Raw genomic sequence first — 55075 nt, forward strand, 5'->3', positions numbered from 1 at the left:
AGCTCTTCTGCAAAATTAACGAGGATGCTTGGATAAAAGATTATTTGGGATAATATTTTGAAAAAAAAAATATTATAACGCCTTTTGATGTAATTTATATAAAATAAAAATATGGTTAAAAAATTTATTTATGGTGCAACCAGATAATTTGTGCAATTAATTTGCTACTCAGACACACTTTGGTTTCTATGAAAAATAAAATAGAAATCAAAGTGGCCCTAAGTAATAAAGTAGCTAATTACAAGACATAGGGACGCGTAAGAGGGCCACGCACGCACTCGACGGAATGGTGGAGAGGCCCCGAGAGCCATCCGATACAACGACAAAGGTGCGGTCCCACCTCACCACCCCAATCAATCTATCATTTTCATCAGATTCTCACGGTCTCTACCTCAAAGCTGCCACGTTTGACCCTTATCGTGGTCCCCACTACATTACAACTATGAGAATATCATTTCCTTAATCTATGTTTACTCTTGTCAGTAATAGTGTACCAATTGGTAATTTGACGGTAGTCTCAATATAGATTTTTTTTGGTAATTATTTCCAATACTTTGAGTGTGTTTGGATAGGAAATTATTTATTATAATTTTTAAAAATATTTTAATATTTTTTATGAGTTTGTTAACATATAAACACGACCCTTTTTCTTTTTAGGTCGACTGAACACGAAAATACATTTTTATGATAGCTGATGGTTTAAATTATGTTAAGACATAGACACTACCTTTTTTCTTTTAAAGTGTAAAAATTATTTTCCCACAAAGTGTAAGATGTGCATAACTTTGCTATTACTGTAGAAGTTCTTGATTAGAAATTAATGTGCATATACCACCCAATATATTTACTGGATCAATGGATTGCTTGAGCTTTATTTCTTTAGGATTTTGGGGTGTACGAGTCTACAATTGACATAGAGAGCAGGGTTAAAGTTTTCCTCCTAAAAGACTACAAAGATGTTCGTTCTTCAGTTTTTCTACTGATTTTTGTTTTAACTGTTATAACGGGTTTGAGTTCTCAAGAGAATAATGTGTTCTTTCTTTTTTTGCTTGTGTTATTTCTACAATTATAAAAGTATTTCTAAAATTAAAGTTATTTATGTACAAGGATGTGTCACATTCAATATCCAGGAAAAGAGGACAAACAAGATATAGTTTGACGTATAAGATGAGATGAATAAAAATTTTAATGAATGGAAACTAAAAGAAGATGTGCTTCAACTTTTGATTATACTATGCAAAGACTTTCATTAATCAAGACATTATAACGAGTTGAGTTCCTCGTTCAATTCAACACTTCTTATTTTAGAATAGAGCTGTACCAATATTTTGAACTTTTGTACCATAAACGTTGTGAAAGAAAAAAAATGGCCCAAAAATAGAAAGGCTTCTTCTTCCGATAATAAATAAAAATACTTTTTCTCAATCCTAAATAGAGGTTTTCAATCTACGTCTTTGGATCATGCTTTTGTCCTATTCATAAACTTCTAATTAAACAAAATAATTGGTCGAAAAGCAAATAAAGGTAACAACAAAAGAAGAAAGATCTAAACACTTCGCGAACAATCATTGGATGAAGACCTCGAATTGTGATGAGTTAGCAGTAGATGATTTCTGGTGGCAGTGAAGGATGACCGGCGGTTACCTATGTCATGCAACCTCATCCACAGCCGAAAGAAAATTGATGCTGATGGAAATAGCATTTCATTTCATAGTTAAGAATCATGTCCATCTACGATCTATCCTATCCTCTGTTTAGGGGGATATCATGTTCCCTACTTTCGCAGAACATTTTTCTAGTCGAGGTCGACTGCTGCATGTATGATGCCGTGATACACATGTTACTAGTTCAACAGTGTACAACGCAAACTTGACCATCTTCGTCACGGACTGAGGAATCAGCCATCGAGGTATTGACATGAATAGGTTGCCATTTTGTACAAATTTCAGGTACTCTAGTCTAGTATGTGAACTGGCTGGTGGGCAAATGTGAAGAACTTTGGCTCCGTATGGATTCTCCCCTTTTCTTTTTTTTTTTCCTTTTTCACAAGCTGTTTTTATTTGTTATATCTATAATAACAAACTCTTAAAACACACAAACTCAAGTACATCTAAAAACAACAAAAAATATTAAATAAAAAACTTCCACCTTCCTTTTTACAAGCGCTACCACTACCCTCCCCCTTCCTTCCTCCTCCTCCCTCTTTCCTCCTTCCTCTCCTTTCTCTCTCTTCCTCTCCTCCCCTTTTCCGGCAAACCCCTCCACTTCCTCCAAAGCTCCGAAATTGTGATTGGAGGGATCCCTCTAGTTGATATTGGAGCTCTAAAGGAAGGGGGAAGGGGGCGGCAGGAGGAAGGGAGGAAGAGGGGGAGGGGTGGCAGTGGAATGTGGTGGTGGTGAATAGTGGTTGTATTTTCAATTTTTAAAAAATATGTTAATAAAATTTAAAATTATCCCAACAAACAACTACAATGACAAGTTTTTCATAGACAATACTATAGTATAATATTTAAAAAAAATATCTCCAAAAACCCTTAATCTATATGGAGCCAAAACATTTCAAATCTAGAAAATAATTCCTAAATTAAAATTTCAGAATATTCAAATTAAATACTACCCAAAACGTAAAAAGACATCTCAAATTCTACTCTCTTAATGCTGACACATGCGTTTGTATAACTCGAGTTAACATTTGTATAACATGGATGCCATGCATGGTACATCCAGCCATTTCTGATAAAGAGGGTAAGTAAATCCATTCGTATGACTTAGAGAATGATCAGATCCCGATTAACTTAAGTCTCCCTTGATTGTTTCTACGTTCTTTTTCACTCCAAAGATCCTTTTATGAGGTCCATCACGTGCATGATCTAAAGAAGATGGCATCTATGTATTTTGTTAACCAAAACTGGCATGTTATTTTATACTACTACATATATAATTTACTGCCCCACTTCCAGATCACGGTCTCCTTCCTTAATTCTCGTTGATCTAAAACATAGTAGTAGATCTTATCTTCATTAAATTAGTATTTCATGGGAAGTGATTTGCGAGGAAGGCAAGAAGGTGCCTTGGTGGTCTCAGAATCTAATTCTCTTTCTCAAACTTTGATGCTAAAAGCAGCTGTTCATGAATGCAGACGTAGTTGTAAAAGGAGCAATACTGCAGCTTTAACTTGTGTACGTTCCCGCTCCTCCTACCTCTTTCTTCCTAGTGTCAGATCCAGGGATTCTTTCTTTTCTTTTTCTCTTTCTCTCTTTCTTGCTTCATCCTTTTTCTTTTTCAATTTTCTCGTGTGACAATTTTTCAAGGACGAGCATCCTGATCATGTTTGCTTCATATACAGTTGAAGTCTTTAGGCAGAAGGGTTCACTTCAAACTAATTATGCATGAAAGCAGATTGACCTAGCCCTTTGTCTATCTTACCTGGGTGGACGGCCACTTGCTTTTTTTCTTTGAAGGCAAAAAAGAAACTCTGAAGCGAAAATTTGCACATGCAAATGACTGTAACGGATGCCTTATGGCCTTGTGGGTGAATTGTGGATCACCTTGGTGGGTCAGAATGTTGGCTCCCTGCAATTTTTAAATTGTGAAGCCGATGTGCTTCTGATCACTTAGATTTATATTGTCTGTGCAAATTATACCAGCTTAATTAAGATATTTTTTAACAAAACAAAAAAAAAAAAAACTCAACCATAGTTCCCTAGCTCAGGCCAGTTTTATATGCTCTATTTGTCCTAATACACATGGCCATATTTTTTTCAGTGAAGAAATAAGTAAGCCTGGTTAAGGTTGAGATTTAGGAGTCAGAGGGTTTTTCCCTTCTCCTTGATTGCTTCTTAGCTCCCGCCCTTCCCTACCCTGCTTTATAAAAAAGAAGAAAAAAGGACAATCAGCCCACAGCGTCCCAACTACTTTATGTTCTTCGCAGCCTTTAGGCTCTGCAGTCAATTACAGAATTACTGCTGGAATGGAAGACGTTTGTTTCACTTGGGCAATCGCTTTCGACTCTCTGCAGCAGCATTCCTCGTGTTGTTGCTGTTGTTGAGCTTAGTGATTTGGATCAAGTTCGGCCCATAAGTAAGCCCATTGGTTTTGTTTTCTTTTTGGGTTTGAATAGCCAACTTGCTTCTCTGAAAAACTTTGGGAGGGGTCCATGGAAGCCCAAGGTCAATGGCAAAGTATTTTTTTTTAAAAAAAAAATTATTGTTTTCCCCTTCATTTTTCTAAAAACATGTTTTGACAATGTGAAACTTAAAGCCATTTTAAGCGCAATTCGGGAGTCGAAGAACCAAATGAAGAGATAAAGAAATTTAGATCAGCATATAATTCGTTGGAGATTATTTTGAGTATCGGTTAAGTTTTAAGTTCGGTTTCTATCTGTTTGCTTCTCTAATATTATGGGATAACTACATTGTGATTTGTTTTATTCTCGATTCCGATACCAATTCTGTTTCCCAACCACATTCTAAACTTGAAGCAACCTCAAATAGATTACCCTTTTGACACGTGAGTTTCACATTTAGTATCAATTAAGCCGAAGTTTTAAAAGTTGTTATGTGTATGATCTTTGTTCAAACTTTAATTAATTAGATTAGACAAGAAGCCAATATCAAACAAGATCAAGTCAAGTGTAAAGTAGCTGTATTCACCTTTCACCTCTAAATATAGTCAAAGGACATTCAAATGCTTTTCTTGTTCTTTTCGTAGAAGAAGTCTGAAAAAAAAAAGCCGTGAAAAAAGAGGAGACTTATTTCATTCCAAAGTTCAAAAACATGCCTAGTGATTTTATTTTGACGTGAATCACACCAATCAACTGCGCTTCAAAAAAGCCGTGCCACATGTGACCAAGAAAGATTGGGCAAATTGGTTGGATTCGTTTTGTGCATGGGGCTAGCTTTGAAAAGATCAAGGCTTGGGCTGGGCTCGGTAGAATGAGAAACAACTTGTTGAAATTCAAGCACACACTTTGGTCCATATGGGGGAATGACAGCGCTAATACAATTGATTCCATGTGGGTTTTACTAAAGAAATATTAATGCTATCTCTAATAAATCATACTACCATTCAAAAGTAAAAAATTATGGGTGCCAATTCGACTCTTCGAGTATGGTTTTAGCAAACCCAAATTCAACTCGCAAATTATATGAAATTTTGGATTTTGGACCACGGGCTTATATTAAAAGACTCAAACTTAGATCACATTATTTACCCAAAGTCATAATTAAATACATAATTATATATAATATATATTTTATAATTATAAATTATTAATAGTTTATATCAGAATATGTATAATTATAAATTATAGATATTATATATATGTATATATACATTTTTAATATATATAATTATACTCGTATATAGACTGAGTTTTAATCAAGCCTGAACCTAGTATGATCTAATCTCGATGCACATTTAGTTTGTTTCTACTCGTCCTAATTAAAGCTTAGGCTCAATTAACTTTTTTCGCCCCGAACATGCAACTTTGAAGTTGACTCGACCCCATTGATAATCCTATAAAAATCACCATTAGACTCAAAAAATTTTGGTTTATTGATTTTTCCATATTGATGTCATATTTAGTGTTTTGGCGAGAAAAATAAACTAGTTTGGATTGCTATCTTCTTGTATAAAAATGTACTGTAATAATGTGATGCATGTGAAGTAAAAAAATCATTAAAAAATATGTTTACGAAACATAAAAATTTTTGGAGAAAAATATCAATCCAAACAAGAAGTAATTAGGAATTGGGCCTTAAGGCCTGGTCCAATTACTAATCACCAAAACTTGGGGCAAATAAATAGTCCAACTGGTGGTTCAGACCTTATCTACTATTATTTGCTACAATTTGTGATTTTCTCAAATTCATATGGACACGTAGAGTATATTCGTTCCGTCCGACGGTAGTTCAGCTTCCGTCGATTTCCTTTAGGTCTAATTGGATCTCTCCTAAATTAAGCTAAAGTAGAAATAGGAGTAGGGTAAATAAATAGTGCATGATCCAAAAAAAAAAAAAAAAAAAAAGCGTCCAATTTGGACTGGCTATAAATTCTGAAAAAAAACAGAAAACAAAATACGAAGAGTGAAAGCAGGAAAAGGGATTGGACAGAAAAAGGAAAGACAATTAATAAAAAAAAATATGACGTCTACAAGGCAAGTGGTCTGGCAGAAGATTCTAGAACCCAAAAAAATTAGGGCTTCGGCCAACCAAATACCTCAATATATACCACACCACTTTTCCGCCTTCTGCCTCTTCACTCATTCCTCCGAACCCTAGTTGTTGTATTGTCTCGTTCTCTCTCCGCCTCTTTTTTTTTTTCCTTAGTTATTCTCGCCCTAAATTAGAAGCAGCATTAAGAATACAATGGCCGGAAAAGGTGAAGGCCCTGCGATCGGAATAGATCTAGGAACCACGTACTCGTGCGTCGGCGTTTGGCAACATGACAGAGTCGAAATTATTGCCAACGATCAAGGCAACCGAACGACGCCGTCCTACGTTGGATTCACCGACACTGAGCGTCTCATCGGCGACGCGGCTAAGAATCAAGTCGCCATGAACCCTACTAACACTGTTTTCGGTAAAAGCAATCTCTTCGACCTAGATCTCCTGTTTTTGTACGCGTATTTTTGTACTTCTGTTGCATCTATTTGTATTTATATGTAGGATTTATGCATATTCTGTCTACCATATGGAAATCTTTCGTTTAAGGAGCTTTAGATCTTTTATTCCTTTTTCCGAATTCGCTGACTTGCTACGTTGTTACTGCATCTTTGTTTTTTTAGATGTACTTTTGGCTTCGATTTTGGTATGACTATAAGGAACCTGAAAGTCTGGAATGACTATTGTTTTCTCATGGTGGTTTTAGATTGCAATGGATCTACGTGTTGAAGATCTAAATCATTGTCGTGTCTATGGGAATTACTTCAAGTTATAGCGTTCTGATGGATTACTGTGTGTGTTTTAACAATTTTGTTCGGATAGGATCTATGTATAGTTGTTTCAGCGCATGCTAATTTGTTGGCTTTGGCTTTTAATCTTTGAATTTGATTCGATAAGTTTGGTTAATTGTGAATCTATTGTTTAGCAAAGTTTGGTAGTTATCATATGGAGTTAAATAGCCAACTCTAGGTGAATTGTTGTGCTTTTTACGAAGGAATTGCAACTTTGTTCCTTTTGGAATAACAGTTTGACTTGTGAGTTTGCTTTAACTATTTCATTAACATTCAGCAATATTACATTTTGTTATCTACTGAATGATGTATCTCAATGCGTTCCTGCTTATTATTATTATTGGTTTGTCGTGTCATTGGCGTGATAAACTTTTATGGCATCCGTGATACACTCTCCCTGCCCCCCGGCCCCCAAAAAAAACCCTAAAAGGAACGTTTCTGGTTCCACTCATAATTTTTATATTATTAGTTCAACTAGTACTGCTACCTCTCAATATGTTTTGAGGTAAATTTTTTCAGATGTGTGATTTCCATTTTTAGTTGTGCTTCTCTTTTATTCAGTGAGCTCTGGAATCTGCTTCTGATGTCTTTGTTTTCACTTTTTTTTTGTTTGCAGATGCTAAGCGACTTATTGGTAGGAGATTCAGTGATGCCTCTGTACAGAGTGACATCAAGTTGTGGCCTTTCAAGGTCATTCCTGGTCCAGGCGATAAGCCAATGATTGTTGTGAATTACAAGGGTGAGGAGAAACAGTTTGCTGCAGAGGAGATCTCTTCTATGGTGCTCACCAAAATGAAGGAGATTGCCGAGGCTTACCTTGGTTTAACAATCAAGAATGCAGTTGTCACCGTCCCAGCCTACTTTAATGACTCACAGCGTCAGGCAACTAAAGATGCTGGTGTCATTTCTGGCCTGAATGTTATGCGCATTATAAATGAACCCACAGCTGCTGCAATTGCTTACGGGCTAGATAAGAAGGCTACTAGTGCAGGTGAAAAGAATGTGCTGATATTTGATTTGGGGGGTGGTACATTTGATGTTTCCCTGCTCACAATTGAGGAGGGAATTTTTGAGGTCAAGGCCACAGCTGGTGATACCCATTTGGGAGGTGAGGATTTTGATAACAGAATGGTGAACCACTTTGTCCAGGAGTTTAAGAGGAAGAACAAGAAGGACATTAGTGGGAACCCAAGAGCATTGAGGAGGTTGAGAACTGCTTGTGAGAGAGCAAAGAGGACTCTCTCATCAACTGCTCAAACTACAATTGAGATTGACTCTCTCTTTGAGGGTATTGACTTCTACTCCACCATTACTCGTGCCAGATTTGAGGAGTTGAACATGGATCTCTTCAGGAAGTGTATGGAGCCTGTTGAGAAGTGTTTGAGGGATGCTAAGATGGACAAGAGCACTGTACATGATGTTGTGCTTGTTGGTGGATCTACTCGAATTCCCAAGGTGCAGCAACTGTTGCAGGACTTCTTTAATGGAAAGGAGCTTTGCAAGAGTATCAACCCAGATGAGGCTGTTGCTTACGGTGCTGCCGTTCAAGCTGCTATCCTTAGTGGTGAGGGTAATGAGAAGGTTCAGGACCTCTTGCTGTTGGATGTTACACCGCTGTCTCTTGGTTTGGAGACTGCTGGAGGGGTTATGACTGTTCTGATTCCTAGGAACACAACTATTCCAACAAAGAAGGAACAAGTGTTCTCAACTTACTCAGATAATCAACCTGGTGTGCTGATTCAGGTCTACGAGGGAGAGAGAACAAGAACCAGAGACAACAACCTGCTGGGTAAATTTGAGCTGTCTGGTATTCCCCCAGCTCCTAGGGGAGTGCCTCAGATCACCGTTTGCTTTGATATTGATGCCAATGGTATCTTAAATGTGTCTGCTGAGGACAAGACCACCGGACAAAAGAGTAAGATTACAATTACCAATGACAAGGGTAGACTTTCAAAAGATGAGATTGAGAAGATGGTCCAGGAAGCCGAGAAATACAAGGCGGAGGATGAGGAACACAAAAAGAAGGTGGAGGCCAAGAATGCACTGGAGAATTATGCCTATAACATGAGGAACACAGTGAAGGATGAAAAGATTGGATCAAAGCTCAGTCCAGCTGATAAGAAAAAGATTGAGGATGCTATTGATCAGGCAATTTCATGGCTTGACAGCAACCAGCTTGCTGAGGCTGATGAGTTCGAAGATAAGATGAAGGAGCTTGAGAGCATTTGCAATCCCATTATTGCCAAGATGTACCAAGGTGCAGGTGGTGACATGGGTGGTGGTGCCATGGATGATGATGCTCCCTCAGGCGGTTCAAGCGGTGCAGGCCCCAAGATTGAAGAGGTTGACTAAGAGAGTGGATTCTTTTGATTATTGGCATTTCGTATGTTGCTTTTAGTTTCGATATATGATGGCCTTCAGGATTATTTGCTGCCATCAGTCTTTTTTATTTTTAAAACATCATTTTGTCGTGCAATGTTGTCGGCTGCTCTGAGCCTATCATTTTTTTCTGTCGTGCCATCAGTTTTTGTTTTTGAATCCTAATTTTGTCGCGCCATATTGGCTGCTTGAACGTTATTATTAACGTCATATTCTAGTTTCTGTTATCCTATGGAGCTTTGTCTGTTCGTTTCCTGTTAACTGTGTCAGTGGTTCGGCATTAAATTAAAATATAAAATCAAGCCTTCTACTTATTTTGGGGCTCTGTGCGGGAGGGGATTTGGTGGGCCTTTTCTGGGGTTGGGCCGGGTTAGAGTGGTGCGCGGTGAGGAAGAGAATTTTTGTGTTACTGGCATTTGATTTTGGAGGAGGTTGATTTCCATCGGCCCAAGTACCGTTTCTGTGTTTTCTCGGGTTCGGAAAGCTTTTTATTGGTTAGATTGGAGTTCATAGTAGAGAGCTAAAAGTATTTCGTTTCTTGTCTGTGTCATAATTTTGTTTTCTTATGAACTATACGACAATTATTTAGTTTCCATTTTTCCCCCCCTCCCACGTCTTATTTTGAGGGATACCTGACCTTTGGTTCCTCGTAGGACATCAACTCTCTCTATTGTCTAATTTACTTGTAGTAGAATACACAATAATTGTGATATGAATACTAACAAATAAGCAATTAAACGAAATTAGAGTTAATTTGTATGAATCTGATAAAGAAAAACGATAGTATATAATGAATGAAACTTTTCTTTTGTAAATTCCACGTGACGGATATTGCACACCACCATTTAGCTATTGCAGTTCTTTTCCTGATAGCAAGTCACATGTATAGGACCAACTGGGGTATTGGTCATGGCCTGAAGGATTATCTTAGAAGCTCACAAAGATCCATTTACAGGCTAGGACCATAAAGGACTATATGAAATCCTAACAACGTCATGGCATGCTCAATTATCTCTTAACCTAGCCAGGTTAGGCTCTTTAACTATTGTTAAGCTCACAACTTGTGATATTGAACTTCGAGGTCTACCTTGCCTTTTGTAGATCACTAGTCATAAAAAGATAATTATTTACTAATTGGCACTTCGTAATGTTTAGCTCGTAATCCCATGTTGACGTCTTTGGTTCGCTGTAACTTGAGATGCATTAACATTTAACAGGGGAAAAACGAAAACCATCCCGCTAAACGCATGATTTCAGGCCAAATTACAGTAACAGGACTGCCAAATCTGCACAATAAAATTTTTGACCGGCAAGGCGTTGTTTATCACAGAATCAATAACCTGTCTTACCGGTGGATTCAAGTGTAGGCTTGCTAATATAATTCCCTATGGCTCATCTATGAAAATACCCATCAGAAGAACAATCGCTAAAAGAAAAAGCAACAGGGAAAGCTGTGATGGTAATGTTATAAGCATCATCTAGCTTACAAGAAAATGAAAAACACTGCCTGATCAACTCAAGCGACAAGAATCGCAGACAACAAAATAAGAACTAAAGAAGGCCAATAGACTAGATATGTTAAAAGGAACTATTTTCTTCCCCTCATAAGCCTCTGCAATTGATAATTAATGCTGCCCCATGGCTTCTTATTTTTACCAGCCTGCAAGCAAGTCTCAAATCAGATGTCTATATAGCACTGGTGCAAAAAACAATTCAGTTAACAGTGAAATCATAAGAAGTTGGTTCTTTCTGAAATAGGAGGAGTCTTCCATTTTAAATTGCAATCACCTGAGCATCCATGCAATCGCTCAAAAGCTTCTTTTGGCGTTCACAGTGATCATCTTTGTTATTGTTGAGAGCCATACAATTTAGAAATGTCATTGTTTCCTTCAAGCAAGGCTTTTGTAGACCCCCAAATTTCTTTGGATTTATGTATAAGGTACCAGCTTTCCGACCCATTCTTCCCGGTTCAGTTATTTAACCTAAAAAATAATGACAAAAATAATTAAAAAGTTACTGAGAGAGAGAGATGAAGAAACAGCAGGGAAGGCATAGTTGGTCTGATATAGGTACATTAAGACAAGCACAAGCAAATCGGGACAAGCCGATTGTGTAGTTGAGCAGCAAGACAATATGTAATCAAGAATAAACATGCAGACTATAACAAAACTTACGAAGACACAAAGCTCCACATTCAAGACAGACAATTTGGAATTTCACACCCAGAAATTCAAACAAGATCTAATTGAGATTCTATAACAACATACTTACCATCCACAAATAGATTTGAGAAAGAAAATGCATATAACTAACAGGTGTGGACATACAATACTCTACTTCTTAACACAAAAGGCACCAAGTTCAACAAAACTGAATGTGAGTTGCACGGAAAATAAAAATTTTTCTTGGGAACCCTGTGCAGAGAACCTAAAACCCTAAACACTTTGGAAAGCCAAGGCAGCAAGAGTAGCATGCAAGTGGAAAAATTGCAGGGAAAAACTGACCCCTAATCTCATGATCACCAAGCAAAATATGCTCATGATTCTCATTCAAGCTTGGGGAAATGAGCCCGTCAGGATTAAGGACTGATGTGACTAAATTGGCAAAGAAATAAGAGAAAAAATGGAAAAATGAAAACTCTCTCCTACCATAATTAACTGAAGTAGGATTTAAGGCAAGAGCTCTATCTTCAGGTTCTAAGTCCCAATATATCTTAGATAACAGACCTCTCCAATATCGGTAACCTAGCTTTCAACTATGAGTCCACAGATAGAGCGTGTGCAAACAACACCCCGTGTCCTCCCCCCCCCCCCCCCCCCCCCCCCCCCACCCAAAAAAAAAAAAAAAAAACCCTTTAAAATGGAAGATTCAATGATACCAAAATGCCAAAAATATCGCAAATAATTTGCAATAGTGTAGCATACCACTCAAAGTTACTACTACACTCCACATAGCAGACACAACCGAAGCTAGTTAACACCAAAACAGGACATCACAATTGGAGAATCTCCATTTGACAAACTTCTCAGCCCTGAAAAACCCAGACACTGAGCTCATTTCTACAACTTTAAAGCCCTCATGAAGATTAAACAGGCATGTAAATCTTTGAAATTGACTCAAGCATAAAAGAGCAAAACGCAAGTAAATTGGCTACACAGAAATGAATCGATGGTTCTAGAATCTTGACAAAGAGATAATTATCCCAATACAATTATAAAGTCTACAGACAAAGAAAGAAATAATAATTCATTAGAAACCAATATAATACTAAGCTCTACAAATTCCTGCCAAATTGAAAAAGGAACGAAAGTAGTGGGAGATATTTCATGGAGGAGCAATACCTGAGCAGCTCCGCTTTCGCCAACCAGACTCCCGGGGTGGAGGACTGAAGTAAGCGGTGAAGCCAGGGGAGGTATTATGGGCCTTTTGGATGCTTTGACGTTGTCTAGAAGTGCAACTCATAATGAATTCATTGAGCCGTTTTCATAATTGAATTTGAGCCCATATATTTGACCCAGCCCACTGACCCTCACAACATTTCTCTTATAAAGTTGGGCTATTCAACAAAAAGGACTTTTTACCAAAAAAAAAAAAAAAGGAGTTGGTCTTTTTCTTTTTCTTTTTTGACCATTTTTTCCTTTTTGGGTAAAAATTTAAAAGGATTGGAGTTTCCCATACTACCAAAAAGGAGGAAAAGAGAGAGAGAAGGGGGGGGGGGGGGGGGGGGTTTGGTGTTAAAAGAAAGAAAGAAAAGAAGGAAGACCATCTGAAAGTTTCATCTTGTATTTAACTCTACCTAATGTTCAGAAGTCAGGACCTCTACATTTTATCACTTGGTATGTTAGGTCATTAGTTGTTTTCAATTCTTAGCTGGTATACTTAATTGAAAAATATTTCCTATTTAGCTAGTAGTAGTATTTAAGAATCATATTGTTGTCTTTCACGAGATAAATTTTTATTATTATTATTTTACAAGCTCCTAAACAACATTAGTTCTTTCCCTAAGACCAAATATTTTTCTTCTAGAATTCTAATCGATATCTATACAGCTCCAAGCATTTTTTTTTCCGTAACTGATTCTGATACATTTTTTGAAAAAGGACGGGAAAAAATTGTGATGATAATTTGTACTGACAGTCATATCTTTATGAGTGATTTATGTCCTTGAACATTGACAGAAAACAAATCGTACTCCATGGTTTTAGTGCTATTCACGTAATAAATTTAATCTAAAAGCAAAAAGACAGAGCATTTGAGAAACTTAGGCCTTGTTTAGATTGTATTTTTTGCCCAACAAAATTTTTTTTGATGGGATTTCAGAAAAATATTCCTTATCGCATTTTTACTTCGTACATATCAAATTTTTAAAAAAATATTACAATATTTTTCTATAGAAAGCTATTAAAAAATTGCAATCCAAAACTGCTCTTATACACACCTGTAACATTTTTTAAAATCTTGGTTGTGAGTGAAAGGTCAAAACTTCGAACTTTACCTTCCACCGGCCACTATTTGTGGCTTCCTTCTATCCCTCCCTCTAAATTAAGACAGAGTATGCTATCCCTCTAAATTAAGATAGAGTAAATTAAGATAGAGTATATTATATAAATATTATGGTTGTGAAAAAGAAAAAAGATTATCATTTCTGGTCCTCTGAATCTGATTGACTGTTTCTATATATACTCCATCTCTTTTAACCTCTCGCCTGAGGACGAACGCCTCGATCCTTCGGGTACAGAAATATTATACAGCTGTACAGCTTCAGCCCGACTTGTCAAAGTTGTAGTCCAAACAATTTTTCAACCATTGTGGAGAAGTTTCCGTAATGGACCCGCAAGAGAGCCCTGTCGTCCAAAAGGGTAGGCAATAGTGGCCGCCTCCTTTCAGTTGCACTACCTGTTTTATTTTCACCTTTGATGGCAATTTTCAGGTTTTTCACACTTACATCTGAGGATTCAGATTTGACCATACATATAAATTACTATAACTGCGTATTATTGAGATCCAGTTGACGTTTTGTCATTGTATAAGCAAACCCAAAAAAAAATTTTTTTTTTTTTTTATCCCTGTTATGTTTACCAATTTTCCCAGTAAAGAAGAATTATAAAGCTGACGAATTTATTTGCAAAAAGCCCAGGCCAAGTGCCAACCACATCTCAACCATGTTCAAATTGAAAGAGTCCAAAACTTTGCCTGTCCCACCCAATGGCTGAGAACGTGCTCTTCCAACTTCAAAAGGATAACCATTTGTACGTTCAGCCTCCCCTTATTGCTTCAAATCTTTATTCTTATGTTTCGAATTGAAACAGCAACATAGATTACTGGAGTTTATTTGAATGATTTATTTGAGATAATTATTGTAACACTTTTTGTGATATGATGTATGTGAGATAAAAAGGTGATTGAGATTTGTGAAGCAAATTATTTTTTTTCAAATCATTTCAATCCAAACACACTCATGCCACTTAGTATATTTGGAGGCTTTCGCAATTCCATATCTGCTTTATACATTTTGCAGGCATCACCAGGAAATCGAGCAAACGAGCTAAACCCAGTCGAGTTTCGCCCTAATTGAATCGAGTCTCGACATAATTTTACGAAACTCAAACGCAAGATCAAAATGTCAAGTTCGAACTTTAAAAAGTAAAAAAAAAAATATTTTTATTTTTTAAAAAATGAATAAAAATAATAAATTTTCTTAACAAATAATAAAATATCATGAATATATATGTAAGTTTACTATTAAAATTATATATATATATAACCGAACTTGAACCAATTCATGAATTTAATATTTTTGAATTTGAGTTCGAACTTAAATTCGACTTGGTCAATTCAAACTCGACTCCACCTCGATGATGACCGAGCTAGGACTTAATCCGCTTTGCACTTTGCAGCACTATCAGCGCTATCTCAACCTCTGCCAAAACCTCAAAGCCAAACTTCTACACCTACTATATCCTCAATTTGAATTGGAATAAGTTCAGGAAATTAGCATCCACAGAACAACAACATGATGGAACTGGCCACCCTCAAAATTTCAGTCATGTACCCTGGAAAAAAGCCAAGAATTTTGTCGCGATAGACAAGATAAATTATGCCTGAAAACAGACCATCAATTCAAATTTAAATGCAGCAGTCTCCGTATGTGGTCCCCTTTTAATTACCCTGTATAATATGTTAAACTTAATTAAGTTGGGCCCTGTCTTTCCACCAAAATAAAAAGGAAAGAAAAACAAAAAGGACCACTTCTGCTGCTGCTAGAGTGCTAGGTTATGTCATGTCATGGTCACAAACGTCGAATAAATAAATAGAGACTTTGCTTGTAGATATTCCATACCTCCAAAAAAATTAAAAGATTCAAGATAAAGCATCGAATCATCTGAGTTGTATGTATCCTTCTCAATCTTTTATGCAGAGCTTATTTATAACTGTTAAATGCTGGTGGTGATGCTTAGCCAAGAAGATGAGGATGGAAAAAATGTTGGGAACGATCCTTTAAGGTTGCCTCAGATGAGAACAATCCTTTAAGGTTGGGGAAACTTTCGGCGGAATCGCGTGATAATAGCGACGTTTCTTGTTGTTTAGGTGAAAGATCATTAATCATTCACGATTCCCAAACATCACTAAAAACTTGCAAACTTTTTCTGTTGAATCGGACTTGCTTTTGAAGGGCAAGGCAAAATATTGACCAATCCTGCTGCTAACTTATTACAGGCGCCTCCTTTTTAAAGCTCCCCATTGCCCTTTTTACCTTTCCTCAAAACGCACACACTTTTACGAGAGAAGAATTTCTGCAACACACATGAAATCAGAAAAGCTGGACTCGCTAGCTTTATTCAAAAAATGCAAGGAATCATATCATTTGTCAATTTGATGTAAACCCAGTCAGTTTTCAGGCAAAATCAGGAGGGATCCCACTAAGGTGTGTGGACATTGGACACAAGCCTTGTTCCACCAAAACGCAGAAAATTTTGGCAAAGCGTGTTTCAATCAGCAATTAGCTGTAAGCCAAAACGTGTACAACTACAACTAGCATACAAACACAAGAAGACAATAACGAACAACACACTTTGTCTTCTATATAGAATAGAGGCACAGGACCCCGGGGTTAGTGCGACCGGTCCAGTAGCCTCCTCTTCAGGAGCAAGGTCCCGTGTTCGACTCTCTCCCCGTACCGCGCTGGAATCCTTGGGGCGGGCTCTTCCAGCCTGGGGGGATTAGTATGGTCAATTGACCAGGATACCTCTCAATCGACAAAAAAAAAAAAAAAAAAAAAAAAAGAATAGAGGCACAGGCCAAAGCTAAAATAAGCTGTGTCTCCATCAATATGAATGAGCAGCTTGCACTATTCAAATACTCCTGCTTCCAAACAATCACCAAATCAAGATTAACATTATTAATGCTTGGTCTTGGTAGGTAACAAGGGCCTATTAAAGTTGAAAATAATTACTATTTGCTACCGTGCCGCGGCAAATGCTTAGGACACAATACTTATCCGAGCATGACTTTTAGAAGTCATCTTCTCGTGCGTATAGCTTATATATTGACTCTCGCAAATTCGACACGTCTCATATATTTTCTTAATATATATGATGCATTCAAATCAATAATATGAAACATGAATTGATTTACCTCTCATTATTACGTCAATGCCTGAATTCTCATACTTTTTTGTGAAAGTAAGTAGTATTAAAAGTAAAACCAACGAACCTTTGGATTGTTAGTGACGACCACTAAAAACTTTAAATCTTGGTGGGGCGGGGATTAAAGATTCAAATCTTACCTTTCAGTAATGTGTTACTACATGTGATTTCTTTTAAATTTATACAGGTAGATTAGAGTAGGAGTAGGACCCGTCTGATTCGATGGTGATTCAGTTTTCGTCAGTTTCTCCATTAGGTTTCTCTCCACTAGACTAACTGTTACGTCTGATAAAAAAAAAAGTAGTATTAAAAGTGAAATTGAATACGAAAAAAATCATGACTCTCTCATGAGGGTAACAGAATGTACTGAAGATATTAGGACATCATAATGTGGTATGATTAAGTGCATGTGCAGCAACAGCCTAGGACAAGGAAAAGAACCTTTTGGAATCAACTCAGCATTGTTTTGCAGCAGGAGAATTTTGAATAGTTTTGTACCTCTACAGATTGGAAAAAGATCATTCAAAAAAACGATACTAAATTTGAGCAAGTATACCAGCAAGCCAGCAGGACCATACTGTATTAAACTATACAACATTACGGCCTCAACTTGAACTTCTAAGAGGTGGGCTGGCGTGGTATTGCTCCTCAGGAATCCAAGATACCATGCACAATGATTACATCACTCTACATGATTTCTTTTTTCTTTTTTTTTTGCCTCAATAACTGGAAAAGAAAATAAAAATTGAGAACCAAGGAAACTTGAAAATTTTCACCGTTCTCTATTGAAATCTGGACGATGATTACACAAAATTTAATCACTGTAATTTTAATTCACAGATGAAAGGGCAAAAATTGCAGAAAAAATAATAAAATTTGAACCCATTTCCTGTAAATTCTTCCCAAATATCTATTGCATACCGGATTTGGCATCAGCCAGTCTGAATGTTGAAGGAGATGATGCCAATGGGAGAACCTGAGAAGGAGTTGAATGGCAAAGACTAGGCTGCTGCTGCTGCTGCTGTTGAAGTTCTCTTTCCTTATCCTTACCAATAAGTGCAACATAAGAGCCGTCAACCTCTTCTGTGATAACCGTCCCATTTGGGGAAGGTTGAATAACAGAATCTCGAACACAGCCGCCATTCTTCAAGGCCATCCTTTCAGCTTCTTCGACTAATCTTCTTATCAACTTCTCCTCAGCATCCCTTAAAAATTTGAACTTTGGCGGAGGAGAAGATCTCAGCTTATTCAATTCAGCCTCAGTTATGGACTCAAAGAGAGGATTGAATCCGTGAATATTGCTATAAGAATCCAAAGATGGAGTCTTGAGAGGTGGCGAAGGTAAAGGGGTGCGAAAAGGAGTATCAACAGCAATAATGATGTCGCTCAAGCTTCTAGTTCTTGACCCTTTCCTGCTTCTATCACCTCTAGATTTCCCATCATCAGACTCCAAATCCTCCTTAGTTTCCTCCTTGATTGTGAACAAAAATCTTGGAGGGCCACAGAGATTGTGCAGCCTCATTAACTCTGACTCCACACTTTCTTCACCGAAGCCTTTGAATTGCATACTACCATCCTTGCCGTTTCCTCCTAGCTCAAGATCATTTTCATGGCCATTGACTTCAGAATTAATCACTGAGGCAGCGAGTTCTTGAGTGTCATTTCGGCTACTGTCAGTAGAATTTGATTTCTTCCAACAAAAGAGATAAGAAATCTCCGCTGCATAGTTGGTAAAATGGTCCTCAATTTCTCTGTTGTTAATTCTCTTCTTCCACCACAACAGATAGTATAGCTCAGCAACAAGCCCCAAGAAGATGCAACCAAATACAAAGCTCAACCCAATACCTAAACCACTGAAAGATCCCATCTTGGCCTCAAGAATTTCACATTAACTCAGAATACTAATACAACTTGCGTATGGTACGGTACTAGATATCATCAGAAGTGTCCCAAAAAGGCAACATAGAGGAGAAACTTACCTGAACCCTCAAGGGCTCTATTCTTGAATTACTTGAAGCTTCAATATTTGGAACCAAAAGCACTAGAGCTAGCTAAAAGGATATGCCACAAAATTCAGCACCAAGAATACTGAATCATGATTTGTTAAAAGACAGAATAGTATTCTTAAGGGGTCTTGGTCGTATTGCCTCAAACACACGCTAGAGAGACAGATTAGAAAGAAATTATGGACACATAGAATTCAACTGCCTGATTACGGAAATCACTGAAAAGCAAGAATTGGGAAGGGGGAAATGTGAGGATTACAGAAGAACTAATTTGGTTTTTTTTTTTTTTTGTGTTGTGTTGTTGTGTGCTTCTGTGTTGGGGGGGGGGGGGGGGGTCCTCAAAGGGATAAATAGCATTTGTGTGATTTGGCCATGAAAGGAGTCGTACAGAGTGAACTGGACTTGAAGCAAAATCTAACAATTAGTGATGTGCATTTTTCATTTTCGTGTGTTTAAGACTCTTTAAGGGTTGTGGGGGTCACATCTTCTGTGGATACCTCACATGGGCTGGCAAAATCTTGCATCAATTAAATTAAAGAGACAAAAAATATTTAAAGGATGTTTTCTTTCCTGGTTTAGTCCAGTTTGAAATAATTGGTGGAATAAACATTTACTAATGTTTTCATTTTAGCATTTAACATCTTAGGACGCCTTTGACTTTTGGGATTTTTACTACTGTTTAAGGAGCTAGTAGGTATGAAAACCTACTAGATCAAAAGGATGCTTTAGCACTTTCTTTGAATTTTTTTTATTATAGGTAGAGTTTAAACTCCTGACCTACAGATCAAAGGAGGACTTTAATCCCTTTTTGGTGGCCACTGAACTTGTGGTTGACTTTTGGTATTGATCCGCTATTTAATGACATTTTTTCTTGTAATTAGTGGGAACAGAAAAACTCAAATCCCGATCAGATGTGTTTAAAAAAAAAAAAAAAAGATAACAACTTTGTACTTACATCCATATTCATTTCCATGGTTGAATTAAACAATCAACTTTTAGATTTTTACACAATGAATTTAATTTATTTTAAAGACAAAATAGCGGCTGATTGCACAAGTCATCAAGTCATGTATTCCTTTTGCGATACCAATGGGCCTGATAGGGCCAGCTCCCACATTAGAAAAGTGTAGAATTAAACTCGGACTTATCCCTGTAGCCACTGGCCCAGCTCATTTACGTGCTGCCATTCAATTCCTCCACTCCTCATCATCATTGATTGGGGTGGTTGCCCGGTAATTAGCTGAGTTGATTTGTTTTTCGAACTCAATCTTTTATTTTATTTATTTATTTATTTATTTATTTCATTTTGGTTTTCATGATGGGGAAGGTACTCTCGGTATTAATCATCTTAATTGCAAAAACAATGGGAATTCAATGTTACTTACACACTCAATTGTTTTTGTGTTTCTTCTGCATCAGCCTCTAAAGGGTTCAGAATAACTATTAGTTTCTGACATACAAATTATACGCATGAAAATATATAGCAACACTAATTATTTGACAAAGTGTTGATTGATAATCCCAACTTTTTTATTAGATGCACTTGTGGTTTCTCCTCCATCTCTCTCCTTCGGTTTTGTTTCGTTTATATATACATTCATCACTTGTAAATTTTTTTTTTCCTATAACTTTTGGTGGATTATCTTTCCACAAACTCTGTTAGCACACTTTAGTGATTTTGGTGTGTCTTTTGAGGAGAAAAGACAAAGCCCGTCACTTGCATTAGTTAATGGTAGGTATTGGGTGACAGGATTTGATTTAATTACAACATAGAAAGCCAAAAAAACTCTCATATAACGTATAAACAAAAGTTAATTTTATATACAGTGGCACTATTACGGTCGAATGTATGATATATATGTATAATTTGAGTTTTAAATTTAAATTCAAATTATATATAATACATTCAAGAAAAATATATATACACTATAAGTGTATATATATTTGAATTTCAAATTCAAATTTTATAAAGTTGTCATTCTTAAATGAAAGGCGGATGGAATGAATTGATAATAAAGGCACGATGCAATTGAACGATTTTCAAACGTCCAAAACTAGAGCTGCCCAGCGGCTGGTGCTGCATGTAGCCCCCCTTTTTCTTAAAAAATGTCAGTGATTTAGTTGGAGGGGAGGAAATGCAGAGATAATTAAATGTGGTATTAGTGCAATGACAGTTTTGAACAACCATTAATTTGCCCGGGCGCACAAACGCTGAATTAATTAGGGTGGCTATACCTAATTATTTATTTATTTCGAAATCTCCTGTGGAAGGCAAAAGTCAATGCACATGCACGCAGGTTTAGTGCTGTTTTCTATTTGTACAGTACCTCCTGGTTAGATTCTAAAAGTTGATCATGGAGAAATGTTAAAATAAATAAATAAACTAATGATCCGAAACTTATTTCTCACATATTTATTCGAACAAAAATAGATGGAGTTCACATTTGAAGTATTTCAATAACAGTTGAATTATGCAATGACGGACATATTATGGCAATATTAGTATGATTGACGCTCTAAAACTTCAATATGTATCACAAAGACTTTGGTATGGTTAGATATGTCTTTACGAATAGTAAATAATTAGACAAATAATATACTTTTATAAATTTCAATAACATAACAAAATCCTTTGAGGCTACGATGCTATTTTAATTTTAATTTCTTTTTTTTTTGCACTAATGTTTATTTAAACTTTAATTTCAATGCATTAAGTAAAGGGCATCTTTAAAAAAAAAAAAAGAAAGTAAAGGGCATCTTCATCTTGTTTTGGAGTTACCAATAGAAATTTCGGTTTTTGTTTATAAAGGAGTTAAGTTTTTGAGAAATATGGCGTTAAGGAGTTAAGTTACCAATATAAATTTAAGTTTTGAAGAAATATGGCGTGTGAGGATTTGTTTATAAAGGAGTCACCAATCTTCATCATGTTGTCAACTTTTTCATGCATGTAATCAAATATTTTTTTTAAAAAAAAAAAAAAAAACTACAAGAAGTACTGATAATCTTGAAAGCCATATTTCTCTCCTTGCATTCAATGTTTGTAAATTTTTGACATACCACAGCTGTCTAAAGATGAAATGCAGAGTTTAACTCTCAACAAATCAATAATCCCAAGAAAAATTTCTACTAATTTTCTTGAAAGTTTCATGCGAATTAACGCGGGACAACGTATGATACAGCCGTATTTGCCAACGGATTACTCGAAAACACAAGATCAATTATGAGAAAGTGCAGCGCATGATTTCTTATATTACCAAGACATGCGTGCATGGCAAATCGTGATTGCTCATTCACAGCACAAACTTGGCCTCGCCTGCCCTCTTCTTCCCCTCTCGGACGATTCAAGTGATTATCATCTCCCGCTAGCTTGCAATCAAGTATTGCAGTAGCCAGCATCTGCTGCCGAGCTGAGCCTGCACTGCTTGCTTAATTGGCAATTTCTTCAATTCCCAAAGCCTAGGGCCCCCTACTTCTACAGCCTACACCTTACAAACCCAACCGCCTGTCTTTTCCTCTCATTCCCGAATCTACCCCCCTCCTTTCCTTTCATGGCTTTTCCTATGTTTAGTCACTCACTTTCATTCCCGAGACATGACCCTTGTAGGGGTTCTCTCGTCTTTTCGTGCATGCAGCTAGCCCTAGCCGCTACCCGCCATGTTTTCAGAGTTTTTTCAGCACCAAAAACAATACGCATGTCAACCTCTCTCTCTCTTCTGTTTGACCCTCTAAATTTCTCTGTCCAACAAATATATATATATATGTATATGTATATATGCATGCATCAACATAACAGAAGAAGGCAGAAGAAGAAACCATGCACAACTAATATTCTTAATACCCCAAGGCTTCTTCAGTGGTACATTTTGAGGGTTTCTTTATTTTCGTTATGGAGAGTCATGCTAACTTGGATATGCCTATTTCTGGAGGAGCTCCAGGTGGTTCTAGATGGAACCCGACAAAGGAGCAAATAGATATGCTTGAAAGCTTGTACAAGCAAGGGCTAAGGACTCCAAGTGCAGAGCAAATACAACAGATCACTAACAGGCTAAGAGCTTATGGGCACATTGAGGGCAAGAATGTGTTTTATTGGTTCCAGAATCATAAAGCAAGGCAAAGGCAGAAGCAAAAGCAGGATCATGTTTCACCTTTCAATCGCTTTCTTCATAAGACCGCCTCTGTCCTTCCATCTTGTACCAATGGTCGGTCTTTCTCTCTAATACATTTCTCTATACTTCTGTTTTGTTCTGCTTTTCTCCAGAATCTACACTTATTGATGTATAATGTAATGTTGGAGACCCATATATTGTTTAGAGATTGATTCGTCTCTCTTCATTACAATTGGAATCTGACGGGATCATGCACTGGAGTTCGATATGTGGAAAAAAGCATTAGTCTAATATTTCCTGAACTGTCTATTTCTGTAGATTTCTTTGTTACCTAGGTTTCCAAACAAGTGCCGTTTTCAAAAGAGGAACATGCTTTTTTGCTTGAGTGGAGACTAAAGGTTTCTGTCAGACTTTCTTGTTGAGAGTCTCCCTGTTGTATTCATAACATTCAACTTTTTCTGGATATCCTTTTTTTTAACTCACTTTATTTCTTAAAATTATGCACCTTCATATTTTCCTTTTGCTTTTTCAAAAATGATCCGCCCATTAATTAAATATAGCTCACTATTATTCTCCGGTCTCATTCTTTAATATTCCTCCTAACTCAACCCTTCTTTTTTCACGGATGATGTACTTGAAACGCTATCTAGTTTCTCTAATGTATGCAAGCTTTCAGTTCTTTGCAGCCCATATTACATGCCATATCCGGAAACGGGGTTATGTCATCAGCAGCAGCAATTATCCAAGGTGCTTCTTCCAAGAAGCTTCAAGAGGAGGCCAATTTTGCCAGAGAAACTCGAGAAAAGCAAGCTGCTTGGTAGGGCACTTCATAATCAAGCAAATCAGGAGTCCAATGATATGATGCATTCATTCAGGGCCAATGGATCAGAATGCGTGATGTCTAACTCAAAGCAATTTAATCAAGAGACTTTGGACTTGTTTCCTCAGCAACCAACTGGAACTCTACAATCAAGAACTGCAGCAGCAGTAGCAAGCTGTTCTTTCCCTTCAAACTATTTTGGATATTCCACTGCTACTCCTTCAACTTCCTCGGCCACCAGATCCTTTACCGATAAAGGAGGTTATGATGACCATCATCCTTTCTTTGACTTCTTATGTGGAAATAATGGTTCATGCGATGGTCATTAGCACGATGTAATTTCAGTTTGTGATTGGCCATCTGTAATTTCCTTTTGGCCAATTTTTGTTTTAACTTTTTTGGGCTTAGGTCTGCATTTCTTGTGTCTCTTTAATTACCTTGTGCTGAAGAATCAAAACAATCGTTCTTCGTCTGGTACAAACTTAAATTGAGATCATGAATGTTTTCCTCAAGGATTTGGAAAATGCTTACTCCCTATCGTTAATACTTAATAGGCACAGCCATCGCCTTGAACGCCTTGAACCTCAAGGTTTCAAGTCAATCTTATCTGGAATCTTGAATGTCTAAGCTTTAATGAAAAAAGTACGCATCTAATTTTCACTCTCTTTGGTTGGGAAAAAAGTTAGGTGCTTATGAGACAGGTGTTAATGATTCTTGGAGCAATCAGCTAGGCGTGGTTAAAATAATTATATTCAAAAGGATAAAAGGTGTAAAGAATAGAGAATGGGACTGTCAACTGAAACGTGTGGAGACTGAAGAGAAGGGAATTGTTGCGCTGATCATCTGGCTAAAATCAGCCTCAACCTAAGCTCGGGTTGGAGAAAGTTCGAAGAAGCCCCATCATACTTAAGACCTCTCTTGAGTCATGATGTAACAAGTGTTAGCCAAGGTAAATTAGTGACTTTGTGTTGACCTTGCCCTCGAAGAAAAAGAGTATATATTCATATATTAAGTTAGTATACACGTATAAAAATTACGAATAGAATAAAGCCATATGAATATATACCAAACTATATGAGAAACATAACAATTGTATGAAAATCTCAATTGTACATGCTTAAATTCTCTCTTTTTGTGGTATTATCTAAAATCTTGATTTATAGCACTCAATTATCCTGCAATATTCAAGTAGACCTCACCTTCTATATAGGCCTGTCAATCGGGTTATATGAGCCAAACCTTCATAAGTTCGGATTCAATTCATTTAATTTGTAACACTTTCAGGTTTCAAGTCATGAGTTTTAAGTTAATAAATATGAAGATCATACTCAACTCACCAAATATTCGAGTTTTAAGCCTTATTCAGGTTTAGTCCAAATTCGCTTGTTACTGCTCAATTTTCTTAATATAATTACTATAACTATGAAGTTGTAAAACTAATTTAACATTCACAGAACTACAATATTAAAATTAAATATAAACAAGTAATAGTTCTTAAAAGTACATAAATCAAGAATTTTTCAACAATATTTATATTTAATTCGTTCAAAATATATGAAAAATGGTAATAAAACATATGGTAATAAGCCAATACATCTTCAGAGATTGGAATTTTTTCATAGCCTTCTGACTTGAATCCAAATATGGTTGATGATTTGTGTTTCTACTAGAAATTCTAGACCAAAAAGAAATCAACCAATATTATGCAAACACAAAAATTTACTCAACCAATAAAAAAAATTAGAACTTCGGTTATGCATTACCAATATTGGCTCTCAAGAAAGCTAATAGAGGAGTTTTCATATGTATTTTTGTGTTTTGTAATTTGTATCTATTTAGTATTTAGTAATAATATATTTAGATATATAATTATATATAATATCAAAATATAAATATTATATATATCATTATATATAAGAGGTAATTAAAGAATCGATTCTATATCGAATTTGAGCCCAATAAAGCTTCAACTGGCTCATATTTAATTCGATCCTAATTTCTAGACCCAATTTCAGACCTATTCACTAAATGTCATTTAACTCGTCGAGCCTTTTCTCCAATTGAACAAGTCGAGCTCAAGTTGATCTGACCCATTAACAGTCGTACTTCTAGATTGGTACACGATGTGCTTATGATAGATCCCGTTACCTAATATAGCACGGCCTACTATGTCTTACTTTACTATTTAATTTCTAACATGAGGGCCTAATGCAGTAGTCCTGACCCTGCCTAATGCAGTTCCCGAAATGTGTTGTTTCTGATGCGTCGAGTTACTGCCTTTTCTGGGGGGGGGGGGTTTGGGTTTGGTTTATAAGTCCCTGGAAGGACCTCAAGAGTTGCCGGCTTTTGAGGTTTCTTCTGGGATTAGGTTTATAAAAGCCGAATTTCTAGACTTCAGTTTAGAAAAGGTCAAGAGTTACTGCCTTTTGTTCACTTTGTGTGCATGGTTAATGACGCAACATGTCTTGGAAACTTATATTTCTTCTTTCTGCTTGAGAATATGAATTCTTGCCAAACAAATTTGCAATCTTGGTACAATTTTTTTGTTTCCAATTTAGAACATGAACGTTTTCATTTACTTCCAAAATATAACCATTATCCATTGAAGCTTTTCTTGCGAAACAGGTGACATGACTCGCGTAATGCTTATTGTCCACCGATGAAGATCCTAATTATTCTTTGTTTTTGTTTCCTCATATTATATCGTAATCATAAACATAATCATGTTAAGAAAAGCTCATTGAAGGCTAAGAGATTATCTAAAGCTGCTCGGATTTATTTGGTAATTTCTTCTTTACTCTATTAATGAATGAATTTCATTAGTATTAGAATAGCCGTTACTGCCGTTGAAGGATTGATCTTTCTGCTTCTTCCTTTTTTTCACGTTCCCTCTGCTTTTTAATATTACTCATTGGCTTTTGGCATTTGTTCATTTTTGCTATGGTTGTTTATTTTCTTCTCCTGCTCTCTTTGGTTTTGCTTCATGCGTTTTTCTTTAAAATTATTTGTTGTGTTTAAATTTCGTGAGCACAATAGAAATTTCATTGAAATTTGATGGTTCTTTTTATTGCTAGAAAATAATCTCTAAGAATAAGTTTACTGGTAAGTTGCTGGTCCCCGATTCAATCGAACCCATTAATCTCTTTGCCCTACTTGGTACAAATAAAAACTCAAAAAAGCATTTTTGTTCTGTTTTAAACCACTAATTTTTCTCCCTTTGTGATTTTTTTTAATTGCATAGGGATTATGAGTCTTTCCCTATTGACCCAGATATGATTTTGTTCTATTGTCTTTGCTATGGCTTTTAATTTTATGTTCAAGGCAGAATTATGCATACAACCTATTTGATTATATGTTTTTCAAAAATTTTATTTAATTTGCTTATAGTGATCTCTCTACCAATCTAGTTTGGTTATGTCATAAAGAAGCAGCTATCGATGAAGCATTTGACCTACAATTGCTTATGATGTGGGTATGCATTGAATGTCTTGTACTTTCAAAAGAAACTTGTCTATGTTTGATTGAGTTTATTGTAAATTATCAAGAAACGAAAAGAACAATATGATTAATTAATTGGATTTGGGTTTTGAAACTGAAGATTTTTTGTCTTACCTCAGCAGTGCCCTCTTAACAATTTTTTTAAGATCACTAAAGCATAGTACTTGTCTCCCAGTATAAACAATGAAGTATGGTTTAGGAATCTTCCCACGAGACAAAGAATTAATCTGATAAATAAATAATCAAACATCACATAGCTAAAACCCGTAATCCATTGACTGAGAAGGCCGAAAATGTGGCTCTAGCCCAATCGAAAGGGCCAAAATTTCCAGCTAGTAGCCTTATTTCGAGCATGACTCGGGAAAATATAAAACTCCATTGCTGCTGCAATTGCCCATTTTCTATGCATCTATTTTACTCTTTTATTTATCATGAAAATTAAACTCATCAAAGTCCGTTATTATTATTTTTTTGGGGGGCCGAAGGGTCTAACTTGCTATATCATCAAATGATTTGATTATTGTAATTTATAATAAAAAAAACAATAACGAGAAGTTTATTACTTGCAGATCCCACAGATAAGAGTTGCTCTGGTAGTAACATATGGGGATTAGGTTCCTATCATAAGGGAGGGAATTCTTGCTACTATTATAATATCTTCACTGCGTAAATTAGGCTCACACAATGGACTAATTTTGTGCTATGATTTGTGCATAGAGTTTGCTACCATATCCCTTACAGTATCAGATCAGAAGCATAATATTAAGGCAAATGATATTTGTACTGCCAAATTAATTGGTACTGGTAGCTGATAAATATCATCATATGCATATCAGAAACTAGGGTTAATTTTAATAGTTACTGGTTTCTGCTAAATATAATAAATATTTTTATATGAGAAACGAGACTACCGGTACTATTGTAGTCGTAAATCAGGAGAAAATTGATGGGAGTGTCTATTTTTCCGTCACTAACGTTCACCGTTTCTCACCTCCGTCATTCAAAATACTTGTGAGTCTACTCCAACGTGAATGTTAACGGCCGATCACAGTGTGCCCTTTTTTTCTTCCTCTCTCTATAGTTCGAATAGATGATTGGAGAGGGTTTCCTGTGAAGATCTTCCACAGTTCTTTACGGATTCAAAGCTAATGTTTTTAAGGTAATCCTTGTCAAAGATCCCTCTCTTTTTCTTCACCTGTTTTATAGTAATAGATTTTTAAGTTTTCTCACAATTTTCTTTTAATTTTTCTATGCCTTTTTACCTGTATAGTTCTTCTCTCTGACGCTTGGAACTGTGATTTTGTAGCTTATGCCCGTGTAAGTGATGATCTGATCAAAAACCCAGTCTTGTTTTCATTGTTTTTTTTTTTTTGGGTTAATTTTGAAGCAATTTATATTAGGATGATGTTAGGGATTATGGACAAGGGTTTATTGTGAGAGGGATTGTTGAGGGGATATTGGTCGGTCAAATAGTTGCATAGAGAAATTAGTATTAGTGCTAGATAACGAGAACCGTTGTTGGAGATTACTGATTGGAGTGAAGCATAATGGGAGAAGATTTATTGACCAATTTAACCATTGAGAATTATCCATCAACGTTTTTGTCCATGGATTCAATTGCCAACTCTCATGATGACTCTGACCGGGATATGAGTAGGCAGAGTGCCCTGCAGCCGCCCGATATTAATCTCCCCTTTTCTGTTGAGCGTAGTCCTCCACCTCAGCCATGGAACCATGAAGCCTTTGATATGCTAGAGGTTGGTCTGGGACACCAAATTACTGACCCTGATAAGCTCCTTGAATTGCCTAAAATTGTGCGAAAGTGTGCTAAGAGGCTGGACAGTGTGTGGGGCGCTTGGTTCTTCTTTAGTTTTTACTTCAAGCCAGTTTTGAAGGAGAAATCAAAGTGTAATATTGTTAGGGATAGTAATGGGGTTTCTGGCTTAGATAAGTCAGATCTTCAGCTTGATGTCTTTTTGGTTCAGCATGACATGGAGAATATGTATATGTGGGTGTTTAAGGAGAGGCCCGAGAATGCACTTGGGAAGATGCAATTGAGGAGTTACATGAATGGACATTCTCGCCAAGGTGAGCGTCCGTTTCCTTTCAGTGTGGATAAAGGTTTTGTAAGGTCTCATAGAATGCAGCGGAAACAGTACAGGGGTCTCTCCAACCCTCAGTGTGTTCATGGTATTGAGTTGGTTCCATCTCCTAATCTTGTGGTTATGGATGAGGAAGAGCAGAAGAAATGGATGGAATTGACAGGTAGAGACCTCAACTTTTCTATACCGCCTGAAGCTAAAGACTTCAGTTCATGGAGGAACCTTCCAAACACAGATTTTGAGCTTGAGAGGCCTATTCCGGCTTTAAAGAGTAATCTACAGGCCCCTACAAAAAAATTGCTTAATGGGTCCGGCTTGAATCTGTCCACTCAGCCTTCAAATCATGTAAATGGCAATGGGATAGATCTCTCTTCTATTTGCAATAAGAAAAGGAAAGATATTTTTTCACCTGGAAATGATGACGATTGTTGCTTGGCTGCCAATAATTCAGATCGACACCAAGATGCAGATATCCACCCTGTTGAGCCTCCCTGGATGGGTGAATTTTCAGGGGTAATAAGGAATGTATATGGACCTGTTACAGCTGCAAAAACCATTTACGAGGATGAAGAAGGATACTTGATTATCATCACCTTGCCTTTTGCAGATCCTGAAAGAGTAAAAGTACATTGGTGGAACAATCTAACTCATGGTATTGTGAAGATATCATCCATCAGTACAGCATGTATGCCTTTTATCCAGAGGAATGATAGGACATTCAAGCTGACTGATCCATCTCCTGAGCACTGCCCTCCTGGAGAATTTAAAAGGGAAATTCCACTTCCCACTCGAATTCCAGATGATGCCAAGCTAGAAGCATATTTTGACAAAAGTGGAACTGTGCTCGAGATCAAAGTTCCTAAACATCGCACGGGGCCAGAAGAGCATGAAGTTCCTGTGTGCCTCCGCCCTCCAAATGAGTTTGGCTTATCTTGAAGACGTTTTTCAGTTTGCGTTAAGGGTAGACAATGTTGTCAATTTCCTTTACATTTTAGAAATTTTTATGAAAATAGAGAGACCAAAAATTCCTCCTCACTCATAAGATAGTATTTTAACTGTCTCCAGAACAATTGTTTTGGTATTGTCTTTTGGAATTGGTATAGTTGTACTGATGGTTAGTTATGAGTTGCAGGGTTGAAATTCATTGGTCAGAATTCTTGAACCTCGCTTCTTGTTTGTCAGTCTATATATATATACTGGGGTCGGGGTAGTTTTGTGCTGATGGCATCCAGAATGTTGACGCATGTACATGTTCTTTTATTGGCCCTTCCCTGAATAGGAGAAAGAAAATAGTGAATGGACCTGAATGCATACACCTTGATGTGGGTTCTTCTTCATTTTGCTATTGGGCCTCCTATATGTATTTCCATCAAATTGATGGATGAATTCGTATTTATAATACTACTGACATTGGAATTATGCAACTCCTGCTGTTATTGTTTTAGTAGATTTGGAAAAAATATGTTCATGCATAATGTTGAAGTATTTACGTGTTCCTTTATTGATCATTTGCTGAGGCTTTGTTCTTTTGATGCCTTGGGCAAAAGAAATTAGTGAATGCAGCTCAATTCAGCAACCATGGGGCTTCTCTTCTTTCGGCTATTGGGGCTCCTAATGTAATTCAAACTAAGTGATGGATGAATTGGTATTTTACAATATTGTGATGTGATAAATGACATGAAGGCCATGTATTTTAAGTTGTTTGTCTTGTCAATCTATTCGCGTTATGGATTGCCTAAAAGCGATTGTTGTGTAAATACTTTAGCCACTGCCTTGATTGATGCTAACATGATGAAGCCTCCCCCTGCCACTTGCAAGTTGCACAGTGATTAAAAGGTGCCTTGTCAACAAGGCATTTGTTGTTTTTTTTTTTTTGTGGGTGCCTAATAAAAGTTTCTTAGCGTGCATAATCCATTTCTGAGTTCTGGCTTTCTGCACTATTCAGGGGATTATTTTTCTTTAAACAGTTTACCACCAGCGGCAGAGAGTTACCCATTGTCACCTGAAGGTGTTTTTTTTTTCTGCCAAAGAGAATATTAAAATTTTTTACGCAGTTTCTAGCATACCAATTTCAAAGCCAACTTGACTAAAATCGACAAGTTACTTGTCTAAACCAATGGAGTGGAGGTGAATGCTGGCAATTTCAAAGTACTCGTCTAAACCACTTGAATGGAGATATAACCTTTCTACATCTCTGCCAGAATGTATTATGATCCCTCTAGTTTCAGATATAACATGAAATCCACGTAAAGGCTTAATAGCTTATAGCGGCCACTGGACTGGACAATTGCGAAAATGCTCTAGTTTCATCGCTCCTCAGCGAACGGCCCTTTACCATATATGAACACCATTTAATCACTGTGTGCCGAGATTGCAGACGTGGTTAATCAATTTACGTCTTAGGATAGTCAGGTAAAGCAATTCTGGTGTTTACTCATACAAAGTTGTGAACCTGAAATATTAGTTGACGACTTAACAGTAATACGGGCCAAAAAAAAACTGATTAACGAGATGTATTGTCTAAAAATTTCAATTAATAAGGGTAAAAAGAAAAGGGGGCATAAGGAGCCCAATTCATAACTATCGCCAACAAAAGCAGTATTGTGCACTGCAAAATCGCCTGATCATTATCTTTAATCAACTTCCTCAATCTTTGGTCCTGCACCACTTCCACCGCCAACAGATGGACCATCCTCATCCATAGCTCCCCCCATACCACCATCAGCACCACCCTGGTACATCTTGGCTATGATGGGATTGCAAAGGCTCTCCAGCTCCTTCATCTTGTCCTCGAATTCATCTGCCTCAGCTAGCTGATTACTGTCAAGCCACTTGATGGCCTCCTCTACAGCATCCTCAATCTTTTTCTTGTCGGTGGGCTCAAGCTTGGCACTGATCTTCTCATCTCTTATTGTGTTCCTCATGTTATAAGCATAATTTTCTAGGGCATTCTTCGTATCCACCTTCTTCTTGTGCTCTTCATCTTCAGACTTGTACTTCTCTGCCTCCTGCACCATTCTCTCGATCTCTTCCTTGGAAAGCCTGCCCTTGTCGTTGGTGATGGTAATTTTGTTCTTTTGACCAGTGGTCTTATCTTCAGCAGAGATATTAAGGATACCATTTGCATCCATGTCGAAGCAAACAGTGATTTGAGGAACACCCCTAGGCGCAGGAGGAATACCACTCAATTCAAACTTTCCCAGCAAGTTGTTGTCTTTGGTCCTTGCTCTCTCACCCTCATAGACCTGAATTAAAACTCCAGGTTGGTTATCTGAGTAGGTCGAGAAGACTTGCTCTTTCTTTGTGGGGATGGTTGTGTTTCTGGGAATCAAAACAGTCATAACTCCACCAGCAGTTTCCAGACCAAGGGACAGTGGAGTAACATCCAACAATAACAAGTCCTGCACCTTCTCATTGCCTTCACCGCTCAAAATTGCAGCTTGTACAGCAGCACCATAAGCAACGGCCTCGTCAGGGTTAATGCTCTTACAGAGCTCCTTCCCATTGAAGAAGTCCTGCAACAATTGCTGAACCTTGGGAATCCGAGTTGATCCTCCAACAAGCACAGCATCATGTACACTGCTTTTGTCCATCTTGGCATCCCTCAAACACTTCTCCACAGGTTCCATACACTTCCTAAACAAGTCCATATTCAGCTCCTCAAATCTCGCCCTTGTGATTGTTGTGTAGAAATCAATACCCTCGTACAAAGAATCAATTTCAATTGTAGTTTGAGCAGTTGACGAGAGGGTCCTCTTTGCCCTTTCACAAGCAGTTCTCAACCTCCTCAATGCTCTTGGACTCCCGCTGATATCCTTCTTGTTCTTCCTTTTAAACTCCTGTACGAAGTGATTAACCATTCTGTTATCAAAGTCCTCACCTCCCAAATGGGTATCACCAGCTGTAGCCTTGACCTCAAAAATACCCTCCTCAATTGTGAGCAAAGAAACATCAAAAGTACCACCGCCCAAATCAAAGATCAAAACGTTCTTTTCACCAGCGCTAGTAGCTTTCTTGTCAAGCCCGTAAGCAATGGCAGCAGCTGTGGGCTCGTTGATGATGCGCATAACATTCAGGCCAGCAATGACACCAGCATCTTTAGTTGCCTGACGCTGCGAGTCATTGAAGTAAGCTGGAACTGTAACAACCGCATTCTTGATTGTCGTACCAAGATAGGCCTCCGCAACCTCCTTCATCTTTATGAGCACCATCGATGAGATTTCTTCAGCTGCGAACTGCTTTTCTTCGCCTTTGTAGTTCACCACTATCATTGGCTTGTCACCAGGGCCAGCAATCACTTTAAAGGGCCACAACTTCATGTCATTCTGCACTGACGAATCACTGAACCTCCTTCCTATCAATCGCTTGGCATCTGAAATCCACGAAAATCAAAGTATCACAGATTAGATACAACGGCTCACATTCTGCTATTTTGCATATCAGAATTACCACTACTCTAGATGATCGCTTGAAACCTAACATATAAACCTTAATCAACCCGAAACAGAACCTGAAATACAACTTCAATCCGCCAGAAACACACACCTTATTATCTCTCTCCCTCTCTCATTTATTTCTTTCTTTCCCTTTTTTTCGTTATATGAACTAAACTCAAAATCTCATAATTAAAGACCCAAACTCAAATCATCCAGTTGCACCCACCTTCGCTTAAGAAAAAAATAACATGCAAGAAATTCAGAGGCGGTGATCAACCAAACTTCAAAAAATTAGCTCCAGGATTCATACTTTATTGATGATCCACCACATCTTACAATAGAAATTAGAAGATTCAAACTATTTGATGCATAAAATAACAAGTAATAAAAATTCCGAAAGCATTAAGCAAAGAGCGAAAAAGAAGAAAGAATTGCATACCAAAAACAGTGTTGGTGGGATTCATAGCCACCTGATTCTTGGCAGCGTCACCGATGAGACGCTCCGTATCAGTAAAGGCAACATAGGACGGCGTCGTTCTGTTTCCTTGATCATTAGCTATGATCTCGACTCTGTCGTGTTGCCAAACTCCGACACACGAGTAGGTCGTCCCCAAATCGATCCCGATTGCAGGCCCGTCACCTTTTCCGGCCATGTTTCTCTCAAGAAATTCAACAACAGCGTACAAAATTCAATAGATTATCGAAAAGAATACTTTTGCTTGTTAGCAGAAGGAAAGAATAGTGGTTAACAAGACTAGGAACTTTTTCCTTGAATGGGAAAAGTGGTAGACGGGGACTGGGTTATAAAGGAAAGTTTGATTTTCCAGAACGTTCGGACAGAAAGTTGTGAGCCGTCGGATTGGGCTTTCTGGGTTGATTAATTAACCATCCCGCCTCCCCTTTCCTGGCGGTTTCAACAAGGGTCACTCTGGTTGGTTCGAGAAAATTCGGGTTTGCTTTTTGAGTTTTTGATTTACTAGTAGAAGTCAATTTGATGACCAGAACAGGTGTGGTGTGGGTCGTTGGAAGATCTTGGGTCGTTGAATTGGCTTTTGGTAGGACCGTGTCGGCGTTTCATTTTAGCGCGTGCAATTGGTGTGCTGTTTTCCGTAATCGGCCAATCAGCTGGATGCCATCTTTGCCGCTTGCCAAGTGGGGAAGCAAAACATTTTCGTGGACTACTTTCTTTTTGAGTTAATTTTACTTTGCCGGCACCATCTGAATGTACCGAAATACTACTAGCACTTAATGTGATTCCGATTTCTTTTTTTTTTTTAAACATGTGATTCCGACTTCTGATTCATTGTCAATTGTACTGATCAATTTTACCTCGTCCTCTCGTATTATAGCTACGGATGGCAATGGGGCGGGGTTACTTCCCCTATCCTCCGCCTCATTGTCAAATAATTCCCCCCGTCCCCCGCCCCTTGCCCCCCACCCCCCATGGTCCCCCGCGGTTTCCCGCGAAAAAAGAAATCAACTTATCATAAAATGTTCATTTACAATAATTCACTGAATTTTTTATTAGGTTGCACTTGATTGCTCCTCTATGTATATCTGATTTTTCAGTTACCAGCCCATCTCCTGACCAAAATATATCATTTGGAGTTATTTCAGCATTATACATATATCCATGGCTATCTTTTTTTTATATAATACTAAAATCTTAAACCATTTAATTGTCGTAAAACGAGTATTAGAACATAAGATGCCAGAGATTCATATCCAAAGCCACAGCATAGCTTTATAACAACATAGAGCTTTTCCCATTAAGTAATAGCATTCACAGGTCTCCTGAACTAATTAGCTAAAGATGACCCCCACCATAATAAGTTATATCCATGGCTATCTAAAAGGATTGAACAACTCAAAAATTTATGCACACAAAAGCCTAGTACATGAAGCAAAAAAAAATCAGAAGCAAGCCTATACGAAAAACAAAACTCTCCTCGTATGTCCAAGCATTTTTTAGAACTAACAGGAGAGAGGAAGAATTCCCAAACACTAACAAAAAATACCTTGAACAGTTAGGGGTTTTGTTACTTTTGTGTATTTATATATATATATATATATTTTATATGCGGGGGATGGGGCAACATACATCCACCCCATCCCCCGTCCCGTTTTAAGGCGGGGGTAAATATTTTGCCACCGCCCCATTTGTACACCCGCGGGGCGGGTGTCCGCCCCCATTGCCATCCCTAATTATAGCCCCCTTGTGTTGGTGGAATTCTCCTTTTAGACATTCAGCTTGATTGCATTGAAGTTTTCTAACGTAGGGGTGCTACCAAGCCACTTACGAGTGGTTTGATCAAAAGTTTGGCTTGAAATCGATTTGATCGCTGCTCGTTATACGTAACAAGTTAAGTTCGAGTATCGAAAATAAATATTTGAGTATTCGATGAGTCCAATTGAGTATTTGTATTATTTATATATTATATATTTTAATTATATAATGATTATTATGTGTTCGTATTTTAAAAATTTTACATAAAATAATGTTTATTAAAAAAATGATGGCTGGAAAATGGTAATCTGATAAATCTAAAAAGTAAAAAATTAAAAACAAGAAAAAAATCACAAGTATAGACTCGCGCTCAAACTCGAGTAGCTCGAGTTTGATATTTACTCGAGTTCAAACGAGTCGAGTTCGAGTTTGATTTTCATTATATCGAGTAGAGTTCGAGTTTCAATTTCTGTACTTATTCGAGTTTGAACTCGAGTAATACTAACAGTGATCAAGTTCGAGTTCGAGTATAGTGCTACTCGAACTCAAATCGACAACATCTTTATTCCTATGAAGAAAATTTTACATGATCATATTTTTTAATTATTTTTAAATTTTAATATATATCAAAATTTAATTATTTTTATTTAATATGCATCAAATTATTATAATATTTTTTATAAAAAAATTCAAAAAATAGCAATCCAAACAAGATTTTTTTTTCTAGCACTCCTTTGGTAGTTGACGTGTGTCTTGTAAAGAGCTTGTACGACTAAGAATTAAGATTAATATTGTATTTTTTGGCCGATGAATATTGCCTTTTTTTTGTCAATTAATATCACCTATGCATGGCCCTAGATTACAGCTTGGATATGTCATATTTATGATGCCATAAAGAAAGGAAAAAGGGAAAAAAAAATTAGCCGACAACTCTCGATGCACTTTTGTAATCGTTCTTTGTTGTGTGAGCTTGACACATTGACCCTCAAGTCCATATATAGGTTTGTCTTTGCTTATTATATTACCATTTTCTACGCTAACAACGTATATGGAGCATTTTAATTTAAAATTTTTCTAACGAGTGTCCATTAATTATCCATTAGACAAATCCTTTAATTTAATATTAATAGATTAAAATGAATGACATGTAATCTCTGTTTGTAAATTTTAAAAATTTCTCTTTGCATATATACGCATTTAGACCGGTTAGTATTAAAAAATTACATTATCAATACATCAAGTCTTACTTGTTAGGAGCAAGACCACAGTGATTTGCACATACATCCTGTATGACTATCTACCATCTTGTTGGTGGAGAGTTACATGGGAGAATTGTCTAGCTTCAATCATCTAAAATAATGTAAGGCTTAATAAAGACGTCCAGCCTTACCAAAATTACAATTTTTCTATACCAAAATTACAATTTTTCTATATCCGCGTTACTCAAACAAGTGTATAAGGCCATTCTCAATGTTATTGTTTTGCTTCAAAATTTGCTCATTATGTAATGCATCGAAATTATTATGCATAGTGTCACTTTATTTTAGCTAGGCTTGAAACTTAGATTCTTACTTGATTCAGAGTTTTGATAAAAACTTTAGATAATAAACAATGACGGACATAGGAGCATGGGTAGGAAGTAGGAACAGACGCCTCTTAATTGAAATTAAATCATTTGCCCCCTCAATGTTTATGATGAATTATTTCCAAATCCCTTCTAGTTTTTCTGTACAAAATGTTCTCTTAAGTGTTATTTTATCAGTCACTGGCCATTTGGTCCGGTGGTCATCCCCTTCTTTGGGGATGCTGGAGGTCAGGGGTTCAACTCCTGCCTCCCACAACTTGCCACTCTACGTGGCTGGTCTTTGCCCCCGCGGGGTAGTTCGTGCGGTCCGCTCCCCCTCCTTAGGATATGACGATCTTCCTGACTTGTCTAGGGTTCGAGTCCCGTGTCAGGCCCCAACGTCTAAGGGATGTCGTTTGGTGAGGAGTGTATAAGATCCCATTCATTTGCTGTTATGGGATCATCAGAAGCTTAATACCAGAATCACTTTCTCTCTCTTCTCGGTTAATCTCTCTTGCCTTCTCTCTCTTTTCACTCAATTCTCTCTTCTCCCCAAATTCTTTTCCCAAATCTGCTACTGACCGAACCTGGCTCAGGAGCTCTTGCCTAACAATTGGTATCAGAGCAGCCGATCCTTGGCTGCTGGAGGCACCACCCATGGCTGAAAACACCAGGTATCGTTCTCTGGAGGAACAGCTCAAGAAACAAGAAACTCGACTTCAGGAGGTAATGGAGACCATTGCCGCAGCTCAGACCTCCTGCCAGAATAGCTTGCAGCAGAAACTTCAGGAGGAGCTTGGGCAGAACAACGCGAAGGTAGAGGCGATGGTAGGCAACCTGGACCAGAGGTTCAGTAAGATGGAAATGAAACTCAATGCGCTACTGAAGGTGATGATGAAAGAAAAATGTATGCCGGAGACAGAGGCAGGCTCATCGGAACCACTCCTACCGACTCCTCCACCGCATTTTAAGCTCATGACGTCCACAGAGGTGCATGGAGCTCAACCGGAGGTTAGAGCTAAAATTTTTACTCCCAGCTTGCCAAGACTTGAAATGCCTATGTTCGCATCTGGTAATCCTAGAGAATGGTTGAGGAAATGCCATAAATACTTTTTGAATTATCAAATACCTGAAAATCAAATGATAGATATGGTAGAAATGTTTTTAGAAGGGAGAGCTGATAATTGGTTCCAGGGAGTTAGACTGGAAAAACCTAGGTTGAATTGGTCTGAATTTTGCGAGCTGTTGTGTGAAAGGTTTGCAGGGAAGTGGTCACGTGATGTGGTTGAGGAATTCAACAAATTACAACAAAAAGGGACAGTAGAAGAGTATGAGGAGAAGTTTGAGGAATTGAAAACGCTCATGTTGATCAGGAATCCTAGGCTGGATGAAGGTTATTTTATATCCACTTTCATTAGTGATTTAAAGGATGAAATTAAACCAATGGTCAAAATGTTCAAACCACAGACTCTATCCAAAGCGTTTGAGGTTGCTGAATTGCAGGAATGCTCACTGGAAACCATGTCCAAGCAACCTAAGACCTCAGGAAGGACTGCGGTTGAACCTAAGTACGGGATGTTTAGAAACCACAGTAATAGCCAAAACAATTTCAACTCCTATAAACTTCCTGCTATTGATCCTACTAATAGGAAGGTTGACACTAGATCCAGAGAAGTGAGTAGGATTTCAGCTGAGAAAATGCAGTATAGGCGTAAGCATGGCCTATGTTATAGATGTGGGGATAAATTTGGAATTGGTCACCAGTATAAGTCTGGGGGATTGAACTGTGTAGGTATAGAGGAAGAGGATGAAGCTGAATTCGAAGATGCGGAAGGAGAACAAGATGAGCTGACTGGGAGGATAGGAGAATTGGCTGAAGTGTCACTGAATGCTCTAGCAGCAGCAATACAGAGGAAATCTATTTTGCTACTAGGCAACTTAGGGGGATACCTATCAAGATCCTGGTGGACACTGGTAGTTCTGACAGCTTCATACACTATCAATTGGCTAAGTCTTTTCAGCTCCCTTATCAAACAGTCAGACCTTTTACTGTAACTTTGGCAGATGGCACTGACATCACTAGTGGCACAATTTGTCCAGGTGTTAGATGGTTAATACAGGACTATCAGTTCCAATTCGATCTGAAGATAATGGAGTTAGGGAACTGGGATATCATCTTAGGAGTTGACTGGATGTGTCAATTCAGTCCCATCATTTTTGATTTCCATGCACTCAGTATTGCTCTTAGCAGCAGGGGTGACTTATTACATCTCCAAGGCTTCATTAACCAACCTGTGATGGAACTAGTAAGGGGTAAAGATCTTAGAACATTTATACAAGAAAAGCAAAGGAGCTGTGCCTCTCTACAGGTGGACTCCCAGGGCAATCAAGAGGAGGATATTCCAGAACAAGTGGCCTCAGTCTTGCAACAATACTCTCAGGTGTTTGAAACCCCTCAAGGACTGCCTCCTGAGAGGGAATTAGATCATCAGATTACCTTGAAGCCAGGAGCAGAGCCATTCAAACTTAAACCTTACAGGTACCCCCACGCACATAAATCTGAGATTGAAAAACAGGTGGCTGAAATGCTTACAAATGGGATTGTTAAGCACAGTTGTAGTCCTTTTGCTTCTCCTGTGCTGTTGGTTAAGAAAAAAGACAATACGTGGAGGCTATGTGTGGATTATAGGAAGTTAAATGAACTTACTGTCAAGGACAGGTTCCCTATCCCAAACATTGATGAGCTATTGAATGAACTACATGGGATTAAGTACATGTCTAAACTAGACCTCAGAGCTGGATATCATCAGCTGAGAGTCAAGACAGCAGACATACCTAAGACTGCTTTCCAGACACACCATGGCCATTTTGAATTTTTGGTGATGCCATTTGGCCTCACTAATGCACCAGTTACCTTCCAATCTTTGATGAACAGAATATTTCAACCTTATATGAGGAAGTTCGTATTGATTTTCTTTGATGACATTCTGGTTTATAGTCCTACACTGGAAGTACACGCACAGCATTTGAAGATTGTGTTGAGCATCTTAGCTGACAACCAGCTGTATTGCAAAAAGTCTAAATGTTCTTTTGCTCAAACTTCAGTGGAGTATCTGGGACACATTATTTCTGAGAAAGGAGTGAGTATGGACATGAGTAAGGTGAAATGTATCCAGTCATGGCCTACTCCTGGCACAGTTAAGGACTTGCGAGGATTCTTGGGGTTAACTGGATACTATAGAAGGTTCATTAAGGGATATGGGATCATCTGCAAACCATTAACTCAGTTGCTGAAGAAGGAAGGCTTTGTATGGAGTCACAATGCTCAGTTAGCATTTGAAGATCTCAAAAGGGCCATGACTACTGCACCAGTTCTTAAAATGCCAAATTTTGAACTTCATTTTGTGATAGAAACTGATGCTTGTGGTGTGGGCATTGGAGCAGTGTTAATGCAGCAGGGCCACCCCATAGCTTTCATTAGGAAAGCCCTCTCTCCTCAGAACTTAGGGATGTCTGTTTATGAGAAGGAGTTGTTGGCCTTAGTGTTAGCAGTGACTAAATGGAAGCATTACCTTGTGGGGCACCACTTCATCATCAAGACTGATCATCAGGCTCTTAAGTATCTGTTGGAGCAAAGACTTACCCATCCTTTACAGCACAAGTGGCTTACCAAGTTACTTGGCCTGGACTACGAGATTCAGTATAAAAAGAGGACTGAAAATGGGGTAGCTGACGCCCTGTTTAAAAAGAGGTTGGATGGAGTAAACGAGGAGCCAGACAAAGAAAAGCACCTCTGTGTGCTCTCAGCTGTGCAACCAATTTGGGTGAAGGAGCTAGTGGGGAGTTATGATGGTGACATTGTAGCTTTGGATATCATGTCTCAATTGTTGTTAGACCCTAATGCTTGTTCAGGGTACCAACTGGAGAAAGGATTGCTCAAATTCAAGGGAAAACTGTATGTGGGAGCAGCTAATGGAATCAGGCACAGTTTGCTCAAGGCTCTACACGATTCAGCTGTGGGGGGTCACTCTGGTCAAAGAGCCTGTCTACAAAGGATACAATCTATATTCTACTGGCCAAGCATAAAAAGGGATGTTGTACAGTTTGTTCAGGCTTGTGATACTTGTCAGAGGAATAAGCATGAAAATGTCCATTATCCAGGACTACTGCAACCACTTCCAGTTCCTCAACAGGCATGGACACACCTGACTATGGATTTTATCGAGCAGCTGCCTCTATCTAATGGGTATGATACCATTCTGGTAGTGGTGGATCGTTTCACTAAGTACAGTCACTTCATGAAGTTGTCCCACCCTTATTCTGCACACCAGGTAGCTCAGTCGTTTCTTGACCAGGTGTATAAGTTGCATGGTCTACCGGAGTCCCTTACCTCTGACAGGGACAAAGTCTTCATTAGCAAATTCTGGCAGGAGTTGTTTTGTGCCTTGGGGGTTGGATTGCAGTATAGTTCATCATATCACCCTCAAACTGATGGTCAGAGTGAAAGGGTTAATCAGTGTCTTGAAAGCTACTTGAGGCGTATGTGTAGTGAACATCCATCCAACTGGAGTACTTGGTTGTCTGTAGCTGAGCTGTGGTATAATACTAATTTTCACACAAGTCTGCAGCTGACCCCTTTTGAAGCTTTATATGGATATAAACCATTGCATCTACCTTTAGGACCCTTCCATGATAGTGTTGTCCCGGCAGCTGTTGGTATGGTACAGGAGAGACTTCAGGTTCTAGCAAACATCAAAGATAATCTGGCCAAGGTTCAGAATCGAATGAAGCACTTTGCTGATCAAAATAGGACAGAGAGGTCCTTCCAAGTAGGTGAATGGGTCTTCCTGAAACTGCAGCCTTATAGACAGCAGACAGTGGTCATCAGGAAGAGTTTAAAATTGTCTCCTAAGTACTATGGACCCTTCCAGATTATTGAGAAGATTGGTGCAGCAGCTTACAAGCTACAGCTTCCGGAGAAGGCCAGAATACACCCAGTTTTCCACATTTCTCTGTTGAAGAAGAAGGTTGGGGTAGGCCAGGGCACTGAACCTACCCTGCCTGAGTTTGATGCTTCTGACCAGTGTATTTTACAGCCGGAGAGGGTAGTAAGCAGGAGGGTTGTTCTACGAAACTCTCAACCCATCATTCAGTATTTGGTCAAATGAAATCATTTGCCAGAAACTGAGGCATCTTGGGAGGACAAAACGTTCATTGACAAGCAGTTTCCTGATTTTTCAGCTTGAGGACAAGCTCATTCCTTATCAGGGAGGGAATGTCAGGCCCCAACGTCTAAGGGATGTCGTTTGGTGAGGAGTGCTGTGCGTTTGGTGATTGTATTGCATAACGTCTTAAACGATGTAGTTAGATTAATTCAGTTAGTTAGAGTTAGTTGCAACAGAAAACAGAATTGTATAAGATCCCATTCATTTGCTGTTATGGGATCATCAGAAGCTTAATACCAGAATCACTTTCTCTCTCTTCTCGGTTAATCTCTCTTGCCTTCTCTCTCTTTTCACTCACTTCTCTCTTCTCCCCAAATTCTTTTCCCAAATCTGCTACTGACCGAACCTGGCTCAGGAGCTCTTGCCTGACATCCCGCTGTTAACGTGTTCGGTGTGAAGTGGGGCCTCCTCTCCCGGGTCGCAGGGGATTAGTCGGGCCCCGTAAGAATTGACCCGGACACCCCTGTGTAGACAAAAAAAAAATGTTATTTTATCAGTAAAAATAGTTTCCTTTTACTAGTACGACTATATATATTTTTTGGAAATAATAATATAACTCTAATTTAACATACAATTCATGTAATTACTATAGAATACAATTACTACTAGTATAACTATATTTATTTACACATTTACACGCACAGGCATGTGGTCAAATAGTAACCCCATAACTAACAACTTTATCCCATCTTTTTTCCAACTCCATTAATTTTATTTCAAGTATTATTCTTTCAACATCATTGATCCTGGTTCGCCCCCTCAAATTAAAATTTTGTGTCCATTCTTGTAATTATGTACGAGTTCATATATATATATATATATATATATATTTCCCTAATCCATTTACAAGCTTCGTATTATTACATGCATACGTACTCGTACGGGTCATACGGTATAAGTACCAAACTTATCCATGATAGCAGCCAAGAAGCTAATTTAACCACTTAAACAATCTTGGCCTAAATATCATATCATTTCCATCAAATCTAACCCACCATTTTCCTTGCTTTTATGCGGCAGTAGTGTGCCGACCGTGCACGAGTCTTTGCCAATTTCATTTTCCAGCCAAAAGAAAATTTTAAAAAATTGCCAACTACAACGGAGTAGTACTACTACTACTTAGACCAAATAAATAAATAAATAAAATATATTAAAGATTCGGATAACACACGTCCAAATATTTTTATCCCACACTTGTTCTCCACTCCCCCGCAGGCTGCAGCTCCATCATCATCCATCATCCACAAAATTTTCCTCTTCCTCCCACAACACCTCTCGTTCCCCTTTCCGCTCATGAATTGAATTCTTTTCTCTCCTCTAATTTCCTCTCGCGGAGGAGAAAAGAATTCAATTCCTCTCTTTGATTTGAATTTTCCCATGGCGAAGACTATAATTTCTTCTCCATCTTTTCTCGAAACTCCACTCCCTCCCCTCCCTCGCCATGCTTTCCTCCCTCAACGCACTAGACTTATCAGTACCACTAGAGTCAAATTCAGCCTGCACGAGCTTCCTCCTCCAATTCACAACTCAATAGATTTCGGCGCAATTGTTAGCCGGGCCGAGAGCTTGCTCTACACTTTAGCTGATGCAGCTGTGGCTGTCGACCCGGCTACTGGTGGCGCTGCCTCCGACTCCACTACCGCTGTTGCTCAGAAAAGCGGAGGCTGGTTCGGCTTCATTTCCGAAGCCATGGAATTTGTCTTGAAGGTTATGCTCTTTTTACTAGTCCTGATTATCCGTTAAGCAGTGATTTCTGCCGAACTTTTATTTAGTTATTTATTTATTTATTACTGATATAGCTGGGTCCTTGAGAAAAAAACCTGTTAACCTCGGGTTGATTGATGAATATGTCACGTGATTGCCGTAATCTGTTTGCGATTACTGCAAATTGATTGGGCTTTGATGGATAGTTTGCGTGTTGCTGTGAATATTAAGTATGGTATTAAGTATTGAACTATGGTACAAAGTAAAGATCAATTTGAGGTTATTGATGAGTGTGCAAAACGACACAAATGAAGTCGAAATAAGTAAAATTAGTATGCAAATTACTTTCTTTTAAGTGAGGCGCAATCGAACTTTCATGAAAAGGTTTTGATTCGCAGAGGTTTATCCATATCTGTTCTACAAGGACTTATCATTTCATTGGACCTATAAGTGGAAAATATCACATTATTTCTTGTTTTGTCGAGGCTAAGTCGAATGTTTAAGGAAGGAAACTAGTTTAGAGAGTATTGTGCTTCCTTTACCTCAAGTTAAATGAAAGCTTAATCCATTTTCCTGCTTTATTCCGTTCAGATACTAAAGGATGGGCTTTCAGCTGTGCATGTGCCATATGCCTATGGATTTGCCATTATTTTGCTAACTGTCATTGTAAAAGCTGCCACCTTCCCTTTGACCAGACGACAGGTGAGGTTTGTGGTGCCACTACCATCAAATCAAGAAGACATTCACTTTTGGGCTGATTGGAAGAATTTATTGAACTAAAAGATTGCCACGCCAATTTTGCATTTGCGTCCTAGACTATTGCATCCTCTTTCCCCTAATGTCATGGAATTCCATGTTCATCAGAACATTCTAATTTGATAAAGAATAATGTTTTGGAAGGTTGAATCCACCTTGGCAATGCAAAATCTTCAACCAAAGATCAAAGCAATCCAACAAAGATATGCAGGAAACCAGGTCAGTTACCTTTCTAATTCTATTCTTATTATAGAGAAATCCACAATTCTTGACACTGAAATCATGGTCTTATTGGTCAGTTAATTGTAAATTTCTTCTAAGATGAAAACTGAAACTAGCAGTAACTCTATTTTATCCTATCATAGGAAAGAATACAACTTGAGACAGCACGTCTCTATCGGCAGGCAGGAGTTAATCCTCTTGCAGGTAAATTTGGGTTAAGCATTTCAGTTACTTATCTTTTGCAATAAAAGCATGGACTTGTTAATTTTTTATTTTTTTATTTCCATTTTTTTGCCTTTACTTAGTCTTATTACGAATGTTGTAACTGCGAGAAGCTACTATTCTGATTTATTATAGACTTGCACCTTTACTTAGGATGCTTAATTTGTGGCTTGACCCTCTACTGCATTCTCAAGGAAACTGAGGCAACTATACAAAATTGGCATCTCAAGATACTCAAAGCTGTTGTGGTTGTTCTTGGGCATTAATTTATTTCAATGCCATTGCTTATTATGTCATCAGCTTCAATCCTAGTTTAATTGTTGTTACTGCTGAATTGCTTGAAAGCTTCCTTGAGCTTGTTCCTCAAATTTCTTCTCCCAAAAAATCAGCTAATCTAGTTCTAGGTTCACGTGATCTGTTATCTCCATTTTGATATTATTTATTCAGGTGTTGGGATTGTCATGCTAACTACACCAGTGCTTTGAATGGTTAACAGGATGTTTCCCGACTCTAGCCACAATACCAGTCTGGATAGGTTTATATCAAGCTCTTTCTAATGTGGCAAATGAGGTATTTGAGAATAAAAGTCATTTTTTCAAAGTGATTTTAATGCGGATAAATTTTATGTGTGCAAAAGTAGTGACTGCAGAATTGTTGTTCAAAATTATGAATTATAGGGACTATTGACAGAGGGTTTCTTTTGGATCCCTTCTTTGGGAGGCCCAACTACAATTGCTGCACGCCAGAGTGGTTCTGGAATTTCTTGGCTCATTCCATTTGTGGTAATTAATTCTTTGCAATCCTATTATGTTCTTCTGGTGAAGTAATACTTGATCCTTATTTTTTTATTGCATTTGTTTTTCATATGGTGATTTTTGACTATCATGTGTATGATACACTCTTAAAGAGCCATCATTTGAAAAGCTAGTTTATGTTTGTGTCAAGTAGCAAGGGTCATACTTAATTGGTTCCATGTGGTTGCAGGATGGGCATCCTCCACTTGGTTGGCATGATACTGCAGCATACCTTGTTCTGCCTGTCCTCCTAATTGTTTCTCAATATGTATCGATGGAAATCATGAAGCCTCCTCAAGTAAGAACTAAATTCATCTTTGATAATTTGCTTTCCTTCAGCGATCTTCCCTTTCCTAATTTTGTTTTTGTTATTTTGGTAGACGGATGATCCGGCACAAAAGAACACTCTTCTTGTTTTCAAGTTTCTTCCATTGATGATTGGTTACTTTTCCTTGTCTGTTCCATCTGGATTAACCATTTACTGGTAAGAATCGCCAAGCAGTTCACGCAACCATGTGTATATGTCCCTTGCACGTTTCTCTTTTATAGCGTCAGTATCAGTGCAAACTGCTTGGATACACTGGATCAAGAATTTCTAAGTTGACAATGGTCACACAGTTCGAGAGAACAGTTATCTTTTCGTTTTGAGAATGAGAAAGTTCTAGTTATCTCTTTTTGGGTTGTGGGATTAGTTAGTATTTCCTGGTCTAAATATATGCTTGCATTGTCTGACTAATGTTGGTGATGCATCCAGCCACTGAACCTTGGACTAGAACTGTAAAGTGAAGTCTCTACATGATTATTTTTTATTTTGAAATCTCATTATGCATTTATAGGCAACTCAACTATGAGTTTGGATACCACTTTCTTGTTGATCTTTTTCAGCTAGGCTATGCTGCTTTATGCTGGGGTCTGTTTGATGCTTTTTTTCTGATGACTGGGATCAGTATATCATGCATATTGCTTTCATTCATGAAACCTTTTTGTTCATTTTGCTGCTGGAACTAAAGTTCAATATACCTTTCTGCTAAGAGTTCTTTCTTGTTGATCTTTTTCAGCTAGGCTATGCTGCTTTATGCTGGGGTCTGTTTGATGCTTTTTTTCTGATGACTGGGATCAGTATATCATGCATATTGCTTTCATTCATGAAACCTTTTTGTTCATTTTGCTGCTGGAACTAAAGTTCAATATACCTTTCTGCTAAGAGTTCTTTGTTGTCACAAGCATCTTCATCAGACATTTTTTCATATAAAGTTTGAGCATGCTTACCACTAACTCTCGTTATATTTGCCCTTGACATATGAACCTTAAAATCAGTCCTTAAGGGGTTGGCACTAAATGTGATCCTCTTGTTGGATGAATAGGTTCATAAATAATGTGCTGAGCACGGCACAGCAGGTATGGTTGCGGAAATTAGGTGGTGCAAAGTCTGTTGTAAGTGAGAATGCAAGTGGCATAATCACTGCTGGACGTGCAAAACGGTCTGCTTCCCCGCCTGAGCAAACTGGTGAAAGGTTTGTGTCTTATATTTTAGAGTTGATCTGTTTTCTTTGAAACGCTTCTGGTAGTCCCTTAATGGTGAAATTGGGAAAATTTTCAGATTCAGGCAATTGAAAGAGGAAGAGAAGAAGAAAAATTTGAGCAAGGTTGTATCTACAGTAGAAGTTGAGACATCAGTGTCTGTCTCTGATTCTGGAGACGAGCCAGATGAAGAGGCCAAGTCCAAGGTAAAATTCAGCTTGTAATGGTCAACCTAATGAGCTAAAGTTTACCTGGGATTCCCTGAAAACGTTGACAATGAATTGTTTTATTTACTGGTCAACTAGGATTGAGGAGTCAGAACTAAATCCTCAACCTCTTTGTTGTGCATTGGCCTCTATCTACTCATCGCTTTCCATGTTCAATGTTTTATAATTAAGGACTTATTTTATTTGATGAAGCATATTGAGGTTATATATCAATCATCTAGTAAATTTCAATAGATTTTTATTGTAGTTATGTCCACATTTCTCTGTCTCAATGATTCATTAACGGAATTTCATGTCATTTTCTTCTTTGTTTCATCAGGCCGGCCAGGTAAGTTTCATAGATTATAGGAATTTTTGAATAACCTGACATTTGCATGTAACAAGTGAAATTAGCTACAACTTTGACTTGCGCATTGACTGCTGTCTTTGTCTTTATCAAGTTTATAATAGTCAAAGATGGGACATGGAAATCTAGTTTCCTTCTTCTTATGAGTCAAAACTGAGATGAAGTGATGAATGCGACATGCTTATGGTTTTGTGGGGCAGCAGAAGTAGAGTGGGCTCACTGTTAAAAGTGACTTAATTAGCAACGAATGGACTTCTGACTAAATTTAGTCATTGACAAGACCTGGAGCTTAGATGCATACTTTCATGTGATATCACCATATGCTTCGGAACTTTGAGAGAATTCTGAAAAACATTAAAGAATGTTTTGTTTGTGAAGATTAAGTATACCATGGCTGCCCAAAATGAGGATTTCTTTTCTGCGTCCTGAGTAACACACTTAGATTAAAATCTACTAGTACAGCACACAATATCCAGCATTTTTCTGTTAGCTCGGGAGATGGCTATCCTGGAAAACGATATGGAAATTGATGTAAAAGCATAAGCTCTTTGAGCTTGACGAATTCACCTTAAATCAGGGAATAAACAATTTCTTAGGACCAAATTGGAACTAATACTACTTTTTAGGAAAATAAATCTAAAGATCTTTCTTTTATAAGTCTCTTGCATTGGAGTATCATATCTGCTTAAATGTTGCTGACAGGATAATGAGGTTCTGGAAGAGGCTGTTGCTTCAAGCGCTGGTAAACCAGTTCCAGAATACAGTAGACCAAGGAGGAGTAAGCGGTCAAAGAGGAAGCGCGCGGTATGATAATCTTATGCTAAATTTTGTTAGTTGTGAGTTAACCGTGTATCTCTGAACACTATGTACTTTAGTCAGTGTATAGTGGCCATTTTTCATGCTGGTCATTTTTTTGGAATTGTGCTAGCTGTACCAATTAGTCAATCATTTGATAGCTCGAACAAACCACATATTAATGACAATAAGGCTGCTTTTTCTGGTTTATTAGACCTTATGTATAATTACAAACTTTCAGATGTTACGAAATCCTATGACATTGAATATCAGAGTGAAGGGCACTTAGTAGTTTAGTGGGCGAATTGTATGTATTTGGTACTTGAAAGCTTCAAAGACCACTTTTATCGCAGGACATTTTGCAAAGTTGTTTCTCATAAATCTAGAACATTTTTTGGCTACCCTTTGGCATCTAAATATTAAGTTAAAGAAGTGGAACATTTCTGCCCACATAATCGTACTTTTTGAAAGCTGATTATGTCTATTTGGCAAACCACAGGGAATAACACAAATTTGGCTTTTATTGAACGGGTTATTAATTTCCATCCTTGAATAGACTTTGTTTCCAAGCATGTGTTTCCAGGTTGAGATGCGAAAGCATGGCCTTGTGGTGATCTTCTGGTTTTCTTCACTAATCTGATGCTTTACTTATGGTTCTAATTCTTGCTTTGCTTTGATATCACTATCCTTAGAACTGACTGCTATTTATCTAATGTAGCAAACATGATTTGAATGTCAAAGATTACCCGCTTTTCTACAAAGCAATAATCCTAAGCATAAAGTTCATCTGAATTACAAAGATACATCTAACCTCCTGCAACTTCGAGAAATATTGTGTTCCCACAGTGAATAAGTACAATGATCGCTTTATGTCCTTGATGGTGGGAGATGGTTTCCACTTGGGTTTGGTCCAGATGGTGCTTTACGTGTTTTCTTCTCATTTGCCTGCATGAATTATTCATCCTTTAGGTATATAATGAGCCACACGACCATTTTGTTAAGTAAAATGGTGATAAAAAGATATCAAAAGAGAGTAGGCAGGAGTACTTCACGTACGAAATTACTTGCAGTGTGCCCCATTCTGGATTTTGAGTTGAATTCTGCAGGGCTGATCTTGAGATCAACTGTGGAAGTGATTCAGAAAGTAAACTTCTTAAGACAAGACATGTGCATGTATATATACTCCTTAAACTTGCTCCTTATTGATATAAATAAGACTCAACATTATGTTAACGCAAGAGAATCTGTAGGAAAAAAGAGAAGAGTTTGGGCTGGGGGGAAATGGGGACCAGTTGCATACCTGATTTTGTAGCTTGAACCTTGGAGGTGAAAGTGAAATGGTGTTGAAATGTGGTAAGTAGAAGCCATAAAAAGAGAAGACGATAGAGGAACTGGGATATCTTCATATTAAGCACGGTCACTTTGAAGGCGAAATGGTTTTTGAAGTCGAGGATAGAAGTGGGGGCTCATTTCAAGTAAGAGGAGAAGACTTCCAACTTCATATGTTTGGCAATCATTAGGAACTTGAAAACATGGAATCTTTGTTAAAGGCGCTTTGGATCCTATGCCATTTTCACTCCAGTGATAAGGTGAGGGATCTGAGCTCTCATTGTGAGTTGACTACTTTCCAGTAATCATTGCATGCATGATGAAGTGAAATTTATACATATTTTCTTTTGAGTGCTTGAATCATGATGCTGGTACCCACTATTATAATTTTGAACTTTTTTTTATATATATTTTTTGAACGGTGTTTGCTTGTACAAGTAACATTTTGTTTGCTTTTTGACATTGTGGATTGTTTCTTGGTCGTGAATGTACTCTCATACCTTGTGTTAGTAACTGGACTTGCATTATGAAGGAGAGAAGAAGACACCCTCCATTCCAACTACTGTCTGACCCTTCTCCAATAGATGTTGCTTTTCACCTTCTAATTTCGTCAGAGTTCAAATTGTCTCTTACTGTTGTTGGGTGAAAACTGCTTATTAATCTCTTTGAAAAAAAAAAAGTAGAGGTATCAATCACAATTCAAATATGTTGATCCGTTCAAACTCGCCCACCCACCAATAATTCACCCATTTATTTCTCATAAATGGGTAATTGAGTACATCCATGCCCATATATTAAATAGGTATGAATAGATATCCATTTGTACTCATTTATTTAAATAGTTATAAATGAATTGAGTCAATTATATCCATTATCCAATTATGACTTGCCCGAGTCACCCACTTTGACACTATTGAAAATATCAATCAACTATCTCTAGAGTGATTGACTATTACTTATTTTTGTGGGGTGGGAGGTTAAGGATTTAAACCTTACCTCCCATCACTTTGTCATTAATGTGACTTCTTTAAGATCCATATGGATGCATATTGTACGATGGTAATTTAGTTTTCGTCGATTCCTTTTGATTCAGTTGTTGGGTCACCTATTATAATAGGTTAGAGTAGGAGTAGTCACCCCCTAAAATAGATTAGAGTAGGAGTAGAAATAAAGTAGATGGTGGAGATTGACAAAAAATAAATAAATAAATAATGTCACAAATGAAAACCCTTTCACCTAGTGCTGGTCCTTGGCAGCTAACCCCCTCAAAGGTTTTTGGCGGGAACTTTCCACGCAAATTTGTTTTATCTCTCCAATGGGTAATGATGAGATTTAATAAACAAACAACACGCTAAAGTTGCCTGATAAACTTGTTCTATAAAAGGTGAACTAAGATCAGGCTTTTTACTTTGACTTCCGAGTACAAAGTGGCCTGCTCCATGCCGTTAATGTTTTACACAGGTGACATTTAGGGGTACAGCATAATGGCAGTGTTTGACTTGGGCAATTCACAACGAAACAAATCTATGATGCAATACACGGTCCTGTATCACCTAGAAGGCCCCCGATCCCTACAGATAGCCTGAACCTCAAGTGTTGCCAGAGTTCTGCTAATTTACACATAAATAATTGTTAATGTACGCTTCGGATTGTTTATGCGAGTATGGCCTTGGCATGCAGTTTAGGGTGTAATTTAGATCCCATGCATGGATAACTGTACTACTCGTCATCCAGCCAATTCCTCTTTTCAATAGTTAACAAAATACGGTGCAGTTTTTGTCACAAATTATTCGAAATGACACCCAAAAAAAAAAAAAGACATTTTGTTTTTGCTTGTGAAGATTAAACATTAGTACTTTTCCCAGGATCATAGTTTACTTTTCTGTGCTCTTTATATATTTGGGGAATGGAAGTTGTAGCCTTGCGAGGAATGTAGGAAAAGGAGAAAGGCTTGCGATTCCTCTATCGTGACCACGGGCTAAATTTTCCTAGTGTTAAGATGGGATTGAGGACGAGAACAATTGGCAAAAATGGCCTGTTGTAGGCTAAAACCTGTGTTCCAATAATACTTGCTCAGGATCTTGGGCTTCGATTCTTTCAGTAAGAAGCCAACGAATGTGAGCAAACACTATCAACTTAGCCCATTCTATAATTGAAGAATGGAACCCTAAGTACAAATATGGGCGTTGTTCTTGGTTGCTTTAGATTTTGTAAAAATCTAAGAAAGTGAATACAGAGTATAGTGAGATCATAAAAATAAAAAATAAAAACTACTTTTTGGTATATTATAAATTTTAACTTTTTGGGTTATTAAAAAATTTATAATCTACGTAAAAAAGCAAACGAGTGCACTAGAAAAAATAATTATTCAAAATTAGAATCTATAACTAATTAAAATACTTAACTGAGAACAAGTATTAATTATGTATTTATGAAATTACAATAACTCGTCCTAAAGAAAGATCCTTTTATATATATATATATACATATACATATATATATATATATATACACCAAGAGAGACGAGGGGTTGGCCCCTTAAACCAAAAAAATAATAAGTAATATAATGAGCATAAACAATGAGAGTTAGGAAGTGGATCGCTGTCGGACTACCACTAGTTAAAAGATTAGATTAGGCAGTATAATCAGCTTAACCCCGCTTCCTCCTCTGGCTCTGATACCAGATGGGACTAGGGGTTAGCCCATATATATGTGTGTGTGGATCTACTTATGAGTTTTTTCAATACTCTGTTTTTTGTACTTTTTCTCTGTTGGTTACCGCTAATTTCTTTAACATGCTTAAGGCAAATTACAAATTGGAAGCACATATTATTCATAAAACCCAACTATACACGAGGAAGTAAAAAGCTACACGTTCTTCTAGTTTACATGTAGATGGCCCTTGGCAAAACATTAATATAAATGAAAATTGAAACTAACCTACCGAAGACTCTCTCTAATCTCCCTTCGCTCTCTCTTCTTCTCTTTCTTTTCCTTTCTCATTTTTCAGTCAATTATATAGATATTATTGGGAAGGAGTGTCGTTACAGACAAATAAATGAGTTCATGTATAAAAAGCAACTAAAAATTACAACATATTTAAATGATAGATACAAATATGAAAATTTTTCAAATTAAAGAGGTAGGCAATTATTTAATTTGTGTTTTCATATAAGTTGTATGCCACTTAATATATGATTTTTTCAAATAAATATTAAAGTAAACTCAAGATAAATTTCTTTCATCCAAAAACCAATTAAAATATTATAACTAATATCATCAAATTACAAGTGTGTTTGGATAGCTAATTTTTTTTCAACTAATACATCGCTTGCATCATAAATACATTTTTCAATCCACCATTTTACACTTTCAATCACTTTTTAAACTCACATACATCACATCACAAATGTTATAATAATTATTTCAAATAATACTCTATCAAAACACACTATTTATATGTTTGGATAGAGTATTATTTGAAATAATTATTATAATACTTTTTTGATATAATGTATGTGAAATAAAAAAGTGATTATGTGAGTTAGAAAATGTGTTTAAATGCAATCGAAATATATCACATATTGTTCATCATTTCATTTTGTTCTGCACCATTTATTTTGTGTCTTAAAAATAAAAACAATGAGGCCCATCTGGGAGACAGCCAGCGGAATTGCAAAAGAAGGAAGGCCCTCGTAATCGTAGGAGACAGCCAGCGGCCAGCGGGGATTACTCATCCGCTTGGCCAACGTGTTCATCGTGATGGCGCGAGATGCCTGATGCCTTTTTTTTTTTTTTTGCCAATAGCCATTCTTATCTTTCTCGATACCAACGCCTGCAATCCCCACTGGTTCTATGTCTGGTCCCCTTTGTTTCTCGCCTTTCTCCTCCTCCTCGTCAGCTTTCACAGAAACCAACCTGCAAATTAAAAAGAAAAAGTTAGATATAATACTACCTTGTTACTGTCGAGGGAGTAGAGCTATCCACCTACCTCATTTTTTTTTTATGCATATTCTGGCTGTTCGAAAGACAAAACTCAAAATGAATTTTGCAGTGTGAATTATGGACTCGGTTTGTAAAATGACATCAGTCTGGCCTCTATGTAACCACTGAAAAGAAAAGAACACGTAAACTATCAGAATCTCAACGAAATCAACAGGCTATTCTCTTTATTTGTTTTCTTTGCAATTCCCTC

At 37.5% G+C, this 55075-nt stretch overlaps 7 protein-coding genes and 1 non-coding gene across 9 annotated transcripts; 4 read left to right on the forward strand and 4 right to left on the reverse strand.

Annotated features, from left to right (window-relative positions):
• Positions 1 to 6243: 6243 nt before the first annotated feature.
• LOC113708753 (heat shock cognate 70 kDa protein 2) lies at positions 6244 to 9561 on the forward strand. Its single transcript, XM_027231350.2, has 2 exons — positions 6244 to 6582; positions 7572 to 9561. The coding sequence occupies exons 1-2, from the start codon at positions 6369 to 6371 to the stop codon at positions 9305 to 9307; spliced, it is 1950 nt and encodes a 649-aa protein (XP_027087151.1). The 5' UTR covers positions 6244 to 6368; the 3' UTR covers positions 9308 to 9561.
• A 1060-nt stretch (positions 9562 to 10621) lies between these two features.
• On the reverse strand, positions 10622 to 12831 carry LOC113708762 (uncharacterized). The gene is made up of 3 exons (XM_027231361.2): positions 12676 to 12831; positions 11123 to 11316; positions 10622 to 10994 (listed from the first exon to the last, which is right to left on the reverse strand). The coding sequence occupies exons 2-3, from the start codon at positions 11291 to 11293 to the stop codon at positions 10923 to 10925; spliced, it is 243 nt and encodes an 80-aa protein (XP_027087162.1). The 5' UTR covers positions 11294 to 11316; positions 12676 to 12831; the 3' UTR covers positions 10622 to 10922.
• Positions 12832 to 17739: 4908 nt separating this feature from the next.
• On the reverse strand, positions 17740 to 19415 carry LOC113708772 (uncharacterized). Its single transcript, XM_027231372.2, has one exon. It carries the CDS (start codon positions 18845 to 18847, stop codon positions 17891 to 17893), a length of 957 nt encoding a protein of 318 aa, XP_027087173.1. The 5' UTR covers positions 18848 to 19415; the 3' UTR covers positions 17740 to 17890.
• A 3457-nt stretch (positions 19416 to 22872) lies between these two features.
• Positions 22873 to 24241, forward strand: LOC113695541 (uncharacterized). Its single transcript, XM_027214671.1, has 2 exons — positions 22873 to 23185; positions 23769 to 24241. The coding sequence occupies exons 1-2, from the start codon at positions 22873 to 22875 to the stop codon at positions 24239 to 24241; spliced, it is 786 nt and encodes a 261-aa protein (XP_027070472.1).
• Positions 24242 to 28289: 4048 nt separating this feature from the next.
• LOC113708782 (uncharacterized) lies at positions 28290 to 30936 on the forward strand. 2 transcript variants are annotated; one of them, XM_072059652.1, is made up of 2 exons: positions 28290 to 28569; positions 28681 to 30936. In XM_072059652.1, the coding sequence occupies exon 2, from the start codon at positions 28958 to 28960 to the stop codon at positions 30446 to 30448; it is 1491 nt and encodes a 496-aa protein (XP_071915753.1). In that variant the 5' UTR covers positions 28290 to 28569; positions 28681 to 28957; the 3' UTR covers positions 30449 to 30936. The 2 variants fall into 2 exon arrangements, with proteins under 2 accessions (XP_071915753.1, XP_027087184.1); XM_027231383.2 differs by having other exon boundaries at positions 28717 to 30936.
• Positions 30937 to 32028: 1092 nt separating this feature from the next.
• On the reverse strand, positions 32029 to 34735 carry LOC113708791 (heat shock cognate 70 kDa protein). The gene is made up of 2 exons (XM_027231394.2): positions 34388 to 34735; positions 32029 to 33884 (listed from the first exon to the last, which is right to left on the reverse strand). The coding sequence occupies exons 1-2, from the start codon at positions 34599 to 34601 to the stop codon at positions 32146 to 32148; spliced, it is 1953 nt and encodes a 650-aa protein (XP_027087195.1). The 5' UTR covers positions 34602 to 34735; the 3' UTR covers positions 32029 to 32145.
• A 9414-nt stretch (positions 34736 to 44149) lies between these two features.
• LOC113708800 (inner membrane protein PPF-1, chloroplastic) lies at positions 44150 to 49761 on the forward strand. Its single transcript, XM_027231403.2, has 11 exons — positions 44150 to 44671; positions 45260 to 45370; positions 45569 to 45643; positions 45790 to 45850; positions 46365 to 46438; positions 46546 to 46650; positions 46853 to 46960; positions 47043 to 47146; positions 48027 to 48176; positions 48263 to 48389; positions 49459 to 49761. The coding sequence occupies exons 1-11, from the start codon at positions 44342 to 44344 to the stop codon at positions 49564 to 49566; spliced, it is 1353 nt and encodes a 450-aa protein (XP_027087204.1). The 5' UTR covers positions 44150 to 44341; the 3' UTR covers positions 49567 to 49761.
• Positions 49762 to 50357: 596 nt separating this feature from the next.
• LOC113708809 (uncharacterized) lies at positions 50358 to 50979 on the reverse strand. The gene is made up of 3 exons (XR_011818421.1): positions 50852 to 50979; positions 50608 to 50675; positions 50358 to 50496 (listed from the first exon to the last, which is right to left on the reverse strand). It is a non-coding gene; the product is annotated as an uncharacterized protein (transcript).
• Positions 50980 to 55075: the final 4096 nt, after the last annotated feature.

This window comes from Coffea arabica, chromosome 1e, assembly GCF_036785885.1.
Source record: "Coffea arabica cultivar ET-39 chromosome 1e, Coffea Arabica ET-39 HiFi, whole genome shotgun sequence".
NCBI classification, from domain to species: domain Eukaryota; kingdom Viridiplantae; phylum Streptophyta; class Magnoliopsida; order Gentianales; family Rubiaceae; genus Coffea; species Coffea arabica.

Coding starts and splice junctions, on each gene's coding strand:
- LOC113708753 (XM_027231350.2), top strand. CDS start 6,369: ATGGCCGGAAAAGGTGAAGGCCCTGCGATCGGAATAGATCTAGGAACC. Junction 6,583..7,571: donor CCCTACTAACACTGTTTTCG/GTAAAAGCAATC, acceptor TTTTGTTTGCAG/ATGCTAAGCGACTTATTGGT.
- LOC113708762 (XM_027231361.2), bottom strand. CDS start 11,293: ATGGGTCGGAAAGCTGGTACCTTATACATAAATCCAAAGAAATTTGGG. Junction 10,995..11,122: donor GCGATTGCATGGATGCTCAG/GTGATTGCAATT, acceptor ACTTGCTTGCAG/GCTGGTAAAAATAAGAAGCC.
- LOC113708772 (XM_027231372.2), bottom strand. CDS start 18,847: ATGGGATCTTTCAGTGGTTTAGGTATTGGGTTGAGCTTTGTATTTGGT.
- LOC113695541 (XM_027214671.1), top strand. CDS start 22,873: ATGGAGAGTCATGCTAACTTGGATATGCCTATTTCTGGAGGAGCTCCA. Junction 23,186..23,768: donor CCTTCCATCTTGTACCAATG/GTCGGTCTTTCT, acceptor GCAAGCTTTCAG/TTCTTTGCAGCCCATATTAC.
- LOC113708782 (XM_072059652.1), top strand. CDS start 28,958: ATGGGAGAAGATTTATTGACCAATTTAACCATTGAGAATTATCCATCA.
- LOC113708791 (XM_027231394.2), bottom strand. CDS start 34,601: ATGGCCGGAAAAGGTGACGGGCCTGCAATCGGGATCGATTTGGGGACG. Junction 33,885..34,387: donor TCCCACCAACACTGTTTTTG/GTATGCAATTCT, acceptor CGTGGATTTCAG/ATGCCAAGCGATTGATAGGA.
- LOC113708800 (XM_027231403.2), top strand. CDS start 44,342: ATGGCGAAGACTATAATTTCTTCTCCATCTTTTCTCGAAACTCCACTC. Junction 45,371..45,568: donor TCCCTTTGACCAGACGACAG/GTGAGGTTTGTG, acceptor ATGTTTTGGAAG/GTTGAATCCACCTTGGCAAT. Junction 46,439..46,545: donor TTTCTAATGTGGCAAATGAG/GTATTTGAGAAT, acceptor TATGAATTATAG/GGACTATTGACAGAGGGTTT.